The sequence below is a fragment of the Lactuca serriola genome, chromosome 9 (genome assembly GCF_051521515.1).
Source record: "Lactuca serriola cultivar US96UC23 chromosome 9, Lser_US96UC23_V15, whole genome shotgun sequence".
Classification (NCBI taxonomy): domain Eukaryota; kingdom Viridiplantae; phylum Streptophyta; class Magnoliopsida; order Asterales; family Asteraceae; genus Lactuca; species Lactuca serriola.
In genome coordinates, this window is record NC_136416.1 from 115,489,429 (window position 1) to 115,561,517 (window position 72,089).

At 39.2% G+C, this 72,089-nt stretch overlaps 1 protein-coding gene across 2 annotated transcripts; it reads right to left on the reverse strand.

Annotated features, from left to right (window-relative positions):
* Positions 1-55,902: 55,902 nt before the first annotated feature.
* LOC145073323 (cyclin-D4-1-like) lies at positions 55,903-58,100 on the reverse strand. Of its 2 annotated transcripts, XM_079019872.1 has the most exons (7): positions 57,509-58,100; positions 57,236-57,322; positions 57,049-57,144; positions 56,756-56,957; positions 56,571-56,674; positions 56,241-56,343; positions 55,903-56,125 (listed from the first exon to the last, which is right to left on the reverse strand). In XM_079019872.1, the coding sequence occupies exons 1-7, from the start codon at positions 57,833-57,835 to the stop codon at positions 56,121-56,123; spliced, it is 924 nt and encodes a 307-aa protein (XP_078875998.1). In that variant the 5' UTR covers positions 57,836-58,100; the 3' UTR covers positions 55,903-56,120. The 2 variants fall into 2 exon arrangements, with proteins under 2 accessions (XP_078875998.1, XP_078875997.1); XM_079019871.1 differs by lacking the exon at positions 55,903-56,125 and having other exon boundaries at positions 56,140-56,343; positions 57,509-58,099.
* Between the last annotated feature and the right edge of the window lie 13,989 nt (positions 58,101-72,089).

The window sequence follows — 72,089 nt, forward strand, 5'->3', positions numbered from 1 at the left end:
TTCACTTTGTCAATGAACATTACTTGACAAACAAATATTCAATAGCTAGTACGGATTCTAATCAAGACTAACACTTCACACCATTGGCTTTAGTTGGTCTTTGTTTTATCCAAAACATCACAACTTACCAATTTCAAATGTACAAGAGTAGAAAACATTTTAGTCTACATTTGATAAGTGTGATAAACCTTTCTTAAGATTATTTCACTCAAGGCTCAATCTTGGAGTAAGACTAAATTTGGAACAAAGTATGATTCTCCATTTTCATTTAACCATTCCAACAATTCACGATTCCTCTTCTTAGCCATCAAAATGCACTAAGATGACCTTAGAGGATCAATTGTGATATGGTTTTCATAATCATTAAGATTATCATAAAACACGATACTAAAGTAATCTCCCATCTTTTCAGATTGGAGAAACTTTTATCTTTCTGCCTAATTTGATTCTTCTCATTCGTTCTGTCATACATTGAAACTTTTCCAATGTTCAGAATTATACTTAAACTTGTAAGCATAACCCTATTTACTAAACTTTAGTAAATCATGACGAATTGTCTTATCGTTCTTTGTGGAAGACCTGACCAGCGCACACCCAGTGTACTCTATCCCCTAGTCCTTCACTTGACTCACATATACATGTGAACAAGGAATTAGTCTTAATTTCCAAAAGACGAAAATTTTCATTCGTCATACAAAACAAGTTGCATGATTCCAAGTTTCTGTCCAATTGAAACGTGGTTGATAAGAACCTTTCCTTATTTGGCAAATTCTTGACACTGCCAGAAACGAAAGAATTGAATTCATATTGATAACATAGAAACATACAAACAATAATTTTCACAAATTCCATTGAAATGAGATATAATAAAATAAAAAAAATTCTATATTTATAAAACGCGAAAAAACTTTTTCCTTAAAATGCAATTACATATTAAACTATGTTATTACAAATTTCTAAGCAATCTATCATAACTCTTAAGCAGCAGCTCAAAAATCGGATCATCGAACTATGCGATTGAAATCCATCTTCGCGACTAGATTCAACATACTCTTCCTTTAAGCTTCCTTCCATTTTCATGATCCTACAAAACATCAAAATGCAACCTTGTCACATCATGTATTAAGAATCAACAATTAGGAACTTAATAGAGTTAGATAGTGAACTTACCTGAAGTAGAACCATACAAATTGACTAAAGTTCTCAGGTAGTCAGGACAGCTTTGATTCCAATGTCCCTTTCCTTGGCAATAGAAACAAACAGGTTCATTGGGAATGGCATATGCAACAGTCTCAGGATTGGCCTTTCCCTTATGATCAAAACTTTTGATCATGACCAATTCCTTTCCTTTAGGAGAAGGAATCATGTCTGGGATATCCATTTCATTGCCCATGTCAGCTTGAGAGGCAGATCTTCTAGTCAAATTTGCTTGATCATTACGCCAAATCATTGTTGATTCAGTAGCAATCAACAAATAAGTAAGATCAATAAGGGTTATATCGTGATCTGTCACATAGTAGTCTTTAACAAACTTGCTATATGACTCGAGAAGTAACTGATTAACCCAATCTATAGCCAACTTCCTTGGGAACACGACACCCAACATTCTCAGCCTGTCAATGTGTGACTTCATATCCAAGACATGTCCACACACAGACTTTCCATCCTTGTGTTTGCTATCCAATAGGGCTTGAGTGATCTTGAACTTTTCAAGTCTTCGAACTTGTGTGTTAGGGAGAATAGCTGGAGGAGGTGAAGGAAGTGAAGAATGATATTGTGGAACATCATCTTCAAGAGGAAAGTTTTTTCCAAGAGATTTGGGAAGACCATAGTTGTCTGAACTAGACATCTACAATGGGAGAAATTCAAGTTAGTTGATTTAAGTCCTTAATATAACACCCAAATGAAATGTTAAGGCTAGGACCCAACACAATATTTTATAATTCGGAAGAGGGATGTCATAATCCGAATGCAAAATATTTAAAGGTAGGTAAATGACGATTTACCAATTTCCACCACGAAAAACGAAAAAGAATTTTAGGTTTTAAGTGAATTGAAACTCCTAGATCCGTTGAGACTCATTGAACAATTCAATGGCATGTTTAAATCTCAAGTGTGCCCTTCAAGTTTGTGACTGGGATGCCGAGGATCACAAACAAGGTGTGAATAACCATGCAAATTAGCTTAGTACACCCAATGTTACAACCACCTAATTAGTGTGCCAGTTAACCACACACGCTCCATTGACCTATGATTAACATCAAGCTACCCTTTGCCACGCACTATCAGTCCTAGATCATTGTGTCGGTTAACCACACACGTTCCACTAACGACTTAACAAGCTACAAAGTGCAGTTTCATGGGTTAGCACCAAATTCACATTTGCCTAAGTAACTAAGATTGGGAATCTATAAGTGTTTAGTTACTTAGTATTTCATTTAACTTTTAATGAGAATTTAAATGTCCTGTCAAACCCGCTCGACTAACGACCCTCCACTAGTCAAGGAAGCAGTGGGTGAGAGTGGACACCCATTAAACTGCCATTTTATAGGCAGCAACCTTATACCCTCTTATAGACCGGCTTCGTGAATGAGTCCTACTAAGGGTAAGACTGAATTTACTCTTATACGTATATATAAATATTAAAGCTACAATATTATAATAGTATAAGGGTTGAATTTTAAACTTTTAAAATTCTAGGGTTTGGAACTAAATGTTTCAAAGTGGGACTTCGAATTTACAAATTCCAAAACTTGAGGGCAAGTTTTGAACAATTCAAAAAAATTTGGAATCCATAACTTATGAGTTTAATATAGGTTTTATAAAAAAGGCTCTTGGCATTCCATAACTTGAGGACAAATTATGGAAAACATAAAACCATTTTATGATGACATTTAAAAATGAGACTTTTCACTTTCCATAACTTGAGGACAAGTTATGGATTTCATCAATACATTTAGATCAAAAACTTGTAACTAGCAAACTCAAACAATTTGTTAATGATCTAATTAAACTCATGAGTTAAGATAATTCATATCAAACAGGTTTCAAGAAATTAGCCTAATCATAACTAATACAAATCATGAAACTTTGACAATTATCTTTTATATGGATGAGAATAATCATCACCATATCAAGAAAAAAATATGAACTAAAACATTTTGTGGTAATGATTCTAATCCAAAACAGACCAAAAAAAAGTCGAAAATCTGCCCACTGGAGCACCAACTCAACGAGTACATGAACTGGACTCGTCGAGTTGGACCTTTTCTAAATGGACTCGGCGAGTCACCCAGTGGACTCGGCAAGTCACCCAATGGACTCGGCAAGTTCACTATCCAGAATGTAGAAAATCGATTTTCTTACTTTGAAAATTACATTTGCATCAAATATAATAGAAAACCATACTATGATCTAATACCACTGATGGGTTTTAGTATACTATAACATCCTATGTTGCACATACAACCCTAAATGATTTGGATCTATGTTTTCTCTAATTAGACATGCAATATTGTTTCTGAAGCATTAAGCCTACAACTAGCTTACAATTGATATAAACAACATGGAATTGAGTTGTAGAGTTACCTCTTTGTTGTAGCTTTTAGAACTTCTTGAGTTTGGACTTTAAGAACTTAGTTCCCCAAGTGGTTCACCTCAAATGGAATCACAACACATCTAGAACAAAGGAGACTTTTTGAGAGAGTATTTCTTGTACCAAAATCGGCTCATGGAACTCCAAGGATCACTAGTGTGTCATTATGGATGCTAAGGGGTTTCTTATATAGTGTGGCAAGATTAGTGTTACACCATGTAAACCATAATGTGCATGACCTTCCATATGCCTTAGGCTCCATGGGTTTAAACCTCCATGGATCATCCATGGGTTGCAACATTGGTTTAGCCCAACATAAAGAATCATGAATCATTGGCCCACACCATAAGAATGAATGATTTACCAAATCAATCCCCATATATTTAATTAGTCTCTTTCGATCACAAAATTAATTCTTGATCAATACTAATTAAATAATTTGATTTCATGTTAATATATTAGAACTTATAATATATTAACAAATGATAAATAACCTCTTCTCAAAAGCCAATCCTATCAAATTGTCCTGGTGATATCCAACCCAAATGGACCATACTACTCTCGGGTCAAGTACATACCAATTATAATTATGGGCTTAGACACCTTATCCAACGGTAAGATAGGGTGACCCACTATCCGCATTCTTATTTATCATCTTAGCTAAAGGTCTTCATATTACAGTTGGAACGGCAACGGAAAAGGGTATATTTGAAGGCATCCAACTAACCCAACATCGACCAGTCATATCACTTCTACATTATGCAGATGATATAATTTTCACGGGTACTTGGTCGATTGAAAATGCAAAGAACCTAATCAGAATCTTGAGATTTTTTGAGATGTCATCAGGACTCAAGATAAATATGTCTAAAAGTAAACTATACAGTTTTGGTATTCAAAATGTGAGCCGGAGCTGGTGGCCAGAAGTTTCAATTGTTCAATTGGTTCTGTAATGACCCATTTTTCACGTCCAAAAATTTCATTTTTAAATAAATACTTTGTAAAAACATTTGTAAATAAACAATGTCTGATCAATTCATTTCATAAACATATGTAGTGTCAGAAAACCAAAACATGAAATCAATCAAAAGGTCAGAGTATAAATCCCAGAACAATCTCAAAAATGCGGAAAACACTGCGTGTGTATGATGTGCCGCTACCGCGCCAGCTCCTTCCCCTTCAACAAAGAGGTACCTAAAACCAAAACTGAAAACCGTAAGCACGAAGCTTAGTGAGTTCCCCCATCGTACCACATACCATACAATCACATAACATACATACTGCCAGGCAGTTCTGGGGTGCCCGACTTGCCCTGTACGGCCATTCTGGGGTGCCGACCTACCCATGCGGCCATTCTGGGGTGCCTTCCTACCCGTGTCAAGCCGTTTTGGGGTGCTGACTACCCATGTCAAGCCATTCTTGGGTGCTAACTACCCATGTCAAGCCATTCTGGGGTGCTGACTACCCTTCGGTCCTAACAATAGAACCTCGGGGACTATTTCACCCCCTACTACTAATACTATCACATAACATATCATAACAGATTGTCAGACCTATCTGGGGTGCCTGAACTATCCTTCGGTCCTAATAACCGAACTCTGGGACTGGTCCCCTCCTACTACCTCTATCGCATATAACATAACAAGCCAGCCTGCAAACATATCATCACATACTGTCAGACGTATCTGGGGTGTCTGACTACCCTTCGGTCCTAACAACCGAACTCTACTACTATCACATACAACATATCATGCTAGCATATAACATATCAGGTAGTAGCAAACCTAGATGATATCACAAAGACAATCATCTATCATACGTCTCCTACTGGCGGGCCGGCATTGTGGTCTTAGACCCATCGCTACTGGAAGATAACTCACCTCGAAGTAGCTGCTAATCCGTACGGGAACTATCTGTCTGTCCAATCGATTTTCCTTACTCCTGTCCCTACTCGTCGAGTTAGCCATTGACTCGACGAGTTCTCTTTCTAAACTAATATTCAATGGTCCTTCATCCGACTCGCCGAGTTGTATGAACAACTCGTCAATTTCATATTCATTCGATGAACACTCTGGTCTGTGACTCGCAGAGTTGTATGAACACTCGTCGAGTCTGTTCTTGAGGCAAGAAGATTGCTGTGGACTCGCCGAGTCAGGGCAATGACTCGCCGAGTCCCTCCATTTCATATTCTTAGGGCTTGATTAACACGTAAAGTTTCCAACTTTACATGTAAATAAACACCAATGAAGGTTTTAGGGCTCAAAATGCACTAAAAGAGTAGATCTAGCATTTTCATGCAATATGGCTCCATAAAGGCATTAGATCTGAGCATCTAGAGCTCATTTATGGGTAGATCCAGTGGCTATTCAACCCATTATGATCCCTACACTACTATCAAGCTTGGAGGTGGATAAAGATGGCTTAAATGGGGTTTCTAATAGAAAATCATCATAGAAACAGAATAGATCCGACTTCTACCACAATGTACTCTGGATTAGGTCCTAGATCCTTGCTCTTCACCTTCTCCTTTGATCTTTCCTTCCTTCTCTTCTTCAAACTTCAAAGAATAAACACAAAAACACTCAAATCACAAGGAGAGGGTTAGGGTTTGGTATAGGATGCTCTGAGGGTGAAGGAGACTAGCATGGGGGCGCATAACATGGTTTAAATAGGGTGAAAACCCTTGAAATTAGGGTTTATTCCAGACTGGCAGACTCGTCGAGTCCAGGATATGGACTCGTCATGTCACCAACTTAAACGTGCTCGATATCTCAACTCTACTCGGAGAGTTGGGCCTACAACTCGCCGAGTTCCAGCTAAAAATGCCAAAATACTTAGATTAAAATACATACCAGGTGCTACAAATCTCCCCCACTTATTTTAGAATTCGTCCTCGAAGTCTGCCACTCGCTCCTGGAAAAACTCGGGATAGTGCTCCCTCATCTCCTCTACCAGTTCACAAGTCCACTCCGAACCCTTCCGGTGCTGCCATTGCACCTTCACTAGCTCCACCCTCTTGTTCCTCGGATCCTTCGACTTCTGGTCGAGGATCGCTACTGGCCGGTCAATGTAGTTCAGGCTGTCATCAACCTGAATATCCTCTAAAGGCACCACCACTGAGTCGTCCACTAGGCATTTCCGCAGCTGCGAGACGTGGAAGTTGTTGTGGATCTGACTGAGTTCAGCTGGCAGATCCAGCCGGTACGCCACCTTGCCCACCCGGGCCAGAACCCTAAAGGGTCCAATGTACCTGGGGCCCAACTTGCCCCGCTTCCTGAATCGGATGACACCCTTCCAAGGCGACACCTTCAGGAGAACCATATCTCCGACCTAGAACTCCAGGTCTGATCGGCGCTTGTCAGCATAGCTTTTCTGCCGACTCTAAGCAGTCTGAAGCCTACTTCGAACCTGCCGGATCCTCTCGGTCGTCTTGAGCACCACTTCGGTGCTCCCCATGACCCTCTGACCAACTTCGCCCCAACATATCAGGGTCCTACACCTTCTCCCGTACAACATCTCAAAAGGAGGACGGTCAATGCTCGCGTGGTAGTTGTTATTGTATGAGAACTCATCCAAAGGAAGAAAACTATCCCAGCTACCACCGAAGTCTAACACGTACGCCCGCAACATATCTTCCAGAGTCTGGATGGTCCGCTCACTCTGACCATCTGTCTGCGGGTGAAAAGCGGTGCTAAAATGCAGACGAGTACCCAGCTCATCATGGAACTTCTTCCAAAACCTGGAAGTAAACCATACGTGTCTATCTGAAATCACGGAGACTGGCACTCCGTGCCGCGCCACCACCTCTCGGATGTAGATATCGGCCAACTTCTCTGCCAAGATACTCTCCTGGATCGGTATGAAATGGGGGCTCTTGGTCAACCGATCCATGATGACCCATATAGAATCCACTCCCCGCGCGGTCCTAGGAAGTTTGGTGATAAAATCCATTGTGATATCTTCCCATTTCCAAAGCGAGATATCCAACGACTGCATCTTGCCGTGTGGTCTCTGATGCTCGGCCTTGATCTTCATGCAGGTCAAGCATCGCTCTATGTACCATGCCACATCCCGCCTCATGCAAGGCCACCAATAATCCAGACGGAGATCCCTATACATCTTCAAGTCCGGAGAACGACTCGCCGAGTCGCATACGTGTAATCACTATATACTCGATTCTGCTTGAATCCAGTTCATTCCATTCATAGATCTGGGTTCTTAGGGGTTGATTAACATGTAAAGTTTCCAACTTTACGTGTAAATAAACACCGGTGAAGGTTTTAGGGCTCAAAATGCACTAAAAGAGTAGATCCAGGGTTTTCATCCAATATGGCTCCATAAAGGCATTAGATCTAAGCTTCTAGAGCTCATTTATGGGTAGATCCAGTGGCTATTCAACCCATTATGATCCCTACACTACTATCAAGTTTGGAGGTGTATAAAGATGGCTTAAATGGGGTTTCTAATAGAAAATCATCATAGAAACAGAATAGATCTGACTTGTACCTCAATGAACTCTAGATTAGGTCCTAGATCCTTGCTCTTCACCTTCTCCTTTAGTCTTTCCTTCCATCTCTTCTTCAAACTGCAAAGAACAAACACACAAACACTCAAATCACAAGGAGAGGGTTTGGGTTTGGTATAGGATGCTCTGAGGGTGAAGGAGACTAGCTTGGGGGCACATAACATGGTTTAAATAGGGTGTAAACCCTTGAAATTAGGATTTCTTCCAGACTGGCGGACTCGCTGAGTCCAGGATATGGACTCGTCGAGTCGCCAACTTAAACGTGCTCGATATCTCGAGTCTACTCGGCGAGTCGGGCCTACAACTCGCCGAGTTCCAGCTAAAAATGCCAAAATACTTAGATTAGAATACATACCAGGAACCAGGTGCTACAAGTTCTCTTCCATTTATCTATTTAGGTCTTCGTGTAGGTGCTTCTAAGGCAAGAACAACACACTGAATCCTATCATTGAAAGATTTCAAGCGAAATTATCAAAGTGGAAAGCAACCACCTTGTCATTTGGGGGGGGGGGGGTTAACCTTATGCAAGTAGTATTGAGTAGCCTTGGATCTTTCTACTTCTCTATGTATAAATCTCCTATTAAGGTTATTAAAACTCTTGAAAAGATAAGGATGAGGTTCTTTTGGGGTAGTTGCATGGAATCAAGAAAAATGGCATAGATCTCTTGGGAAAAGATCCTTGCAGCTAAAGACAGGGGTAGACATGGAATTGGAAATTTAAAGGCGCAAAACTTAGCCCTAATGGGAAAATGGTGATGAAGATTTAAGAATTTTCCTAATAGCATATGGGTTGGGATGGTTGAATTTATCTACGGGTCTGATGATGTTTTTCAAGACCATCAACAACAAAATGACAGAATGGATGTTTGGGTACAACTGTTAATATTCCAATAACGTTAGAGAAAGAAAATGTGACTTTTTTGAACTGCTTCCTACTGATAACAAATGCAAATGGAACATCAAAATGGGCTTGGTCACTTGATTCATTTGGGGTCTATATTGTCTCATCGTTGAGAATTCATATCGACAGTCTGACCCTTCCTCATAGTGATGGTATCCAGTCCTGGAACCCACTGCTACCTGGGAAAATAAATGTTCTAGCTTAGCAAACCTGTCATGGTAAATTTCCATCCATGGTTAATCTATTCAAATTTGGCATTAGTTCTTCTAACATGTTCAAGATGTGTAACGGAGCCCCAAAAATAGAAGACCATATCTTTGTGGGATGCCCAGTATCAAGAGAAGTTTGGTTACAATTGTGCAAATGGTGGCGATTATTGGATTCCCCTCTCAACGCTTCTCGAGATCTGCTAGAACGTAAAACAGGGCTCGATGGTCATCAAAGGTTGCTAATGATTCATGAAGCTATAATGATGGTCTTTATGTGGGTGATTTGGAGATAACGAAACGCTAAGGCCCATTCTCCAAGCTCAAAATCACATTCGTTGTTGGCATATGAGGTACAAACCCTTTCGCATTTATGGATCAATGCTCGGAAACGGAAAGGACAATATTTGGGACAATATCTGAGATAGTGTTGTCACAACTAGCATTTTAACTAGGAAATTCTAGTCTCATGTAAACATCATCTACTGTGATACTTGTAACCCTAATTTGATATTGTACACTATGCTTATTCAATGACAACAATATAATCAATATGCTCCAGTAAAGTTCAAAACCTTATACAAAGCATCTCATGTAGTCAACCAAAGGTTGAAAAACCCTAAAAATCTTGGTTCAAGTTTAATATGAACTAGGATTCTCTTATTGGGCTTAATGAATCAATAAACTTTCAATTTGATTATTTTAGGCCTAGGAACCCTAATTAGGCTCTAATTGAACCCACATTCATGAAATTTTAGCGTTTTGGGCCTTGTGGGCCTAAAATAAAACATCTTATCTCTAATGGGCCTTGTTGGGCCATAAATGATTTCATTTGACCAAATGGGTCGTAAACCCTTCTAATTGGGCTTCAATGGGCCGAAAACCTTAATAAGGACCCAATGGGCCGGAAAATATTATTAGGCTTCTTAAAATTCGAGCAAAGCCAATAATGGGCCCAAGTCATTTCATTCTTATCTCTCTTTAGCCCAATTCTCGGTCCATTTATCAAACAAAAAAAAAGAGAAATGAAGTAGTATTTTGCTTGTGACACCTCATGTTTGCATAGTGGTTCTCCATGCAAACATCACCTCAATCTTTTCTCCCTCTCTCTTCTTACTACCCTGGGCCGAAACCCCTACCACACCACCTTTATTCATTTTTTCTTTCTAACCTCCTCTTCCGGATGTGCTCTAGATCTATCTCCCTCTCCCTCGCCCTGGCAATCATCGAGTCCAAGGTAGGGCAAGCTGAAAAACTGACATGCTCCCAAGTGTCGGCTCGCAGCATGTCGTGATAGTGGGTCCTCCACATATCCTCATCCCCCGCATACTGGGGCACCAGCAATGCCCTCTCCCGGAACTTGGCGGTGATCTCCGCCACAGTCTCCGTAGTCTGTCTCATGTCTAAAAACTCCCTGGCCAGCTGCTGAAGCTCCACAGCTGGTGCAAACTCTACTCTGAACCGGGTCACAAAATTTGGCCATGTCATCGCCTCAACAACCGAGGCTCCCAACGAGTCACCAACAGACTCCCACCAGTCTCTAGCTCTGTCTCTCAAACATCCCGCTACAAACCTCACCTTCGACCCCTGGGGCAGAAGCTAGTTAGCTGTGCAGACTCAATGTCTGCGATCCATCGTCTGGCAGCAATGGGGTCCTTCGCCCCATAAAAATCCAGCGCACCACTGCCCCTGAAGTCCTTAAAGGACAGTGTGCAAGATCCTGACTGGCCAGATGCCAAGTCACTCCTGAATGCCCTGAGGCGGTCCTCCATCAGCTCAACTATCCCTTCCTTGATCGACCCGAAGATGATGGGGGTCGACTCAAGGATACCTCTGGTAATCTCTAACGCGAGGAACTCGCGTAGCCTCTCATCTACTGGCTCGGAACCTGATCCCGAACCCGATTCCTCTCCTAAACTGCCCACTGTTGGCCTCGAGCATAGTACCACCATTCTACAATACATACGGATAACCATTAGTGATACTGACACCTCTAGACGGATCACATCCACTACAAGTTCCCGGGTCTTGTCTTAGCCTTCCTCAATTCGGGTACGGATCCTCTGCTTTCAGTAGTACGGGCCCATACTACCTTCCACATCTATCCGTACCTTCCTCAAGGACTGCCTTGACTCCACCAGATCCCTTTTACCACCGCTACTCTCTGCTACTCTTATCCTAGGCTTACCCTAGGAAACCTCTAACTCCACCCAACCCAGTCCTTAGTTGCTGAAGGTCACTTTGTAATGCCAATTAGCCATTACCTGAATACAATCACATGCAACGAGGCTCAGATAATCCTTCGAGTAAGGGACTCATCCCTACAACGGTTAGGACTCAAACAAGAGCTACGAAATAGGGTCAAATCTAACACTCTGAGTTTATTCAACCCTGATCACATGTGACTTTAACGTATTCACCTAACAGCTAACTCCCATCACTCAAAGCCCGCATAGCACAAAGCAAACAACATTCGGAAAAAAGGGAACAAACTCAAGAAACTTTATCCTCATAACAGGAACTGCACTAGCATACAATGCTAAGCTCATAGTATCAGGCATAACCTAAACATGCTATCCTACTGTTGTCTACTCAGTTCTAGCACGCAACTTTCATAAGCTGAAGCACATAAAGCAGGCACATAAGGCATCACTCCTAGGTCCTTAGTCCTATTCTAGCATTTTGTTCTACTGAAACTGATAAACGTAACATAAACTTGTAGTGTCTGAAAACCAAAACATGAAATCAATCAAAAGGTCAGAGTATAAATTCCAGAACAATCTCATAAATGAGGAAAACACTGTGTGTGTATGATGTGTCGCTACCACGCCAGCTCCTTCCCCTTTGATGAAGAGGTACCTGAAACCAAAACTAAAAACTGTAAGCATGAAGCTTAGTGAGTTCCCCCATCGTACCACATACCATACAATCACATAACATACATACTGCCAGGCAATTCTGGGGTGCCCGACCTGCCCGGTACGGCCATTCTGGGGTGCCGTCCTACCCGTGTCAAGCTGTTTTGAGGTGCTGACTACCCATGTCATGCCATTCTGGGGTGCTGACTACCCATGTCAAGCCATTCTGGGGTGTCTGACTACCCTTCGGTCCTAACAACCGAACTCTACTACTATCACATACAACATATCATGCTAGCATATAACATATCAGGTAGTAGCAAACCTAGATGATATCACAAAGACAATCATCTATCATACGTCTCCTACTGGTGGGCCGGCATTGTGGCCTTAGACCCACCGCTACTGGAAGGTAACTCACCTTGAAGTAGTTGCTGATCCGTGCGGAAACTGTCTGTCTGTCTGTTGCTGCTGTTCCGGAAGTCCTCCGGCTATAATTCCCACAAAACACTCAGTCAAACACTACTAACTGACCTTAGGGTAAACTGACCATTTTACCCCTGACCAAGTCAAAAGTGAAGGTCAATAATCAACTTCCGGTTGACCCGACTCGCCGAGTTGGCTCGCCAACTCGTCGAGTCCCTATCCAATCGATTTTCCTCACTCCCGTCCCTACTCGTCGAGTTAGGTATTGACTCGGCGAGTTCTCTTTCTAAACTGATATTCACTGGTCCTTCATCCGAGTCGCCGAGTTGTATGAACAACTCATCAAGCTCATCTTCATTCGATGAACACTCTGATCTATGACTCGCCGAGTTGTATGAACACTCGTCGAGTCTGTTCTTGAGGCAAGAAGATTGTCGTGGACTCGCCGAGTCAGGGCAATGACTCACCGAGTCCCTACATTAATGAGTCTGGCTTCCGACTCACTGAGTCCACTTATGGCTCACTATTCCTACTCAACATACTCAAAAACGGGAAAATCGGGGACTCGCGACTCGACTTGTCGAGTCCGGAGAACGACTCGCCGAGTCGCATACGTGTAATCACTATATACTCGATTCTGCTTGAATCCAGTTCATTCCATTCATAGATCTGGGTTCTTAGGGGTTGATTAACACGTAAAGTTTCCAACTTTACGTGTAAATAAACACCGGTGAAGGTTTTAGGGCTCAAAATGCACTAAAAGAGTAGATCCAGGGTTTTCATCCAATATGGCTCCATAAAGGCATTAGATCTAAGCTTCTAGAGCTCATTTATGGGTAGATCCAGTGGCTATTCAACCCATTATGATCCCTACACTACTATCAAGTTTGGAGGTGTATAAAGATGGCTTAAATGGGGTTTCTAATAGAAAATCATCATAGAAACAGAATAGATCTGACTTGTACCTCAATGAACTCTAGATTAGGTCCTAGATCCTTGCTCTTCACCTTCTCCTTTAGTCTTTCCTTCCATCTCTTCTTCAAACTGCAAAGAACAAACACACAAACACTCAAATCACAAGGAGAGGGTTTGGGTTTGGTATAGGATGCTCTGAGGGTGAAGGAGACTAGCTTGGGGGCACATAACATGGTTTAAATAGGGTGTAAACCCTTGAAATTAGGATTTCTTCCAGACTGGCGGACTCGCCGAGTCCAGGATATGGACTCGTCGAGTCGCCAACTTAAACGTGCTCGATATCTCGAGTCTACTCGGCGAGTCGGGCCTACAACTCGCCGAGTTCCAGCTAAAAATGCCAAAATACTTAGATTAGAATACATACCAGGAACCAGGTGCTACAAGTTCTCTTCCATTTATCTATTTAGGTCTTCGTGTAGGTGCTTCTAAGGCAAGAACAACACACTGAATCCTATCATTGAAAGATTTCAAGCGAAATTATCAAAGTGGAAAGCAACCACCTTGTCATTTGGGGGGGGGGGGGGTTAACCTTATGCAAGTAGTACTGAGTAGCCTTGGATCTTTCTACTTCTCTATGTATAAATCTCCTATTAAGGTTATTAAAACTCTTGAAAAGATAAGGATGAGGTTCTTTTGGGGTAGTTGCATGGAATCAAGAAAAATGGCATAGATCTCTTGGGAAAAGATCCTTGCAGCTAAAGACAGGGGTAGACATGGAATTGGAAATTTAAAGGCGCAAAACTTAGCCCTAATGGGAAAATGGTGATGAAGATTTAAGAATTTTCCTAATAGCATATGGGTTGGGATGGTTGAATTTATCTACGGGTCTGATGATGTTTTTCAAGACCATCAACAACAAAATGACAGAATGGATGTTTGGGTACAACTGTTAATATTCCAATAACGTTAGAGAAAGAAAATGTGACTTTTTTGAACTGCTTCCTACTGATAACAAATGCAAATGGAACATCAAAATGGGCTTGGTCACTTGATTCATTTGGGGTCTATATTGTCTCATCGTTGAGAATTCATATCGACAGTCTGACCCTTCCTCATAGTGATGGTATCCAGTCCTGGAACCCACTGCTACCTGGGAAAATAAATGTTCTAGCTTAGCAAACCTGTCATGGTAAATTTCCATCCATGGTTAATCTATTCAAATTTGGCATTAGTTCTTCTAACATGTTCAAGATGTGTAACGGAGCCCCAAAAATAGAAGACCATATCTTTGTGGGATGCCCAGTATCAAGAGAAGTTTGGTTACAATTGTGCAAATGGTGGCGATTATTGGATTCCCCTCTCAACGCTTCTCGAGATCTGCTAGAACGTAAAACAGGGCTCGATGGTCATCAAAGGTTGCTAATGATTCATGAAGCTATAATGATGGTCTTTATGTGGGTGATTTGGAGATAACGAAACGCTAAGGCCCATTCTCCAAGCTCAAAATCACATTCGTTGTTGGCATATGAGGTACAAACCCTTTCGCATTTATGGATCAATGCTCGGAAACGGAAAGGACAATATTTGGGACAATATCTGAGATAGTGTTGTCACAACTAGCATTTTAACTAGGAAATTCTAGTCTCATGTAAACATCATCTACTGTGATACTTGTAACCCTAATTTGATATTGTACACTATGCTTATTCAATGACAACAATATAATCAATATGCTCCAGTAAAGTTCAAAACCTTATACAAAGCATCTCATGTAGTCAACCAAAGGTTGAAAAACCCTAAAAATCTTGGTTCAAGTTTAATATGAACTAGGATTCTCTTATTGGGCTTAATGAATCAATAAACTTTCAATTTGATTATTTTAGGCCTAGGAACCCTAATTAGGCTCTAATTGAACCCACATTCATGAAATTTTAGCGTTTTGGGCCTTGTGGGCCTAAAATAAAACATCTTATCTCTAATGGGCCTTGTTGGGCCATAAATGATTTCATTTGACCAAATGGGTCGTAAACCCTTCTAATTGGGCTTCAATGGGCCGAAAACCTTAATAAGGACCCAATGGGCCGGAAAATATTATTAGGCTTCTTAAAATTCGAGCAAAGCCAATAATGGGCCCAAGTCATTTCATTCTTATCTCTCTTTAGCCCAATTCTCGGTCCATTTATCAAACAAAAAAAAGAGAAATGAAGTAGTATTTTGCTTGTGACACCTCATGTTTGCATAGTGGTTCTCCATGCAAACATCACCTCAATCTTTTCTCCCTCTCTCTTCTTACTACCCTGGGCCGAAACCCCTACCACACCACCTTTATTCATTTTTTCTTTCTAACCTCCTCTTCCGGATGTGCTCTAGATCTATCTCCCTCTCCCTCGCCCTGGCAATCATCGAGTCCAAGGTAGGGCAAGCTGAAAAACTGACATGCTCCCAAGTGTCGGCTCGCAGCATGTCGTGATAGTGGGTCCTCCACATATCCTCATCCCCCGCATACTGGGGCACCAGCAATGCCCTCTCCCGGAACTTGGCGGTGATCTCCGCCACAGTCTCCGTAGTCTGTCTCATGTCTAAAAACTCCCTGGCCAGCTGCTGAAGCTCCACAGCTGGTGCAAACTCTACTCTGAACCGGGTCACAAAATTTGGCCATGTCATCGCCTCAACAACCGAGGCTCCCAACGAGTCACCAACAGACTCCCACCAGTCTCTAGCTCTGTCTCTCAAACATCCCGCTACAAACCTCACCTTCGACCCCTGGGGCAGAAGCTAGTTAGCTGTGCAGACTCAATGTCTGCGATCCATCGTCTGGCAGCAATGGGGTCCTTCGCCCCATAAAAATCCAGCGCACCACTGCCCCTGAAGTCCTTAAAGGACAGTGTGCAAGATCCTGACTGGCCAGATGCCAAGTCACTCCTGAATGCCCTGAGGCGGTCCTCCATCAGCTCAACTATCCCTTCCTTGATCGACCCGAAGATGATGGGGGTCGACTCAAGGATACCTCTGGTAATCTCTAACGCGAGGAACTCGCGTAGCCTCTCATCTACTGGCTCGGAACCTGATCCCGAACCCGATTCCTCTCCTAAACTGCCCACTGTTGGCCTCGAGCATAGTACCACCATTCTACAATACATACGGATAACCATTAGTGATACTGACACCTCTAGACGGATCACATCCACTACAAGTTCCCGGGTCTTGTCTTAGCCTTCCTCAATTCGGGTACGGATCCTCTGCTTTCAGTAGTACGGGCCCATACTACCTTCCACATCTATCCGTACCTTCCTCAAGGACTGCCTTGACTCCACCAGATCCCTTTTACCACCGCTACTCTCTGCTACTCTTATCCTAGGCTTACCCTAGGAAACCTCTAACTCCACCCAACCCAGTCCTTAGTTGCTGAAGGTCACTTTGTAATGCCAATTAGCCATTACCTGAATACAATCACATGCAACGAGGCTCAGATAATCCTTCGAGTAAGGGACTCATCCCTACAACGGTTAGGACTCAAACAAGAGCTACGAAATAGGGTCAAATCTAACACTCTGAGTTTATTCAACCCTGATCACATGTGACTTTAACGTATTCACCTAACAGCTAACTCCCATCACTCAAAGCCCGCATAGCACAAAGCAAACAACATTCGGAAAAAAGGGAACAAACTCAAGAAACTTTATCCTCATAACAGGAACTGCACTAGCATACAATGCTAAGCTCATAGTATCAGGCATAACCTAAACATGCTATCCTACTGTTGTCTACTCAGTTCTAGCACGCAACTTTCATAAGCTGAAGCACATAAAGCAGGCACATAAGGCATCACTCCTAGGTCCTTAGTCCTATTCTAGCATTTTGTTCTACTGAAACTGATAAACGTAACATAAACTTGTAGTGTCTGAAAACCAAAACATGAAATCAATCAAAAGGTCAGAGTATAAATTCCAGAACAATCTCATAAATGAGGAAAACACTGTGTGTGTATGATGTGTCGCTACCACGCCAGCTCCTTCCCCTTTGATGAAGAGGTACCTGAAACCAAAACTAAAAACTGTAAGCATGAAGCTTAGTGAGTTCCCCCATCGTACCACATACCATACAATCACATAACATACATACTGCCAGGCAATTCTGGGGTGCCCGACCTGCCCGGTACGGCCATTCTGGGGTGCCGTCCTACCCGTGTCAAGCTGTTTTGAGGTGCTGACTACCCATGTCATGCCATTCTGGGGTGCTGACTACCCATGTCAAGCCATTCTGGGGTGTCTGACTACCCTTCGGTCCTAACAACCGAACTCTACTACTATCACATACAACATATCATGCTAGCATATAACATATCAGGTAGTAGCAAACCTAGATGATATCACAAAGACAATCATCTATCATACGTCTCCTACTGGTGGGCCGGCATTGTGGCCTTAGACCCACCGCTACTGGAAGGTAACTCACCTTGAAGTAGTTGCTGATCCGTGCGGAAACTGTCTGTCTGTCTGTTGCTGCTGTTCCGGAAGTCCTCCGGCTATAATTCCCACAAAACACTCAGTCAAACACTACTAACTGACCTTAGGGTAAACTGACCATTTTACCCCTGACCAAGTCAAAAGTGAAGGTCAATAATCAACTTCCGGTTGACCCGACTCGCCGAGTTGGCTCGCCAACTCGTCGAGTCCCTATCCAATCGATTTTCCTCACTCCCGTCCCTACTCGTCGAGTTAGGTATTGACTCGGCGAGTTCTCTTTCTAAACTGATATTCACTGGTCCTTCATCCGAGTCGCCGAGTTGTATGAACAACTCATCAAGCTCATCTTCATTCGATGAACACTCTGATCTATGACTCGCCGAGTTGTATGAACACTCGTCGAGTCTGTTCTTGAGGCAAGAAGATTGTCGTGGACTCGCCGAGTCAGGGCAATGACTCACCGAGTCCCTACATTAATGAGTCTGGCTTCCGACTCACTGAGTCCACTTATGGCTCACTATTCCTACTCAACATACTCAAAAACGGGAAAATCGGGGACTCGCGACTCGACTTGTCGAGTCCGGAGAACGACTCGCCGAGTCGCATACGTGTAATCACTATATACTCGATTCTGCTTGAATCCAGTTCATTCCATTCATAGATCTGGGTTCTTAGGGGTTGATTAACACGTAAAGTTTCCAACTTTACGTGTAAATAAACACCGGTGAAGGTTTTAGGGCTCAAAATGCACTAAAAGAGTAGATCCAGGGTTTTCATCCAATATGGCTCCATAAAGGCATTAGATCTAAGCTTCTAGAGCTCATTTATGGGTAGATCCAGTGGCTATTCAACCCATTATGATCCCTACACTACTATCAAGTTTGGAGGTGTATAAAGATGGCTTAAATGGGGTTTCTAATAGAAAATCATCATAGAAACAGAATAGATCTGACTTGTACCTCAATGAACTCTAGATTAGGTCCTAGATCCTTGCTCTTCACCTTCTCCTTTAGTCTTTCCTTCCATCTCTTCTTCAAACTGCAAAGAACAAACACACAAACACTCAAATCACAAGGAGAGGGTTTGGGTTTGGTATAGGATGCTCTGAGGGTGAAGGAGACTAGCTTGGGGGCACATAACATGGTTTAAATAGGGTGTAAACCCTTGAAATTAGGATTTCTTCCAGACTGGCGGACTCGCCGAGTCCAGGATATGGACTCGTCGAGTCGCCAACTTAAACGTGCTCGATATCTCGAGTCTACTCGGCGAGTCGGGCCTACAACTCGCCGAGTTCCAGCTAAAAATGCCAAAATACTTAGATTAGAATACATACCAGGAACCAGGTGCTACAAGTTCTCTTCCATTTATCTATTTAGGTCTTCGTGTAGGTGCTTCTAAGGCAAGAACAACACACTGAATCCTATCATTGAAAGATTTCAAGCGAAATTATCAAAGTGGAAAGCAACCACCTTGTCATTTGGGGGGGGGGGGGGTTAACCTTATGCAAAGTAGTACTGAGTAGCCTTGGATCTTTCTACTTCTCTATGTATAAATCTCCTATTAAGGTTATTAAAACTCTTGAAAAGATAAGGATGAGGTTCTTTTGGGGTAGTTGCATGGAATCAAGAAAAATGGCATAGATCTCTTGGGAAAAGATCCTTGCAGCTAAAGACAGGGGTAGACATGGAATTGGAAATTTAAAGGCGCAAAACTTAGCCCTAATGGGAAAATGGTGATGAAGATTTAAGAATTTTCCTAATAGCATATGGGTTGGGATGGTTGAATTTATCTACGGGTCTGATGATGTTTTTCAAGACCATCAACAACAAAATGACAGAATGGATGTTTGGGTACAACTGTTAATATTCCAATAACGTTAGAGAAAGAAAATGTGACTTTTTTGAACTGCTTCCTACTGATAACAAATGCAAATGGAACATCAAAATGGGCTTGGTCACTTGATTCATTTGGGGTCTATATTGTCTCATCGTTGAGAATTCATATCGACAGTCTGACCCTTCCTCATAGTGATGGTATCCAGTCCTGGAACCCACTGCTACCTGGGAAAATAAATGTTCTAGCTTAGCAAACCTGTCATGGTAAATTTCCATCCATGGTTAATCTATTCAAATTTGGCATTAGTTCTTCTAACATGTTCAAGATGTGTAACGGAGCCCCAAAAATAGAAGACCATATCTTTGTGGGATGCCCAGTATCAAGAGAAGTTTGGTTACAAGTGTGCAAATGGTGGCGATTATTGGATTCCCCTCTCAACGCTTCTCGAGATCTGCTAGAACGTAAAACAGGGCTCGATGGTCATCAAAGGTTGCTAATGATTCATGAAGCTATAATGATGGTCTTTATGTGGGTGATTTGGAGATAACGAAACGCTAAGGCCCATTCTCCAAGCTCAAAATCACATTCGTTGTTGGCATATGAGGTACAAACCCTTTCGCATTTATGGATCAATGCTCGGAAACGGAAAGGACAATATTTGGGACAATATCTGAGATAGTGTTGTCACAACTAGCATTTTAACTAGGAAATTCTAGTCTCATGTAAACATCATCTACTGTGATACTTGTAACCCTAATTTGATATTGTACACTATGCTTATTCAATGACAACAATATAAACAATATGCTCCAGTAAAGTTCAAAACCTTATACAAAGCATCTCATGTAGTCAACCAAAGGTTGAAAAACCCTAAAAATCTTGGTTCAAGTTTAATATGAACTAGGATTCTCTTATTGGGCTTAATGAATCAATAAACTTTCAATTTGATTATTTTAGGCCTAGGAACCCTAATTAGGCTCTAATTGAACCCACATTCATGAAATTTTAGCGTTTTGGGCCTTGTGGGCCTAAAATAAAACATCTTATCTCTAATGGGCCTTGTTGGGCCATAAATGATTTCATTTGACCAAATGGGTCGTAAACCCTTCTAATTGGGCTTCAATGGGCCGAAAACCTTAATAAGGACCCAATGGGCCGGAAAATATTATTAGGCTTCTTAAAATTCGAGCAAAGCCAATAATGGGCCCAAGTCATTTCATTCTTATCTCTCTTTAGCCCAATTCTCGGTCCATTTATCAAACAAAAAAAAAGAGAAATGAAGTAGTATTTTGCTTGTGACACCTCATGTTTGCATAGTGGTTCTCCATGCAAACATCACCTCAATCTTTTCTCCCTCTCTCTTCTTACTACCCTGGGCCGAAACCCCTACCACACCACCTTTATTCATTTTTTCTTACAAACACCTTCAAAACTCTCTCAATAACTCCTCCTTCCTCCTCTAAATTTTCCAGATTTAGGGTGTGCTTTTAAGAGGGTTTTTCTTCAAGATCGTCATCCTTGTTAAGTTCTTACTTGAATCTATGGTTTAACTTCTAGATTTCATCATAAAACTCTTCTTAACTCATATTATTTCATGACCTATACTCTTCAACCTCATAGAATGCGAAAATTGTCTCAAGGAGCTTGCTAGGGCCGAAATCTCCTCATCTTCCTCATCAAAAACCAAAACATCAAAGCAATGTGTGTTCATACCCCTTGATTTTCGGTTTTACTATGCTTCAGGGGAGGATACAAGTTGATATCTGCTAGATCTATGTATTTGTGCATGTTTATATGTGTTCTTTAAGTTATATGTGTGATTTTGTGAAGAACTTCATAGATCTCGACAATATATGTAAACTAAAGCACTTTATACAACTTACCACAAAGATAAAAGTGTTAAACATGTTTAATTTGTTGAAAACCTAAACAAAATCTTGAAATAGGGTATTTTTTCGAAATAAACGAAAAGATGGGATTTTTATGGCATACACGGTTTTACAAGGACTAAAGGAGTCATTTTTATATAAAAATGCGTTTTTATGATATTTTTGGTGATAAAGGGGCCAAAAACATAAATTTTTGCATAATGGACATAAAAATGGGCTTTTCGGTTTATTAGGCCTAAATAGTAAAAATTCCGATTTTCATGGATTAAATTGTCATTTTACACAAGTTTGAGTCTAAAATGTAAAACTTACGGTTTTATGGGTTGAAAATGCCACATTATTTGGATTTGGGCTAAAAATGCAAATTTTTCCAAAACTTGGACCCAATATGCCATTTTTATCAATTATGGGCTGAAAATGTAAATCTTTGTAAAAATGGGCCGAAAATAATATTTTATGTATATTTGGGCCAAAAATGCCAATTTCTATAAAAGTGGGCCGAAAATAATATTTTAAATAATATTTGGGCCAAAAATGTCAATTGTAATAAAAATGAGAGTATTACAAAAATTAGGCCTTTTATATTATTTTGGTAAACAAATGAGCTAAGACATACAACGAAATGACAAACGAACTAAAAACATCGATTACCCGTTTATTGGGCCTAATTTATTCATTACATGTTTATTTGGGCCTTAATGGTCCATTTACTTGTTTATTGGGCCTAATATAATCATTACATCTTTATGGGGCCTTTGTGGACCATTTACATGTTTCTTGGGCATAATTTATATATCACATGTTTATTAGGCCTCAGTGGCCCTTTTACATGCTTATTGGGCCTGGATTATACATTTCATGTTTATTGGGCCTTAGTGGCCCATATACATGCTTACTAGACCTAAACTATACATTACATGTTTATTGGGCCTTAATGGCCCTTTTACATGTCTGTTGGGTCTCGTACATTCATATACATACTCGTTGCGTTTTTCAAACATAAAACATACAAGTAAACATTATATAATCTAATACAATATTCGCGTAAACTCGGTCAAGGATGTTAATGAGACATGTCGGTTGACACCTCTAGAGTGTACGATCGTAGCCTATAGTTATAACCAGAGTCTACTGGCGGGACAGCGAGAGTTTGTGTATAGATCTATACGGGGTGACTCCCCGTACCTGAGATGTTCGCTACAGCTAGACTAGGCCAGTCTAGGGTGACAAACCTTACCTTAATTCAAGCCGGCGCCGGAAAACGCCACGACAGGCGAATTCGTTATAATCAAGTACGGTTAAAATGAGTCACCTAGAGATCCTCTCCAACATAATTTTATGGAACACCTATAAAATATTGTTGATACGATAACATACATACACTGATATTCGGTCTTAGGGTTTAGACCACAACATTCTTATAAACAAAAAATATAGGATTTTCTGGGGAAATACACAGTTAAGCAATACGTTCTATTTTCAACAGATAATACAGGGTTTTTAACCGGATTACATCTTTATATACATTCCAGAAATCGAAAACACACATGCATTAATACTTGATTTTGGCACATCACGTTCAAATCATTTTTTTTAGAAAATATCGGATTTTGTGGTGTTTTACTAACAATGCAAAAACATTTATTCAAACATGCTTATGAACTCACCAACATTATATATGTTGACGTTTTCAAAATAACTTGTATTTTCAGGGAATCGTTAAGTGGAAAGGTCAGCAGGAAATGTGGAATTTGTTATATTTTGTTATCATCATACACTGAATATTTTGGCTTGTAACTATGATACTATACTTGATGTAAATAATGTTGGTTGTACTTTGATATGTATGATGATGGTGTTGTCTTGTTTCAATTATATACATTGTGATGATATTACAAGATGAAGTCACGCTCAAGCCCCCGGACGTTTCTGCCGCCTGGTTCGGGGGTGTGACAGATCGGTATCAGAGCATTGTTTATAGTGAACTGACATATCTTATCATACCTTATATGCAACTTTAAATTCAATGGGACTAAAACACTCTGAATAAGAAGATATCTAGGTATATATTGAAAAGTATAAACACTAAAAGCCTCTAGAGGAAATTGAACATTGTGGTTAAACCTGGACAGTTATGTAGTTATATTAGGGATAAATATAGCCTGATCGACTATATTTATTTAAAATATGACCAACAAGTGTTTGGGAGTAATCATGGGGGAAATGGATCTAGAAGCTTACCTCATATCCAAAACTTCTAAGCAACTCAAACATTACTAATAAAAATACTATAGGAGTATTTTGGAGAACTCATTTTCATATACTCCCTTTACGCACTTCTAACTCCCAGTTTCTCGCGCAGTCACCGTGGACGAGACACATCAGGGTGTTCTTTTCTATCAGGCCCTAGTGGCTCACAGAGAGATCGCAGAAGGCCCTGCGATGGGTCAGGAGGCAGCCCCTGGTGTTGGGCCCGAGGAGTACATGGAGACAGATTACGAGTTTGGAGAATCCGATGAGACCAAGGAGGAGGATGGGGATGCTAATGAAGTCCTCAGTGAGCCTCCCACTTCAGAGATAGCATTGGATCACTCCATAGCACTACGGAATCTCATAGATAGGACTCGCCACCTTGAGGAGGAGGTTGCCACTATTCGGCAACCACAATTAGCAACAGAAGCCCGAGCTGTACAGGCAAAGCACGAGAGGGACGAGGTGGTCAGAAAGATGGCCGAGATGCCTGATCTTGTAGCTTGACATTTTGGCATGTGATCTCGTTACCAGACCCACCTAGTCGCAGTTAGTATTTGTCTATGTACTATCATTATGATATTCTTTTTATGTACTACCCTATGTATTTCGACTACATGATTAGGTCACTACACTACTCATGAAGTCGTTACTCGGTCAAATTTTATTTCACTGCATTTACTTATGTAGGCAAATTTTCATGTACTCAAAAGATATTCATTAATGAAAATGGATATATATTTTATCATGATGTTGTTATCTGCTATGTGTTCTATTATTTTCACTACATGTTTATTGTATGCATTCACTCACTTACACACAACCATATCTATGATGATGTACTATAACCAAGAAATCGTGAATCTAAATACATTGGATACTCAACATATTTCCACTCCATGACAGAAAGATGCCTCAAAGGCCAAACCGCGGAAACAACATGACACCGACGCCACCAGAAATAAACTCAGCCGCATTCCAAGCGGCAGTGTCAGCTGCGGTCACTGCCGCACTGGCCCAAATTCGCAACGGAAACAACAGAGAAAGCAACGGGCAGGGAAACGGAAGCACAAATCAGGGAACAAACCAAGGAACCACAAGATCCTCACCTACAAGGACTTAACCAACGCCAAGCCCCACACCTTCAACGGGACGGGAGGCGTAATAACCCTGAAGAGGTGGATAGAGAAGGTGGAATCAGTGTTTAAAATCTGCGGGTGTCCAGATGGGTGCAAGGTTAAGTTTGCGGCATGCACATTCGTTGATCAACCTCTCTCCTGGTGGAATGGTCACGTAGAGGCCATGACACTCCCGGTGGCGAACGCTATGCCTTGGGAGGAGCTTAAGGAAATGTTGTTAGTTGAATATTGTCCAAGAGGAGAAATCCAGAAAATGGAACAAGAGTTGTGGAACCTCACAGTTCAAAACTCTGACATCGATGCATACATATCGAGGTTTAGTGAGTTGTCGCTTTTGTGTCCCGAAATGATCACGTCTAAAGGGAAGAAGATTGAGAGATTTATCTACGGATTGACCGCACCAATTCAAGGGAACGTTATAGCCACAAACCCGACCACATATGATAGTGCAAATAGGCTAGCCAATAAACTATATGATCATGGCAACAAAAAGGGTGCTAAAGCGGGGGAAGTGGAAGTTAAGAGAGAAGGTGATAACAAGAAGGGGAAAAACAACAAGCGAAAGGGAAATCAAAATTCAGAATCATCGAAGAAGCAACAAACAGTGACTGTCCATGCTGCTACTCAAGCTACCACAACACCACATGCTCCAGCCTCATCCACACCAAATGCTCCCAAGAAATACTCAGGGACCTTAGCCAAGTGCAGCAAATGCAATTTCCACCATCATGGGTAATGTATGGAGATGCACTGCACAAGTTGCAATCGAAAGGGTCACACGACGAGATACTGTAGGACTCATCCACAACCGAACCAACAGTCGAACAACAACAACAACAACAACAACAACAACAACAATCGCAACAACAATAACAACAACAACAACAACAACAACAATTTCGGAGCCAGTTACACTTGCTATGGGTGTGGAGCAACCAGTCACTTCAAGCGCGACTGCCCCAAAGAAAACAGTCATGGGGCAGGAACATCAGGAAGAATGTTGACCATGGGTCAAGGTGAAGCGGTGCAGGACCCAAAAGTGTTTACTGGTACGTTCCTACTTAACAACACATATGCATGCATCTTATTTGATAGTGGGCTGGAGCGAAGTTTCGTTAGTAATAAATTCAAGCAATTACTAAAACAACAACCTCAGAAGCTCAACGAAGCCTTCACAGTGCAAATCGCTAATAGGAAAACTAAAACAACCAAAGATGTCTATGTATGGTGCACACTAACACTAAACAATCACACTTTCCAAATAGATTTAATGCCAGTAAACATTAGGAGTTTTTATGTGATAATCGGTATAGATTGGTTAATCCCCCACCATGCTGATATTATTCTTGGATTAGTGTCTAAGTCCATAACTATTTTGGTATGTACTTGACCCGATGGTGCATGGTCCTTTTGGGTTGCCTTCACCAAAGCAACTTGATAAGATGAATAATGGAGAGAAAGGATTAAATATGATTTATTAATATATTATGAGAATAATATATTAAAGGAGAAATCATATTGTTTAATTAATATTAGTCAAGAATTAATAAGAATTAAGTTTGTGGCTAAAAGAGATTAATTAAACTTAAGGGACTGGAATTGTAATTATAAGATAATTGCAATTTCGGCTATGGATTTCCTTATATTAAGGAGTGGACAAATTCTATGGGGAAACACATTAGAAATCGTCCAAGGCCTTAAGGAAAGGAGTCCATGGGTTGCTTAGGGCTTAAGCATCCAAATTAGGGTTTCCTTGTTAGATAACCCTAATAGCCTCACTATATATAGAGCCCTTATGCCCTAAAAACGTGGACAAGCTTCCTTCTAGGGTTTCCACACATTTTGGGCAGCCTCCTTCTCTTCTCCTCTTCATCCTCTTGCTCTTGGTGTTTGTGAACCATTAGAGGAGTGACATTTGTGACTCTAAGCTTTCTAAAGTCAATACAAGAAGGATTTGAGATTGTTATTGCTACATAACAATCAAGGTATGATCTAAACCCTAATTTATATGTTATATTGATTATCATATGCTAGATCTAGGGTTTATAGTCTTGGATGAATTGCATGTACAATAGAGAAACCTAGATCCAAGCATTAGGGTTTGTATGAGCACATAGGATGTTCTTATAGTTAAAACCCATCAGTGGTATCAAAGACTTGATTGGTTTCAATTGTATTGATGCCTTGTATGTTTGTTCAAGTTGAAAAATTCAATTTTTGTGAAACTGCCTGATGAACTCGGCGAGTCCCATTGTGGACTCGGCGAGTCCATATGGGTACTCAGCGAGTTCGAGCATCAGAAAGAGGGGATTTCGGGATTTCTTGTTGTTTTTCTCATGGATACTTGCCTTATCTGTTTTAGATCATTAAAATCCGATTGTATTCATATTTTTGAGTATATCCTTGATTAAACAAAAGATAGTTACCAATTGATTAGATAATAACTTCCTTATATGATTAAAGTTGATTATTTGTATTAATTGGGTAACTTATTTTGCAAGAAATTGAAATCAAGTAAAATATAGATAATGACAAAATTAATTGTTTGATTTATATTATTTGTTATTTGATCCTTGTGTTATGAAAAGTTTCAAATTTTCCTCTTTAGGTTTTATAGTTTAAATTTGAACTCAAAAGTTTAGTTTTGAAATTTAAATAGTTGAAACCCTAATGTTTTGAAAAAGGTTTCAAAACTTGTCCTCAAGTTATGGAATTTAAATTTTGATTAAAAGTTTAATTTTGATGTATATTTAAATTCTAAACCCTAATGTTTTGAAATGTTTCAAAACTTGTCCTCAAGTATTGGAATTTAAAAGTTGATTAAAAGTTTAATCTAGGAATGTTAAATTCTAAAACCCTAATATTGTTTTGAAAAGTTCAAATCACATCCTTATGGTTTTATTAATTAATAAGGTGTATAATTAAAAGAGGTTTAATAAATCCATAAAAGTTTTGGTTCACAATTTAATTGAATTAAAAGTATAATCGTTAAATTTGACCACCTAGTATTTTAAAAGTGTAAAATACACCCTATACAATATATAACATTAAAAGTCTAACATTATATATATGTATGAGTAAAAGTCAGTCTTACCGTTAGTAGGCCTCATTCACGAAGCTGGTCTATAAGGGGTGTTTAAGGAAGTTGCCTATAAAATGGCGATTGAATGGATATCCACTCTTACCCGCCGCACTCTTGACTAGTGGAGGGTCGTTAGCCGAACGGGTAGGATAGGACAAAACCTTCCATTATAAGTATAATGAAGTACAAAAGTAACTAAATGTTTTACAAATTCCCAATCTTAGTTACTTAGGCAAAAGTGTATTGATTCAGTTCCATGAAATTACACTTTATGGCCATGCGAAGACGTTAGTGGAGCGTGTGTGGTTAACCGGCACACTAAATGGTTCTAAGCAAAGGTAGCAAAGGGTGACTCAATTTTTTTCATAGTTCGGTGGAGCGTGTGTGGTTTACCGGCACATCGAATAGGTGACTGTAACATGTGAGGGCACCATGTAAGTTTGCATGGTTATTCACACCCGCTTTGTGATCCTCGGCATCCCAGTCACAAACTAGAGGGGCATATCGAGATTTAAACATGCCATTGAAATGTTCAATGAATCTCAAAGGATCAAGGAGTTTTCATAAATTTAAAACTTAAAATTTCTTTTTCGTCTTTCATGGTGGAAACTAGTGAATCGTCATTCACTTACCTTCAAATATTCTGCAACTAGATTACGGCATCCCTTTTCTAGGTTGTAGCGTATTGTGTTGGGTCCTAGCCTTAGTATCTCATTTGGGTGATTTACTAAGGACTCGATCAATCAACTAACTTGAATTCATTTTCTCCCGTTTTGTAGATGTCAAAGTTCGACAACTATGGTCTTCCCAAATCCCGTGGAACAAGCATTCCACATGAAGATGATACTCCACGATTTGATCGAGGAACAAGAGATCATGCTTCACTTCCTCCACCTCCTCCAATTGTTCTCCCTAACCCACAAGTTCGAAGGCTTGAAAGGTTCAAGCTCACTAAAGCCCTTTTGGCAAGTAAACATAAAGAAGGAAAGTCGGTGTGTGCACACGTCCTAGGGATGAAGTCACACATTGATAAGTTAAGAATGTTGGGATCCGTTGTTTGTGAGGAGATGGTTGTTGATTGGGTTCTTCAGTCACTTCCTAACTCATATAGTGAGTTCTTAAGAGAGTACTATATGATTAACTGCGACATGACCCTTATAGATCTCACCTATATGCTTATTGCTACTGAATCAGCAATGGTTTGGCGCAATAGAAAAGCAAAGTTGATTGGTGAATCTTCCTTCAAGACCTCTATGGATATTGACAATGGCAACGAAAGACATGCTATGATCGAAAAGTTTGATCATAAGAGAAAAGCAATGTCTGAAGTAGTTCCATATCCTGTTCCAAAAGAGTAAATTTGCTTTTATTGCCAAGAGAAGGGGCATTGGAGACGAAGCTGCCCTATTTACCTAAGAGATGTAAGAGATGGGAGAGTCAAAACGTATGGCTCTGCTTTAGGTAAAATCCATTGACTAACTCTTTTAAGCTTCTATTCTAGATTCTTAATACATAATGTGATAAGATTACCATTGATGTTTTGTAGGATCGAAGAAAAGAAAGGAAGCTTAAGGGAAGAAGTGAGCAGAATCTAACCGTGAAGAAATGGATTTCGCTCGCATTACTTGAAGATTAGATTCTTGAGCTACTACTTAGAGTTAGAATTAGATTGCTAAGAAATATGTATTAGCATAGTTTTTCAATGAATTGCATTGTAAGGACAAATTTTTCCGCAACAAAATAAATTTTAATTTTATTTATTTATCCTTGCAATGGCGTGTATGAAAAATTGATGTTTGAATGTTTCTAATATGAGCAATAATAGATTTGATTCTTAATTATGTTGTTTGTGGAAATGTCGAGAATTTACCAAATAAGGAGAGTTTCTCATCACCCAAGTTTCAATTGGACAGAAACTTGGAATCATGCAACGTGGTTGCATGATGAATGAGAAATTTCATATTTGGAAATTAGACTAATTCATTGACAAAGTGTCAAGTGAAGGACTAAGAGATCGAGTACACAAAGTGGTGTGCTGATCAAGTCCACCACAAGAATAACAAAGATATTCGTCATGATTTATTAAAGGTTTAGTAAATATGATTATACTTATAAGATTAGGTGTAATTCTGAATTGATTGAAAAAGTTTAAATCAATAGCAGAACGAATAAGAAGAATCAAATAGGCAGAAAGATAAAAATTTCTCAATTATAAGAAGATGGGAGAGTACATTTTATGCTTTATGATAGGTCTTAATGATTAAGAACCATATCTCAATTGATCCTCTAAGTGAGTCTTAGTACAATTGTATGTCTAAGAAGAGGAATCAAGAATTGAAGAAATGGTTAAATCGAGAAGTCAATCATACTTCGTTCCAAAACAAGTCTTAGAGTTAAGATTGTGATATTGAGTGATAAGTATTAAGAAGGTTTATGACATTCATCAAATATGGAAAGTTGTGATGTCTTGGATATGACAAAGACCAACTAGGACCAATTTATGAAGTGTTTTGATCAAAACTACACTAACTCTTGAATATTTGTTAGTCAAGAAATGTTTATTGACAAGAGAATCTTATATGTCAAGGAGTCAGTGGGAGTCCTAATGGTCTTGAATGGTTTCAAGAACAAATCAAAATAAACCTTATCGATCATCACTAGCACACGAGTTGAGGTTTACAGCCTATCGTGTTGACACTATTTTGTTTATGTGCCATTCCAATTGAGTTAATTATGCATGTGAGTTCTATGAGTTCTCATTTGAACGCATAAAAGGCAGGTACCTTGATCAATGGAAAGTACATTGATAGGAAAGGGTGAGCTGCTTAACTACTTGGAAGACATGGTGGGCAGCTGTGTTACCATAAGGCAAGAAATCAAGATTAAGAAAGTTCGGTCCATATGAGTTTGAATTTGTCGTAAACTTTGGTTTTGACAAATTCACATGGATAGGAACACATACACCATTAAAATCTTAGTGTCATAAGATTCCCTCCTTCATGAAAATGATTGTGACGAAACGCTTTCACTAAGAGAGATTTAAAAAAAATAGTGATTGTGAAAATTGTATTCTCGAATTCGATTATGGTTACGGTATCCCTTTCCATGATTTGAATTGTGAGGTTTGGCAATTAGTCTGAATTGTTTAGACACACATATGAACTATCTAAAGGAAAGGTGTATAAGCTTAGATAAAGGATTATCAAAGCATTAGGTATTAGAAACATGAACTTAAGAAATTCAATAGGTATTGTTTTTCTGAAAGTTAAGCTGTTTCTAAATACATGTCAAAGCTAGTGGGAGCATAAGTGTTATGTTTTATAATAATAATCATGATAGTGGGAGCATAAATGTTATGATTGTATGATTATTATGGAAAGTATTGCAAGTTAGCAATATTAATTATAGAAAACAATAGTTATAATTTGCAAAGTTGCAATAGTTGAAAAAGTTGTTTTGCTATAATTAAGGGAGAGGATATTATGCTTCATTTCAAATCTAAAGGCTTAGGTTGTGGGATGTTAATAAATTTAGTCAAGGAAACATAGTCTGTTCACAAATTTCGATTATGATTACGGCATTCCTCTTCATAGTTCGAATTTTGAGAACGTAGCACATCAAATATTATGGCAGAAGATTGATAAAGTATCAAATCTTTATGTAAGACATTATGCATTGTGTCCCATACGCTTCGGGTTTAGGATCGATTGCTAATGCTATAATATTTGACCATTCTAAAATTTTCCAAATGTCTAACGCATTTAGGGGAAAAAGGACAAGAATCGGTTTTGACTAAGATAATTAAACAACTATCAAAGGACAATCCAAAGTTCGCCTAGGATTGGTCGCTTGTGAGTAGTTGGAAGTATAGTATTGGATGGACCATATCGACATTATTATGAATAGATAAGATTCTATTGAGAATGAGTTGTCATATGGTAAGTATGGAAAGTTTTCCATATTGGGAATTGAATATTTATGTCTAAATTAGAAACTTTAATGCAAAAGGATGTTCAAAGGAAAGTACTTTGAGTGAGAGACATCATATATAAGGAATTGTCTTGTAACAATCTCCGATAGAGGACTTTGTAATATCATTGGCAATAGTCATTGTGACTTTAGTGCAGTGACATTACAAAAGGATCGTTGCATAAAATGTTAGAATCTAGTATATTCAATAAGTTGCAAGAATTTGATATTCTTTCACTTATGAAAAAGGATTTGGAGTTGTGAAATGAGTTGATTGGAAATGTGTTCGTTTGATCTATTTCACAAAGTAAGAGCCATAGGTAAACATTGTGTGCATGCTAAGAGCATGGGACAAGTGTTGTAATTCAAGTAAGATGTTGATTACCCGAAACAACAAATAATGAGTAATCGATATGGTGATAAATAAAAGGTGTTTTATTTATACTCAAAGGTTTGAGTCCATATGGGATTAGTATTATTCTTGTGTTTCACTTTGCATGTTTTGACTTCCTGAATAATTTAATTGGTTTTGAACAGTCAAATTATTCGAACGGGCCACAGTCGTTCATTTGTTGGAAGTAGGTATGAATAAAAACTGTTGTGAATTGGTGTGTGGATTGTCTAAAGATTATTAGACATAAACAAATGTTTGCTGCCATGTTCATGAGTGCTTATGAATATGATTTGAGCATTGGATTAAACCCACTCTCACTTGGATCACTCCATGAATTGTATCACGAGTGATTGGTGAGACGATAACATCTTATATTCTTGAAACCGAGATGTGTGAGTTGTATCTTACAAATCGGTTGCACATTGATAATATGTAAACGCACCAGTAACTTGGTGTCATAAAACATATTGTTGTGTGTGATTCAGTGAGTGAGTGCAAGCGAGCATTGAATCAAAGTTTATCCATTCCTTTTATCCAAAGTAGGATAAAAGCGATCTCTTTGGGCCCCTTGATGATTTAGTGATGACAAACGTAAATGCTCGGCCGGGCTAGGGCTAATTTGATTTGTTCAATTAGTCAGTCGTCATAAATCGGAAGTCGAGAAATAGTAAAAAGAGAATGATTAGAAATCATGTCTCATACGATATCTAGAATGGAGGAATATATGATCCCTTATCTAAAGGACATGCGTATCTAATAGGATCAAAGTTGACAGCGGCTTTGGAAAGCTACGATTGCAGATCAGGATCTGAAGTCATACGCATAATAGTTATTAGACTTATCCAAGTGGGAGACTGTTGGATTAGTGTCTAAGTCCATAACTATTTTGGTATGTACTTGACCCGATGGTGCATGGTCCTTTTGGGTTGCCTTCACCAAAGCAACTTGATAGGATGAATAATGGAGAGAAAGGATTAAATATGATTTATTAATATATTATGAGAATAATATATTAAAGGAGAAATCATATTGTTTAATTAATATTAGTCAAGAATTAATAAGAATTAATTTTGTGGCTAAAAGAGATTAATTAAACTTAAGGGACTGGAATTGTAATTATAAGATAATTGCAATTTCGGCTATGGATTGCCTTATATTAAGGAGTGGACGAATTCTATGGGGAAACCCATTAGAAATCGTCCAAGGCCTTAAGGAAAGGAGTCCATGGGTTGCTTAGGGCTTAAGCATCCAAATTAGGGTTTCCTTGTTAGATAACCCTAATAGCCTCACTATATATAGAGCCCTTATGCCCCAAAAACGTGGACAAGCTTCCTTCTAGGGTTTCCACACATTTTGGGCAGCCTCCTTCTCTTCTCCTCTTCATCCTCTTGCTCTTGGTGTTTGTGAACCATTAGAGGAGTGACATTTGTGACTCTAAGCTTTCTAAAGTCAATACAAGAAGGATTTGAGATTGTTATTGCTACATAACAATCAAGGTATGATCTAAACCCTAATTTATATGTTATATTGATTATCATATGCTAGATCTAGGGTTTATAGTCTTGGATGAATTGCATGTACAATACAAAAACCTAGATCCAAGCATTAGGGTTTGTATGAGCATATAGGATGTTCTTATAATTAAAACCCATCAATTATGTGTCGCGAGAAGGCCGTTCTCCTTCATCTTCCCAATCACGAAACCCTAATAATCTATGGTGATAAATCTGGTGCCAATCTTCGCCTTATCTCGTGCATCAAGGCACAAAAGTTCCTACACAAGACGAACTACGCCTTCCTCGCTCATGTTGTGGATAAAACCAAAAGAAGAAGTAAACGTTCAAGATATTCCAGTGGCATGTGACTACCCGGATGTATTTCCAGAAGACCTTCCGAGAAGACCCCCAGAAAGACAGGTCAAACTCCGAATCGATCTAATACCAGGAGCCACATCAATTACCAAATCACCTTACAGGTTAGCTCCCGCCGAAATGCAGGAGTTATCCAGCCAACTAAGTGAGCTGCTAAGCAAAGGATTCATCCGACCAAGCTTCTCACCCTAGGGAGCTCCGGTCTTGTTTATCAAGAAAAAAAACACGAATCCTTCAGCATGTGCATCAATTATAGGGAATTAAACAAGCTCATTGTCAAAAACCGATATTCACTTCCTCAAATTGATGATCTATTTTACGAGCTTCAAGGAGCCTGTTACTTCTCAAAAATAGATCTAAGATCCGGTTATCATCAACTCCGATTTCAGGAAGAGGATATTCCCAAAACTGCTTTTCGATTACGATACGGTCATTATGAATTTGTTGTGATGCCCTTCGGTCTAATGAATGCCCCCTCTGCATTTATGGACCTCATGAATCGAGTTTGCCACCCATTCCTTGATAATTTCATGATTGTCTTCATCGATGATATCCTTATTTACTCTCGAAGCAAAGAAGAGCATGGTCAACATCTCCGTCAAATCTTAGAAACCCTAAGAGCTGAAAGACTTTATGCGAAGCTTTCCAAATGCGAATTCTGGATCCGCAATGTGAGAACTAGAAGTTTGATCTGTTGCATAGGGACAAGGTTTGAGAATACAAACCTTGAATGAATGCTTAGGATCAATGTCTGCTTACTAATAAATGTTCAAGTCTATCCTGGAAAGACCAATCTAGTCTTAGATAATGTGTTCAACAAATGATCAAGTCATTAAATGAAGAACTAGAGAAAATGATCAAAGTAAAGCTAATAAATGAAGAACAAGAAGAATGTTTGTAAAACTTAGTAAAGATGCCAAAAGTGTGAAAAAGATCTGTAGTTGACTAGTATTGAATGCTCCTTTATATATGAAAGACTATTACATCGAATTAACCAAAGAACTTACATAGGACCGGACAATAGAATTACTTCTGACATTCTGATTGTCTAATATAACAAAATACTTAGTCCTATGAAACGTTACCTCAATACAAGATATTAAATGATAAAAAACAAAATAGCTAGACTCCGGAATATCTAAAATTCTGGACATGCGTTCCGGAGTGACTTCTGTTCGAAACTTCATCTCATTCTTCAACTCTTCAGCTCCGGACAGGTTCCAGAGCACTCTTCCCTTCGGAACCAACATACTTAGGAATAGGTACTTAGGATTGCTAGAGGTTCACTTTTAGGTTCCAAAACGCAATGTAAACTTTTTGGGTCATGTAGTCAACAAGGAGGGGATTCATATAGATCCTTCCAAGATAAAGGCCATTGAAGGCTGGGCTATCCCGAGAACACCAACATAAATCCATCAATTCTTGGGTCTCGCAGGCTACTACCAGAGGTTTATCCAGAACTTTTCTAAGATAGCCAAACCCCTTACCGCCTTGACACAAAAGGGTGTGTCTTCCAACTGGACGGAAAAGCACGAAGCCGCCTTCCAAACCCTGAAGCGATCCCTTTGTAATGCACCAATGCTATCCTTACCAGAGGGAACCGAAGATTTCATAGTCTACTGCGATGCTTCAAATCAAGGATTAGGTTGTGTCCTCATGCAACGTGGAAAGGTGATTGCTTACGCATCTAGTTTGCTCCTTGGTTGAATTCTCATACAACAACCGTTATCACACAAGCATCAAGTTTGCTCCTTTCGAGACTCTTTAGGGTCGTCAATGCAGATCGCCTCTATGTTGGGCTAAGGTGGGTGGCACCCAAATAGAGAAAGGACAATCATCAGACAACACTCTCACAGGGCCAGAAATCATTCGAGAAATGACCGAAAAGATAACCCAAATCAAAGCCCGACTTCAAGCATCGCGAGACCGACAGAAGAGCTATGCTGACAAACGGCGAAAGCCTATAGAATTTCAAGTCGAGGACCGAGTGCTATTGAAAGTCCCTTCCTGGAAAGGAATGATCCGCTTTGGGAAACAGGTAAAACTGAACCCGTCATACATCGGACCGTTTGAGATTCTTGCCTGAATTGGTCTGGTAGCCTATAAGTTGCAGCTACCTTCAGAGCTCAGCAATGTACACCCCGTGTTCCACGTCTCGAATTTGAAAAAGTTCTTATCAGATGAAACTCTTGTCATTCCTTTAAAAGAAATCGAAATAAACGAGAATCTCATGTTCGTTGAAGACACAGTCGAGATAATGGATAGGGAAGTGAAGCATACGAAGTAGAGCCGCGTTTCAATAGTGAAGGTTCCAATACGCTAAGCGTGGAATGGAATTCACATGGGAACGCGAAGACCGGATGAAGCAGAAGTACCCTCACCTATTCTCTCATTCTTGAGCCCATCTTTCAAAAGAATTTCGGGATGAAATTCCCTCTAACGGGGGGATGATGTCGCAACTAGCATTTTAGCTAGGAAATGCTAGTCTCATGTAAACATCATCTACTGTGATATTAGTAACCCTAATTCGATATTCTACACTATGATTATTCAATGACAACAATTTAATCAATATTCTCTAGTAAAGTTCAAAACCTTATACAAAGCATCTCATATAGTCAACCAAAGGTTGAAATACCCTAAAAATCGTGGTTCAAGTTTAATATGAACTAGGATTCTCTTATTGGGCTTAGTAAATTAATAAACCTTCAACTTGAATATTTTGGGCCTAGGAACCCTAATTGGGCTCTAATTGGACCCACATTCATGAAATTTTAGCATTTTGGGCGTTGTGGGCCTAGAATAATACATCTTATCTCTAATGGGCCTTGTTAGCCCATAAATGATTTCATTTGACCAAATGGGCCGCAAACCCTTCTAATTGAGCTTTATTCGGCCGAGAACCTTAATAAGGGCCCAATGGGCCGGAAAATATTATTAGGCTTCTCGAAATTAGAGCAAAGCCAATAATGGGCCCAAAGCATTTCATTCTCATCTCTCTTTAGCCCAATTCACTGCCCATTTATCAAACAAAAAAAAGAGAAATGAAGAAGTATTTTGCTTGTGACACCTCATGTTTGCATTATGGTTCTCCATGCAAACATCACCTCAATCTTTTCTCCCTCTCTCTTCTTACTACCCTGGGCCGAAACCCCTACCACACCACCTTTATTCATTTTTTCTTTCAAACACCTTCAAAACTCTCTCAATAACTCCTCCTTCCTCCTCTAAATTTTCCAGATTTAGGGTGTGTTTTCAAGAGGGTTTTTCTTCAAGATCGTCATCCTTGTTAAGTTCTTACTTGAATCTATGGTTTAACTTCTAGATTTCATCATAAACTCTTCTTAACTCATATTATTTCATGACCTATACTCTTCAACCTCATAGAGTGCGAAAATTGTCTCAAGGAGCTTGCTAGGGCCGAAATCTCCTCATCTTCCTCATCAAAAACCAAAACATCAAAGCAATGTGTGTTCATACCCCTTGATTTTCGGTTTTACTATGCTTTGGGGGAGGATACAAGTTGATATGTGCTAGATCTATGTATTTGTGCATGTTTATATGTGTTCTTTAAGTTATATGTGTGATTTTGTGAAGAACTTCATAGATCTCGACAATATATGTAAACTAAAGCACTTTATACAACTTACCACAAAGATAAAAGTGTTAAACATGTTTAAGTTGTTGAAAACCTAAACAAAATCTTGAAATAGGGCATTTTTTCGAAATAAACGAAAAGATGGGATTTTTATGGCATACACGGTTTTACAAGGACTAAAGGAGTCATTTTTATATAAAATGCGTTTTTATGATATTTTTGGTGATAAAGGGGCCAAAAACATAAATTTTTGCATAATGGACATAAAAAATGGGCTTTTCGGTTTATTCGGCCTAAATAGTAAAAATTCCGATTTTCATGGATTAAATTGTCATTTTACACAAGTTTGAGTCTAAAATGTAAAACTTACGGTTTTATGGGTTGAAAATGCCACATTATTTGGATTTGGGCTAAAAATGCAAATTTTTCCAAAACTTGGACCCAATATGCCATTTTTATCAATTATGGGCTGAAAATGTAAATCTTTGTAAAAATGGGCCGAAAATAATATTTTATGTATATTTGGGCCAAAAATGTCAATTTCTATAAAAGTGGGCCGAAAATAATATTTTAAATAATATTTGGACCAAAAATGTCAATTGTAATAAAAATGACAGTATTACAAAAATTAGGCCTTTTATATTATTTTGGTAAACAAATGAGCTAAGACATACAACGAAATGACAAACGAACTAAAAACATCGATTACCCGTTTATTGGGCCTAATTTATTCATTACATGTTTATTTGGGCCTTAATGGTCCATTTACTTGTTTATTGGGCCTAATATAATCATTACATCTTTATGGGGCCTTTGTGGACCATATACATGTTTCTTGGGCCTAATTTATATATCACATGTTTATTAGGCCTCGGTGGCCCTTTTACATGCTTATTGGGCATGGATTATACATTTCATGTTTATTGGGCCTTAGTGGCCCATATACATGCTTACTGGACCTAAACTATACATTACATGTTTATTGGGCCTTAGTGGCCCTTTTACATGTCTGTTGGGCCTCGTACATTCATATACATACTCGTTGGGTTTTTCAAACATAAAACATACACGTAAACATTATATAATCTAATACAATATTCGCGTAAACTCGGTCAAGGATGTTAGTGACGGTTGACACCTCTAGAGTGTACGATCATAGCCTGTAGTTATAACCAAAGTCTCCTGGCGGAAGAGCGAGAGTTTGTGTATAGATCTATACGGGGTGACTCCCCACACCTGAGATGTTCTCTACAGCTAGACTAGGCCAGTCTAGGGTGACAAACCTTACCTTAATACAAGCTGGCTCCTGAAAACGCCACGACTGGCAAATTCATCATAATCAAGTATGGTTAAAACGGTTCACCTAGACATCCTCTCCAACATAATTTTATGGAACACCTATAAAATATTGTTGATACGATAACATACATACACTGATATTCGGTCTTAGGGTTGAGACCACAACATTCTTATAAACAGAAAATATAGGATTTTCTGGGGAAATACACAGTTAATCAATACGTTCTATTTTCAACAGATAATACAAGGTTTTTAACCGGGTTACATCTTTATATACATTCCAGAAATCGAAAACACACATGCATTAATTCTTGATTTTGGCACATCACGTTCAAATCATTTTTTTAGAAAATATCGGATTTTCTGGTGTTTTACTAACAATGCAAAACTTTTTATTCAAACATGCTTATGAACTCACCAACATTATATATATATATATGTTGACGTTTTCAAAATAACTTGTGTTCTTAGGGGAATCATTAAGCGGAAAGGTCAGCAGGAAATGTGGAATTTATTATATTTTGTTATCATCATACATTGAATATTTTGGCTTGTAACTATGATACTATACTTGATGTAAACAATGTTGGTTGTACTTTGATATGTATGATGATGGTGTTGTCTTGTTTCAATTATATACATTGTGATGATATTACAAGATGAAGTTATGCTCAAGTCCCCAGATGTTTCCGTCGTCTGGTTCGGGGGTGTGACAAGTATGAATGAAGTTGTAATCCAATTTTAGAATGTTATAGCAGGCATTAATTTTCTTAGTTTCTTTTGTATTTGTTTCATCTTTTGTACTTCTCTATTTTATACCTCCTAGCCCATGGCTAGTTTTCTTTTTAATATTATGTATGTCTGCCGTTAAAAAAAACAATTAGAATGAAGTATTTCTCATAGAAAATGATTTCTAGCCTTTGGCTGATGTTATTTTTATTTCTTCAGATTATGTAAATGATATGATAATTATAAAAAATATATATATTTATACTAATTTTCAAAGTATTTTTCTCTAAAAATGCAAAACTTCAATTGTAATAATTATTTTTATTTTTTAAAAGTAATTTTATATTAAAAAATTTATTTTTTATATTACATAGATGGTATTTTTTATTGTTTTTCAAAATAACTTATTTAGGTTGATTTAATATTTTTTAGAAAGTAAGTGACTCAAAAAAAATGATTGTCCATCTCAAAAACAGTTTTAAAATGACTTCTTCCTTCATTTCAAAATATTTCATAGGAGATTTGAAAAACATACAAAACTTAGCTTTTTGAAAGTTATTTTAGCTTTTTAACTACAATAAAAAATAAGATTTTAAGTTGAGTTCTTTTTAAGACTTTTTTATTTTTATAGCACAAAAACTAATCTAAACATTAATATAAATAAATAAATAAATAAATAACTCATTTTACTACCACGTAAGTCGATAAGCCTTTATACACAAAAACATTTTTTAAGTTAAGAAGGTAATCTCAAACGCCCTCGTAGTATTTAACATTTTTATCTTTGCAAACAAGATTTTATAAATGAAAAACATTTTTTAACTAGTTAAAATACATATAGTTTATATAGTAAAATGATATGAAATATATGTGTGTATAAATTTTATAATGGTAAATCTTTATTTGATTAAAAAATCAGTTCTCTTTTAATTTATTTTTATTAGGCTTCTTGTAACAGCCCGAAATCTCAGGTATTGTTAAATTATGTTTTTGGGGTGATTTAAGAGGGGACTCGGCGAGTTGGAGCCTAGACTCGCCGAGTAGGATCGTAGACTTGGTCGCGGGTTCGCGACTGGACTCGACGAGTCCAGATATGGACTCGGCGAGTCTACGCTGTTTAGCGAAAAGCCTAACCGTTCAGGTTTGGGACGTATAAAAGAGACTTATTGGCCGTCATTGTTCATTTTAGCCTTCTGAGAAGAACCCTAAATCGATTGTGTGCATCTGGAGCAAGGATTATAGGCCATTGTTGATTATAGAAGAGTTGTTGTGCAAGGAAGAGAAGGGATTGGCTAAAGGAACAGCAAGGGAGTCACATTCTGAGGATTGGGGACACAGAGAATACATCATCCAGGTAAGAATTCGAGTATACTCTACTATTTTGATGTGATTATGGAATTAGGGTTTATGGAACCCTTTTTGTGAATAGATTGAATGTTACCCTAGTCCCCTAAACGAATGTAACCCTGTATTGGGACCTTTGGAGGTCCAGAATGTCCCATGTCTGTGCATTTCGGGAATTGATGAAGGTTTTGCATTGGAATCCTTATGCCTTAGGTCAAAATGTAAAGTATGAATCATAAGGTGTATCATGAACACTGAAATGAGGACTTTACGTGATGGATCAGCCTAGGAAGGCCAGACCTAGGAATGGTCGGAGCAGTTCTGACCTTATGATGCAGTTTGAGCAGTTGCATGGCATGGACTCGCCGAGTTCGACGAACAGACTCGGCGAGTAGCTTGAAGATTGACTGGGACTCGTCGAGTTGTTCTTCAGACTCGGCGAGTTGAGTCGGGGTGGCCCCGCGATTCTTCCAGGAGTAACTCGTCGGGTCAAGGAGGATACTCGACGAGTAGATAGGGAATCTCAGAGAGTTGGAGGACGTCTAGACTCGCCGAGTCGCCATGGCACTCGCCGAGTTTGGTCGAGTTGACCGTTAACCGTTGACCAGAGTTGACCTAAGTCTGACTTCTTAGGGATAGTCACACTTAGAAGATATAAGTGTTAATGAGAGATATCTGATGTTATAGGGAGGTTGTAGCTCGACGGATTGTGCACGAGTGATTTCAGGATTTGCGAGCTTTCAGCATTCACGAGGTGAGTCTTCTCACTATACTGTACCCGGAAGGGTTTGACTGTGTGACCGGAAGGTCAGATATGATATGTGATATGTATGCTATATGTGGTAAGTTATTTGTTATATGTGCTATGTATGTTATGTGGGCCGGAAGGCAATATGTTATGGGCCGGAAGGCGATTATGTTATGGGCCGGAAGGCGTTGTGCTGAGGACCGGAATGTCAGGGCCTGGAAAGGCGTATGTGCGTAAGTTGTATATTGGGGAACTCACTAAGCATTTATGCTTACAGTTGATATGGATGTGTTTCAGGTACTAGCGAGGACCGTGGGAAGGCGCCGGCGTGATCAGTACACACTGAAGAATGTTTTTATGATCTTGGGATTTAGACAGTTTGTATTTGACATGACACTTAAATTATTTATGCCTTGTTTTGAATAAAAATACTCTATTTTTATAAGGAAAATTTTGTTTGAAAATTTGCGTTGTTACAATTGGTATCAGAGCCTAGGTTTGAGGGATTCGGGTGCACCTTCGGGGGTAACTGAACTCAAACCGAGGATTTGAGGGAACTTTTTAAGTAAAGGCATAAACTTTTGTGAATGGTTTTGTGATAAGCAAGAAAGAAGCAGTGTGTACGATCAGTCAGCGCCCGAACGGTAAAGATCCCCAAAATACCTTACAATATTATATGATATGAATTGATATGCATGCTAGAAGACTAGGTATTCATGATAGGACTAGAGTGGCCTGATTTGTGATGCCTTAGTCTAGGAAAGTTTGCCGATATGAGATGCTTTGCTAGTGTGCGAGTAGATAGTGCATAACAGAAGTAGAGTACTCACTATCCGGGGTTTGGGGAGGAAGATTTGGGATGAATGCTGATGCGGTGTGGTCGGTAGTATTGGGCCCGTACTACAGAAGACACCGGGTCAGTGGGAGACCCAAGTAAGAATCCCTGGATCTCGGAGACTGAGTAGGGTTGCGTTGTCGAGTACGATTATACTCGATGGAGTCTCTGATAGTTTTATGTTGTATTTCAGAGACATCATGGTTAGACCACGCCACGGAGCGAGTTCGAGCGGTGTGAGTGACGAGGAGATTCGTCAGATGATTCACGAGGAGGTAGCTGCGGCGATCCGGGCTGAGATCCCGGAGATGTTTGAGTCTATTAAGACCACCCTGATGGAGACATTTGAGGAGCGTACGCCGCATTGACTGAAGCTGCAGCCGCTGCAGCTACCGCAGCTGTGGCCGCTGCCAGGCCACAGGGGGGTGACTCGTTGCTGTTCCGGGAGTTCAGCAACACGAAGCCACCTGAGTTCGATGGGACGCAGGATCCGATTGCTGCGATGAGGTGGATCGCGGATATAGAGGGGTGCTTCTACACTTGTTCATGCCCGGAGCACCTGAGGGTACGGTTCGCTTTGAACCAGCTCCGTCTGGGAGCGAAGGACTGGTGGAAGTTCGTGACGGCGAACTTCACTTTGGCAGAGATTACAGCAGTGACATGGGAAGGGTTTACTGCCATGTTCAGGGATGAGTACGTTCCCCCGGTGGAGAGGGAACGATTGGTTCAGGAGTTCTTAACCCTCAAGCAGGGTACTGATTCGGTTGCGGCAATCACGCAGAAGTTTCATGAGAGGGCGATGTTCTGCCCCGAGCTGGTGTCCACAAAGCAGGCTCGGATGAGCCGGTACTTGGGAGTTTTGAGGAGGGATATCAGGGAGTTTGTGTCGAACTCCACCTATCATACTTTTACTGAGCTTCAGGCGAATGCCAAGAAGCGTGAGATCGAGTTGGAGACCCAGGCCAGGGAGGAGGCCGAGTCGCAGCAGGTGGACCGGCGGCCGGCTCAGTCTCAGCCGGCAGCCAAGCGGACCAAGTCCGCCGATTCGAGGACGGGAGGTCAGGGCCGCACTTGCGGAAAGTGCGGCAAGGGTCACGATGGGGCGTGTCGAGCTGGTGCTTGCTACAAGTGCGGCAAGGAGGGGCACATTGCTAGGGAGTGTCCCAAGGGGTTTATGGTTTGATTTCATTGCAACCAGACCGGCCACCGGAAGGTCGAGTGCCCTCAGCTTCGTCAGGGATCTGCACCTACTGCCAGGACTACTGAGACTCGATCGGTGAAGGTCGAGGCCCCGAGGGCTCGTGGGAGAGCCTTTCAGCTGACTGCGGAGGAGGTCCGCGCTGCGCCCGATGTTGTGGCAGGTATGCTGTAATTCATGTATTTATTTTAATGTCGAGATGTTATGCTTATGTTATTATATGCGTAGGTACTTTCCTTATGAACTCTGTGCCTGCTCTAGTGTTATTTGACTCGGGTGCGAGTAGGTCCTTTGTATCTTTAGCCTTTAGTCAGCATATCAGCGTTAGTCGAGAGTCGTTGAGTCGACCTTTGAGAGTTTCTATAGCTGACGAGAGAGTGATTTGTGCCACGGAGGTTCTTCAGGGGTGCGTGCTAGAGATTTTCGGGGTTGAGTTCCCTATTGATCTGATTCCTATTGCGATGGGTGATGTCTGTGTCATCGTGGGCATGGACTGGTTGAGCCGATTCGGCGCTGTCATCGACTGTGAGCGTCAGCTGGTGACTATACGAGACCATAGTGGGGGAGTCCTTTCGGTGTACGGCGAGGGTACCCGTTCAGGATCAGCTTTTTGTTCGGCCGCTAGGGCGAGGCAGTGTCTACAGCAGGGCTGTAAGGGTTTTGTGGCGTATGTGATGGATACGCGGGAGGTTTCCGAGAGACCGAGGTCAGTTGAGGAGGTCCCAGTGGTGCGTGAGTTTCCAGATGTTTTCCCCGAGGAGCTGCCGGGAGTACCTCCTGTGAGGCAAGTAGAGTTTGGTATCGACCTGGTTCCGGGGGCCGCGCCTATTGCTAAGGTGCCTTATCGTCTTGCACCTCCAGAGATGCAAGAGTTGTCCTCGCAGCTCCAGGAGTTGCTGGGGAAGGGATTCATTCGGCCGAGCAGCTCGCCGTGGGGAGCACCTATCCTGTTCGTCAAGAAGAAGGATGGTTCACACCGGATGTGCATTGATTACCGGGAGTTGAACAAGTTGACGGTCAAGAACCGTTACCCGTTACCCGTTACCGAGGATCGATGATTTATTCGATCAGCTGCAGGGAGCATCTTGGTTCTCCAAGATCGATCTGAGGTCAGGATACCATCAGGTGAGAGTGCGGGATGAGGACGTCCAGAAGACAGTGTTTAGGACGCGATATGGGCATTATGAGTTTGTGGTGATGCCTTTCGGGCTCACCAATGCCCCGGCTGTGTTCATGGATCTCATGAACAGGGTATGTAGACCGATGTTGGATCGGTCAGTGATTGTATTTATCGACGACATTCTAGTGTATTCGAGATCTAGAGAGCAGCATGAGGAGCATTTGAGGGAGGTCCTTGAGGTATTGAGGTCGGAGAAGCTTTATGCAAAATTCTCCAAATGTGACTTCTGGTTGCGGGAGGTCCAATTTCTAGGACATGTTGTTAATCAGGAAGGGATATTGGTCGATCCGGCCAAGGTTGAGGCTGTGATGAGTTGGGAGGTGCCGAAGTCACCCTCTGAGATCAGGAGTTTCCTCGGGTTGGCAGGGTACTATCGGAGATTTATTAAGGATTTCTCCAAGATCGCAGTGCCGCTCACCAGATTGACCCGGAAGGGTGTTGCATTCTCATGGGGACCCGAGCAGCAGACTTCCTTTGAGACACTTCGCCAGAGGTTGTGCGAAGCCCCAGTGTTAACTCTCCCGGAAAGGATGGAAGATTTTGTAGTATATTGCGACGCATCGATTTCGGGACTGGGTGCAGTGTTGATGCAGAGGGGTCATGTGATAGCGTATGCGTCGAGGCAGCTGAAGCCTCATGAGGCGAGATATCCCACGCATGATTTAGAGTTGGGGGCAGTAGTGTTCGCTCTCAAGATTTGGCGTCACTACTTGTATGGGGTTCGATGTACGATATACATGGACCATAAGAGTTTGAAGTATTTGATGGATCAGCCCAACCTAAATATGCGTCAGAGGAGGTGGTTGGATGTGGTCAAGGATTATGATTGTGAGATCCTGTACCACCCAGGCAAGGCTAATGTGGTAGCCGATGCATTGAGCCGTAGGGCGGAGAGCACTCCATTGCGAGATGTATGCTTGAGACTGACTGTGATGACTCCAGTATTGGATGCTATTCGTGGGGCACAGGCCGAGGCTGTGCTACCAGAGATGCAGAAGAAAGAGCGGGTTGTGGGGCTAATTTCAGAGTTCGTTAAGGATGGACGAGGGCTTATGACGTTTCAGGGTCGGATTTGGGTACCGTTCGTGGGCGGTACGCGTATTACTTTGATGGAAGAGGCTCATAGATCGAAATTCTCGATCCATCCCGGTGCTACGAAGATGTATTTGGATTTGAGGAAGGAGTATTGGTGGCCCTGTATGAAGAGGGACGTCGCATGGTTCGTTGAGAGGTGCTTGACCTGCCGTAGGGTTAAGGCCGAGCACCAGAGGCCGCATGGCAAGTTGCAGCCATTGGAGATTCCCGAGTGGAAGTGGGAACAGATCACTATGGATTTCATCACCAAATTGCCAAGGACTGCTAGGGGAGTTGACGCAATTTGGGTGATTGTGGATAGGTTGACGAAGAGTGCACACTTCCTTGCCATCAGCGAGAGTTCTTCAGCGGAGAAGTTGGCGGAGATATATGTGAGAGAAGTGGTATCTCGGCATGGAGTGCCAATCTCGATTGTTTCAGACCGTGATGTGCGCTTCACTTCCAGGTTCTGGAAGAAATTCCATGAGGAGCTGGGTACTAAATTGCATTTTAGTACCGCATATCATCCCCAGACAGACGGCCAGAGCGAGCGGACGATTCAGACGCTGGAGGACATGCTTCGAGCGTGTGTGTTGGACTTCGGGGGTAGTTGGGATGCGTATTTACCATTGGCAGAGTTTTCCTACAACAACAGCCATCATTCGAGCATTGGTATGCCACCTTTTGAGCTGTTGTATGGTAGGAGGTGTCGGACCCCCATTTGCTGGGGAGAGGTGGGGCAGAGAGTGATGGGTAGCACAGAGATCGTGCTTCAGACGACAGAGCAGATTCAGCAAGTTAGACAGAGGTTATTGACCGCCCAGAGCCGACAGAAGAGTTATGCAGACAGGCGCCGATCCGAGCTTGAGTTTCAAGTCGGCGACTTCGTTCTCCTGAAGGTCTCTCCTTGGAAAGGAGTGATTCGATTCAGGAAGAGGGGCAAGTTGGGACCCCGGTATATTGGGCCATTTCGTGTGATTGCAAGGATAGGCCGGGTAGCCTATCGGTTGGAGTTGCCAGCGGAGTTGGGACAGATCCACGGCACTTTTCATGTGTCGCAATTGAGGAAGTGCATAGCCGATGAGTCGGCAGTGGTTCCATTAGAGGATATTCAGGTGGATGCGAGCCTGAATTATGCTGAGAGACCAGTAGCCATCAGGGATCGGAAGATCAAGGTTCTGAGGAACAAGGAGGTACCTCTGGTGTTGGTTCAGTGGCAACACCGGAAGGGATCGGAAATGACTTGGGAGCCGGAACGTGAGATGCGGGAGCAGCATCCGGAACTATTTTCAGAGTGAGACTTCGAGGGCGAAGTCTAATCCTAGTGGGGGAGAATTGTAACAGCCCGGAATCTCAGGTATTGTTAAATTATGTTTTTGGGGTGATTTAAGAGGGGACTCGGCGAGTTGGAGCCTAGACTCGCCGAGTAGGATCGCAGACTTGGTCGCGGGTTCGCGACTGGACTCGACGAGTCCAGATATGGACTCGGCGAGTCTACGCTGTTTAGCGAAAAGCCTAACCGTTCAGGTTTGGGACGTATAAAAGAGACTTATTGGCCGTCATTGTTCATTTTAGCCTTCTGAGAAGAACCCTAAATCGATTGTGTGCATCTGGAGCAAGGATTATAGGCCATTGTTGATTATAGAAGAGTTGTTGTGCAAGGAAGAGAAGGGATTGGCTAAAGGAACAGCAAGGGAGTCACATTCTGAGGATTGGGGACACAGAGAATACATCATCCAGGTAAGAATTCGAGTATACTCTACTATTTTGATGTGATTATGGAATTAGGGTTTATGGAACCCTTTTTGTGAATAGATTGAATGTTACCCTAGTCCCCTAAACGAATGTAACCCTGTATTGGGACCTTTGGAGGTCCAGAATGTCCCATGTCTGTGCATTTCGGGAATTGATGAAGGTTTTGCATTGGAATCCTTATGCCTTAGGTCAAAATGTAAAGTATGAATCATAAGGTGTATCATGAACACTGAAATGAGGACTTTACGTGATGGATCAGCCTAGGAAGGCCAGACCTAGGAATGGTCGGAGCAGTTCTGACCTTATGATGCAGTTTGAGCAGTTGCATGGCATGGACTCGCCGAGTTCGACGAACAGACTCGGCGAGTAGCTTGAAGATTGACTGGGACTCGTCGAGTTGTTCTTCAGACTCGGCGAGTTGAGTCGGGGTGGCCCCGCGATTCTTCCAGGAGTAACTCGTCGGGTCAAGGAGGATACTCGACGAGTAGATAGGGAATCTCAGAGAGTTGGAGGACGTCTAGACTCGCCGAGTCGCCATGGCACTCGCCGAGTTTGGTCGAGTTGACCGTTAACCGTTGACCAGAGTTGACCTAAGTCTGACTTCTTAGGGATAGTCACACTTAGAAGATATAAGTGTTAATGAGAGATATCTGATGTTATAGGGAGGTTGTAGCTCGACGGATTGTGCACGAGTGATTTCAGGATTTGCGAGCTTTCAGCATTCACGAGGTGAGTCTTCTCACTATACTGTACCCGGAAGGGTTTGACTGTGTGATCGGAAGGTCAGATATGATATGTGATATGTATGCTATATGTGGTAAGTTATTTGTTATATGTGCTATGTATGTTATGTGGGCCGGAAGGCAATATGTTATGGGTCGGAAGGCGATTATGTTATGGGCCGGAAGGCGTTATGCTGAGGACCGGAAGGTCAGGGCCTGGAAAGGCGTATGTGCGTAAGTTGTATATTGGGGAACTCACTAAGCATTTATGCTTACAATTGATATGGATGTGTTTCAGGTACTAGCGAGGACCGTGGGAAGGCGCCGGCGTGATCAGTACACACTGAAGAATGTTTTTATGATCTTGGGATTTAGACAGTTTGTATTTGACATGACACTTAAATTATTTATGCCTTGTTTTGAATAAAAATACTCTATTTTTATAAGGAAAAATTTGTTTGAAAATTTGCGTTGTTACACTTCTAATTATACGTAACAAACAGAACGTTTGATTAAATTCACTAGACATCTTATTATCAATATTTGGCTTTTGTTTCGATAAATGTTGTTTAATTGAGCAGTGGGCAACATCACACGTGAAGAAGAAAGAAAAGGTTCCTTCTGTTTTTTGTTAGCATTTTGTTTTTATTGTTTGTTTGTCTTTTCAACCTTAGATTTACATTTGTGGATATAGATAAAATATGTATTTGCCACTCACAATAACCCGTAGGTTATATCTGATATATATATAGGTACGATACATACAGAGATAAACCCTAACAGATAAATCTTATCTATACAACATTTGAACATTTGAATAATATGTTCCTATCTAATCTTCTTATGTTTACATTCCTCCTCAATCATAACCGTTTCAAAGTTTAGATTGTATTTTAATCTTTCCAACATGTTTCGAGTGGCTGGCTTAGTAAACCCATCAGCTACTTGATCTCCAGAAGAAATGAACCTGACATCCAGTGCACCCATAGTTACCTTCTCTCGGACAAAATGAAAATCAACCTCTATGTGTTTGGTCTGTGTTTGAAATACATGATTGGCTGTCAAATATGTTGCTCCTAAATTATCACACTGTAACACCGGTGCTCTTGGCTGACGAGCTCCCAATTCTTTAAGTAAGGACTGTATCCAAGGTGCCTCAGCTATTTCGTTTGCCAAGGCTTTGTAATCGGCCTCTGTGCTAGATCGTGACACTGTTGGTTGTTTACGAGAGCTCCACGAAATCAAGTTTGGACCTAGAAATATAGCATACCCTCCAGTTGACCAGCGATTATCTAAACATCCTGCCCAGTCTGGATCTGTGAACACACTTAATAACGTGGAGTTTGATTGTTTAATTCTTAACCCAGTAGATACAGTCCCTTTAACATATCTCAAAATTCTTTTGACGGCTTCCCAGTGTAAATTGGTAGGTTTTAAAAGATATTGGCATACCTTGTTTACTACAAACGAGATGTCACGTCGAGTGAGCGTGAGATACTGTAAACCCCCAACCATGCTTCTATATTTGAAAGCATCTTCTTGAGCAAGTGGTCTTCCATAGTTACTAGCTAGTTTTTCCGTTACAGACATACAGGTTGAAACTGTTTTACAATTCTCCATGTGGTCACGATGCAGTAAATCAATGGCATACTTGTGTTGAAGCAATGTGATTCCCCCTGAATTGTGAACTACTTCAATCCCTAGAAAATAATTCAAACGCCCGAGATCTTTAAGTGGAAAGGAAGAAGACAACGCATAGACAAGCTTATTTACCACCTTTTTGAATAAACCAACAATGATTATATCGTCGACATAGACCAAAATGTAAATAAGAACTCCACCATGATTGAAGAGAAATAAGGAAGTATCGGCCTTGGAAGATTGAAACCAAGATGATGCAGTTTTTCACTGAGTCGGGAGAACCAGGCATGGGGAGATTGCTTAAGACCGTAGATTGCTTTTTGAAGCTTGCACACATAATAAGGTATGTTGGAATCTTCAAAACCAGTGGCTGACTCATGTATACGTCTTCATGTAGAAATTCATGAAGAAATGCATTGTTGATGTCGACTTGGCAAAGATGCCACTTGCGAGAAACAGCCAGAGACAGAATTAGTCTTACCATTACGGGTTTTACAACGGGACTAAACGTTTCTTGACAATCAATACCATACCGTTGAGTGAAGCCACAAGCAACCAAACACGCTTTGTGCTTGTCGATGGAACCATATGGATGTTGTTTAACCTTAAAAATCCATTTGCAGCCAACTATATTTACACCATGTGGTCTGGGAACAAGAACCAATGTGTTGTTTGCATGGAGAGCATCATATTATGTTTTCATTTCTTCTTACCAAGCTAGATCGGACAGAGCTTGCTTATGAGAAGTGGGGAGTAGTGAAAAATGCCCTTCTGTTTGGATTGTACATAATGGAGCCATCATTATAATGTTTAGGAAACACTTTACCCAGTTGACCACGAGTAACTGCACCTGAGGGAGCAGCTGTTGAGATCGGAATAGTAACTATAGTTACTGGTGATGAATGTGCAGGAGTAACCGGTTCAGGAGAGACCAGTTCAGATGAGGTTGCTGGTGTCTTTCTGGTGGCATTGGGGAATCTTGTGTCACATTTGGCTATGTCGAAACGATGTTTTCATTGGTTTGAAAGCCTTGAATCAACAGTAATGGAGTCGTAGTTGCATTGTAATTATTAGTGGACATCATAGATAAATCATGGTTAGTCATATGATCATTTAAAAGAGTCGGTTCAGACTGAGGAAACGACACAACACTTGAGTTTGGGAGAGAAACAGTTGTATTAGATGAGTCAGCAAATGGAAAAAATGATTCATCAAAAACAACATCACACAAGATATAGACACGACCGGTGCTTCTATCCAAGCATTTGTAGACTTTGTGCATTGAGATGTAACCAAGAAACACACAAAGTTTTGATCTAAATTCGAGTTTTCGCGTGTTATATTTACGTAGACTTGGCCAACATGCACACCCAAAGTTCCGAAGAAACGAGTAGTCAGGAGTGATTTTGAGCAATCAGGTAATGGTTGCAAGATTTTTTGTGACACAACTGGGTGAATGATTTATCAAATAACAGGCAGTCAAGAATGCTTCATCCCAAAAACGCAAGGGAAGAAAAGAGTGGGCTAGGGGAGCTAGACATGTTTCGACAAAATGTCGATGTTTTCTCTTGGCTATACCATTTTGCTGAGACGTGTGTGGGCAAGACACATGGTGCGAGATACCTATTCTTTGAAAATATTGATGGAGTTTGTAATATTCACCTCCCCAATCGGATTGTATAGCACGAATTTTAGCATTCAAAAGTCTTTCAACATGATTTTGAAAGTTATAGAAAATTTGCTCAACATCATATTTTCTTTTAATGAGATATATCCAGGCATAATGACTGTAATCATCAACAAAGCTCACATAATATTTAAAACCACCACTAGACACTTGAGTAGGTCCCCAAACATCCGTGTGAACCAACTCAAGTGGAAAAGAAATAACACGAATAGAGTTATTGTACGAGAGTTGATGACTCTTCCCTTTTTGACACGCATCACAAATAGAAAAATTTCTATCAAAAGAACATCCTAAATTATTAGACCTCAAAATAGACTTGACTACTGCTGAAGACGGATGACCAAGCCTTCGGTGCGAGTGAGAAGATGAGACACGAACACTAGATGAAGCAAGGTGAGGTGTTGGAGATTGCTTGAATGACACCGAATAGAAACCACCCTGGCTTTTACCGACTAGAAGGATTTTCTTCGTGAGTTTGTCCTTAACAAAGAAAGCATTGGTGTGAAATTCAATAAAAACATCGTTATCATAAGCAAGCTGGTAAGCAGAAAGAAGATGTTTGTTTATATTTGGGACACATAAAACATTTTTTAGAACAAGGGGTTTTCCTAAACCGGATATTCTAGAATGACCAATATGAGCAATGTTCAAACCTATGCCATTTGCAACCTGCACTTGATCCTTGACAATGTAACGTTCTTGGACAGACAACCGATCTAGATCACTGGTGATATGATCTGTAGCCCTAGTGTCAATGTACCAATTTGGATCTCCATTGTAAGAACCTGTAGTGACACTATTACCCCCACAATAATCATCAGCTTGATAAGCATGATTAAACCTGTTTCGACAGTTGAGTGCACTGTAACCAGGTATGAAACAGACTTGACATCTTGGACCACCATTGCTTCTGCCTCGGCCACGTCCACGACCTCTGTTTGATCCTGCCCCACGGTAATTGGACCGTTTGTTATTGTTGGAGTTATTTGAGTTTCGTCGCGATTTATTTGAACGTTGGTGAGTCACGCTATTTGCTGAAGAGGTGAACTCAGTCATGCTATTAGTAGTAGTGGCTTGCGCTTCATGAGCTATTAGATAAGAGTAAAACTCAGGTAAAGTTACCTTATGCTGATCACTGAGGACTGTGATGGCAGTGAACAGATCTCCGTGACCTGGTCCTAGGTCAGCTAGTATATAGCCAATAACCTCCTCATCAGTCATGGGATGCCCAATGTTCGCCATTATGTCAGCAAGTGTCGTCATTTTTTTGATAATATTCAGATGCACTCAAATCTCCTTTCCTGGTTGTTAATAGTTGAGTGTATATTTGTATAGAGTTATCTCTATGTTGTGCTGAAAACATAGTGTGGAGAGCAGTCCACAGTTGACTTGAAGTATCTATGCATCGTGTGACTTGAGCCAACATTTCTTCTGTCATGGAAAACAAAAGGCCACCAATAATTACTTGATCTTGTACCATCCATGAGTTATATGCGGGATTGACAGTTTCCCATGCTTCAGCACCAGCCCTTGTTGTTACTTTGGCAGAAGGAGATTCAATTGAACCATCGAGATAACCAAATAGCTGAACACCCTTAAGAATGGGCATCACTTGGGCTTTCCAAAGCAGGAAGTTTGATCGATTTAGCTTACATGTGATAGCTATGGCGATCTTGGAGGAATTGATGTTTGAAGCAGAAGTAGACATGGCGAGACTGGAAAGGGATACCAACGGCCGAAGATGAAAGGAAGAAAGATAGGAACAAGAGCCCTAGGATAAGCTCTGATACCAAGATAAAATATGTATTTGCCACTCACAATAACTCATAGGTTATATCTGATATATATATATATATATATATATATATATATATATATATATATATATATATATATATATAGGTACGATACATACAGAGATAAACCCTAACAGATAAATCTTATCTATACAACATTTGAACATTTGAATAATATGTTCCTATCTAATCTTCTTCTGTTTACAGATATAACTCGCCTTTTCTTTTGTTTTGGGTGTTGCATCTTTGGAGTTGATGGTATGATATTGATACCTTAACTTTTTGAGTTCATCATTATACACATGGTTGATATTGAACATTACAACCATGTTTTCTTATTTCATGGTAACATGTCGTCTTTCCTTATCGGTTCACATAGTATATAACCAATTGTTATGGAATAGTAAACATATTTTATTTAATATCATCCAACTCCTTTATCACACTTTTTTCTAAGCAGTTATCATGGTCAAAAAGAAAATATCGGTCAAGGTCTGATATTCGAAATATATGTTATCGGCTTATCACGGTGGTACACCGAAGGTCAAGACTCATGAACCACAACCTCTCATTTGTCACAGAATCAGAGGTGAAACTAAACTTAAAACAAACAAACAAACAAAAATTTTCAACTTGGAACTTGGAAGGAAGGAATGGAATGAAATAAATAATGTCTTTGTAATTGAGTGATGACAATTGGTGGATGGATACCAATGTGTGTGTGTAGTAGAAAAATACAACCCCATCCATTTCATATTTTGGTTTAAAATAGACAATGGGCTAGCCTGGTTATGTATTTTGCTTAAAAATTAACCCAAAATATATAACTAAAAATATCACCTGAAAAACCAAGATAACGATATTTGAATATCGATGATATCTTCATCTATATCGGTGCAATTCTCAGGACTGCTATTTTGGACTGAGATTCTTAACCAATATTGTACAACCTAATTTCAAAAAGTTTTAATGAAATCACAAATATTTCTTCTTTCCTTTATGCTTGTGCATAAACAAACACATTTTCATTTCTAAACGTTAAAAGCCATCATCCCCTACTCCTATAATTATAAGTCTAAACAATGTTCACAAAATTTCAATATGAAGATCCAAAAACATGCAGTGGAATCTTTTCATGTTTATATTCACCATAAAAATCCCTTACCGCATTTAACAAACACAACATCAAACATGCATTACAACACAAAACACACCCCAGTTGAAACCTCATATGTAGATCAATGTATGTGTAAATTGTAATTAATAGAAGAAATATCATTTCACCTTCAAAATTCTTGTTATAATTATAGTGTATAGATTTCTCCTTGGTATGTTGCTTCCACAGCCTCAGTTTTCTCCATCAACTATAATATGTTTGTGTTCATACACATTTAAAAGAACCCAAAATAACACAATTTTTATTGAAACATGACATCAGCAATGTGTCCCTTAGCCAAGTACATACAACCTACAATATTAATTTAAATTTCATCACTTTCTTGCGACTAAATCTTTAGATTTTGCTACTATTGCTCCACCTATCCCCCTTTGCCAATTTCTCAAAGAGATCATGAGATAGACTCGTACTTGGCTTTAAGAAAAATGCTGAAGTTTTAAGCTACACAATGTGTCTTGTCGTTGACTAAAGACTCAAAAGTCAAAATGGAAAGACGGGCAATGTTGGATCCATAATAATTTTTCTTCCAGCTGTAATATGTCAATCACATGAATTATAGAAATTGGAATATAGTTTTTTTTAAATAAAAAGAATGTTCAAGCTTGTTGCATTAAATAGAAAAATTAAAGCTCGTTACTTTATTATAAAAATATTCTGAAAGTACAGTTTGTTTAAATTGGTTACGTTAATGGAAAATTATTCAACTGCTACCCTTTTATTTGTTAGTAAGTACACAATCTAATCATTTACTTATCAATAACATTACAAATATTGGACTTCATCATTTCTTCTATAAATTATTAAACATAATTAATTTATCAACCAATGTTTCTTGTAATTCAACAAAATAAAAGGAGTACAAGAAACCATATCTACCCAAAAATACATAATTTAATTTGTATATATTTATTTCCAATTTTACCCAAGATCTTCGCCAGCTGTTAAGAGGTCTAATATTTAACAGCTCATGACTTTTTTTTCTTCCCTTTTTTGGAGGGTAATTCTGACTAAATACTCATCCTACCAAAAATAAATCAAAAATCAAATCCAAGCAATTTATTTATTAACTAAAAATATCATGATTCAACTGCTGAATCTTTAGCTGAATAGCATAAATTAGCAGCCTCCAACACACCTATTGGGCTCTTTGTCATTGATGTCAATGTACCACTCGTTAAGCTCATTGTACAACCACCACTCAACTCTTTCAACAATTCTACACATTCAAGAACCCTTTCCTACAAAAACCCATCTTTATGTCAACACAAGAAAATGTTCAAGCACTACTACTAAAGAAACAGGGCTTTTCTTTCATGGAAATATGACCAAATGTACAACCTTTATTGCACAAGATACAGCTCTACTGATATTTACGAATTATGACACGGGAAAAGGTTCTACTGACTTGTATCTTGTGCAATGAAAGTTGTACATTTAACCGATTTTAAGTATCAATGTACATTACCTTATTAACATGTAGAAACAGTGAACAAAATTGTGTTGATCCCACGACATAAATTGCTACTGCTGCTGCAATCTCAGAAGGTCTAAATTTCAAGAACTCCATCCCTACATTGTAAATTTACGATTTTAACCCTCATTGCTTCATTCAAGGATTATGAGATGAATCGAAAAAGACATCATTTTTACCTTTCATTAAGCATAAGATTAATTGGGTTGATCTCAAAATCGTAGATTTGGAAGTGGGTTGACCATCTTTGACTTTCTCAAGAAAATTATCAATGAAAGAGAATGGTGTCACTGCTTGCATTCTCCATTTCAATGTCGTCAACACAAGCATCTCCATTTTCTGAATGGTTTTTGCTTCAAACACAAATCTTGATCCACCCATCTGCAAATTCAATCGAAAATCCAACTCCATGGTCAAAATTATATTACTCCACAAAGAAAGTCAACAACTTTAGTCAAAATAGGATCTTGACCTGTAAATCTAGAATGAGAGGTACTTCAGTTTCTTCCATTTTTGCTGCTAATGATAAACATGCAACAGCTAGCAACTGCATCATCCAAACTTTGTCCTAATAACAGGAATTGTTTCATTTTAGTCAACAAATTGAATGTAATATAATAAATTAATCATATCTTCTTATAAAAAATATTAAAACTTACAGGCAATTCATAAACAGCAAGGAATCTGTCCAAGTAATTTACTGATAAATACGCACTTAGGGGTCCAAAATTGAAATGAGCATGAACCTGGTCAAAATAAATCAATGAAAGTTAAGCAACATATGATTTTCGTTTCTTTTTTTGCTTTCATACAAGTAGAGATTAATCCCAGATAATTAAAATCGCTAAAAAAAACTCTTTACTTTATAAAAAAGGTTGAAAATGTCAGATCGAAAAGAATTCGATGGAGGATTTAGAAGAAGAAAAACAAACCTTCGTAATCCAATTAACGGCGTCTTGTCTTGCAACCAAATCCATGTTACCATTCTTCAGTTTGTTCAAATAATCAAAAAAATCCACAAATTGTTCACATTCTTTTTCAATTAACAAAACCAAACACTCATCACTTCGTAAAGGAAAATCAATAACACATTGCTCTGTTTCAGGATTGTTGATAAATCTCTGATTTTGATTAATATTTTGATAATTTCTATGATCCAATAACATATCGAAATCATCGTTGTCGTCGTCGTAACATATACTGTCATTTTCTTCTGCACACAGTAAACTTGATGCCAAGTAATCAAGACTGGGCGCCATTTCAAAATCCCTTAAGACAAGATGAGTTTTATTGATTTAAAGAGCAAATATACAGCAAGGTTGGAAATGGATCAAAAACTGCAGATGCGGGTTTTTAGGGGAGTGTGTTGTAGAAACTTTAAAAGACGGATTGCGGAAGAAAAATGCATGAAGCAACCTCTTTTGCTTTCGGTTTCTCTCTCTAAACAGAAGATGAGTGAAATCATAACCAAAGAACAAGGCTTATGTAGAGGATAATGGTAGCAATTGGGTCAGAGTTTTGGGGTTTTAGGGAATATATACAGAGAGAGAGAGAGAGAGAGAGAGAGAGAGAGAGAGAGATGTAATACATTGGATTTTTTTTTTTTTTTTTTTTTTTTTTTTTTTTTTTTTTTTTTTTTGGTTTGGGAGTAGATATAAAATGATAGTAATATTTTGGATAAATTTATAAAATAGTTTCAAACTAATTTTTTTTCTTAAGAATCGTTAAATTAATTTGGTGTTATTTATAAACTGACATAAAATATTAAAATTATTATGTAAATTAATCCAAAATATTGAGATTTTTATATAAAAATTATTTTCTGTTTTTATTATTTTATTGAATACACAAATAAATATATATATATTTTTTAAATTTGTTATTATTAACATTATTAAATAACTGCATATATAAATATATTTTAAATAAATATTTATACATATAATAACGTATTTATATGTAAAAAATACATATAAATATAATAAACAGAAATAAAATACGTATTTATATATTTTTATACTTTAAAAACGTTTTGATTTTTTTTAATTTAAACGTATTTATACGTTGTTGAAAAAAAAAGAACTGAATGATGATAAAACATATCGGTACAACGAACAGACCATATCATGTTTAAGTATGATGGACTAGAAATATATGATAGACAGACGACCATACTCAGACTAGTTTTTTTTCTCAACGTGTGTGTGTGTGTGTGTGTGTATATATATATATATATATATATGTGTGTGTGTGTGTGTGTGTGTGCCCGCGCGCTTATAAAAACAATTTTATAATTCTTTTTTTTATTTAAACGTTTTTATATATGTGAAGATAAGTTTTTGGTGATATGAAGATTATGTGGGCTTATGTGAAGATGATGATAAAGATTGACGTGAAGGCACTCCTGACCTTAAGTATTTTGAAGATTGATCTCTCGTATTCTTTTTACCATAGAGACCTGCTTTTGGTTACTTTATATGATCAAATCTTTGGTATAAATCATGTCAATTAGGCAGGCTAAGTATGGTCGTCTGTCCACAATATTTAAGCATGGCTTGGTGTGAGTATGATCGTTCGTCTACCATACTTAGCATGTTGAGTATTGTCGTATGTCCACCATACATCTCTAGTCCACCACACTTAAGTGTGACATGGTCCACCATATTTAAGTATAGCTTGGTCTGTGCGTTGTACCAAATTGTTCTATCATCATCCAGTTCTTTTCTTAACAACGTATAAATACGTTTAAATGAAATAAGAACTTTCAAAATGTTTTTAAGTTATAAAAAAATATAAATACGTTTTTCATAAGGGATGATTAGGTTTAAAAACAAACAGATTTCTTCCAGAATCATCTGATATTGAGAAGGCTGATAACAAGAAAAGCAAACCTTAGTAGAAATAAGAGAGCTTCCAACGTTGAACATAACACAAGTGCAACAACATAAATGTTAGATCATTTGATTTTTTTTGGGCAGACGATAGAATCAATTCTTTTGTAGAGAGAGAATAAGAAGGTGTGTGTGGCAAATAGAGAGGAAGATGTTAGAAATTTAGGTATAGAAAGGTTTGGAAATTCTGAGAATCGTGTTAAACACTTTCAGATTAAAGTATTTGGGTGGTACTCCCAATATTCTTTAATCGGATAATACTCAGAGAGACATGAACAGAGAGTGTTTTGATGATGTTTTGGTATGTACCAGAAATGAGACCAAAACCGACTTTTCCATCTCTGTCTGAAAACTGTAATATGACAGTTTCAAACTGTCATAAAACCATAAAAACTGACATAAAACGGATATTTGGATAAGGGTCAAACCAATGGTCAATTGCCTGAAAAAAACCGATTTTCGACCCCAGCCAAGGGCTCTGTCCCTTGGACCCCGCTAGGGGCTGCTGCCCCGGACCCCCGTTCATTCTGGGGTTTCGCCCCTAAATGACAGTGTACTTTAAAACTTGATCAAACTTAAACAAGTGTGTACTCCACACATTCCTTACTTATTTAATATTTATCAACATCACTTTTTGTCAACAAATTAATCCTATTACACTTAAATAACATTGATGATAACAAATCACCAACAAGTCTCCCCTATTTAAGTGTAATCTTGATTAACTTAAAATGAAACATAACACCAACAAACTGATACATAAATGAAATGTCGTGACGATTGAATTTCACATTAATATATTATACAATCCAAATATTTGAATATCATGGTGTCACTAAGGATTGAACCCTTTCTATCCATAGTGAATACATGAAGATAATACACATAAAAGTTTACATTCTCATAAGCTCTGACTTGACACTATATTTTACTTGCTTGTGTACCATCCTTCAATAAGCATATCAAAGCCAAGTCCTAACTTCTTGAAGCAACTAAAATTCATGCTTATATAGGTAGTTCTTTTATTCTTGCACCTGCAAATCCAATTTTTCAAAAGAACTATTAAGAATATAAAGTCAACCTCTTTTACTTGCAGTACTGAACACATACCTTGGGATGATGATAATAATGTGTTCCAATCTTCGAATATCAATCTTTCCACATTGAATTCAACATCTAATATTACATTTGATGGGAATTGGGTATCTCAATATAAAAGATTTTAAGTGGACTTTAAACCTATCCCTACAGCCGCCTTGTGCACAAGATCTCTTGCTAACCCTTTGGTTAGATGATCCTCTAAATTCAACTGAGTTCTTCCAAACTCCACAGATATCACACCAGTCATGATGAGCTCACGAATCATGTTATGTCTAACACCTAAATGTCTAGACTTTCCATTATACACTTGACTATAAGCCTTAGCCAAGGCTGCGACACTATCACATTTGATAGAAATGGTAGATATCGGTTTGGGCCATAATGGAATTTCATAAATCAAATTTCTTATCCACTCAGCTTCTTTACCAGCAGCAGACAATGCAACAAACTCAAATTCCATGGTTGAGTTAGTAATACAAGCCTATTTTTTTGGATGCCCAAGAAATGGCACCTCCTCCAAGAAGAAACACCCAACCACTAGTAGAGGGGTGATCCTCTAAGTTGTTAATCTAGCTGGAATCTGAATAACCTTCCAAAATAGAAGGATATCCACTATAAGTTAAACCATAATTCATGATCCCTTTCAAATACTTGAGCACTCTAGTCATAGCTTGTCAATGATGTATACAAGGATTACTAGTATATCTACTAAGCCTTCCCACAACATATGTGATATTAGGCCTAGTACTAATCATAGCATACGTTAGACAACCAATAGACCTTGAGTATTCAAGTTGAGATACTGGAGATCCTTTATTAGGTAGAAGCTTAAGACTAGGATCTATAGGAGTGCTAACAAAAGAACAATTCTAGAAATTAAACTTTTTCAATATCTTCTCAATGTAATGAGATTGACAAATTGAAATCCCATTATTTCCTTGTTTAATTCTTATACCAAGAATTACCTCAGCCTCCCCCAGGTCTTTCATTTCAAAACTAGATGATAAGAATTTCTTAATTTCATTAACTTCTTCTAAATCATTACCAAAAATCAACATATCATCCGCATATAAACAAATCATGACTCCTTTACCAGAAGTATCAAATTTTCTATATACACACTTGTCAGATGTGATGTATGCTTACCCTCTTTAGGATGTGTATTGGGTTGAGATTTTCCTATAAATAGGAAGTGAGTAGCTCTCATTTATGTAAGAATCCACATGAGAGATTAGTCTAGTGAGATAAATATTACAAGACCCACTTTGTAATTACTTTCTAGACTAATGAGAGTTTAAACTGTTTTATTTACTTCTTGTGTTCTTAATATTGTTTGATTCACATAATCATTACATTTCCACATTTGTTATCATTCAAGGGATCTTACACTTGTTAGATGTAGGTCTTTTTATATATTACATCCGACTTCAGTTTTAATTTTTGAAGTCTTTTTTATTCAACTTTGATGTTAAATATTTTTGTTTATGATATATGTGTTGGATAAGGTGTCTAAGTCCATAACTTTATTTGGTATATACTTGACCCGACCCGGCATGGTCCATTTGGGTTGCACTTCACCCAAACTATTTATGGTTAAACCTGTGAGAATTGTATGCTTATGATTAGTTAATATATTATAAGTTATAATATATTAATATGAAATCATATTATTTTAATTAGTATTGATCATAAATTAATTTAGAATTAATTTGGTGATAAAAAAGGTGACTAATTAAAGATGGGCTCTTGTATTTATATAAGTGTTGGCTAATACTCATTTGGAACGGGCTTGGCATGCATGGGAGTCCATGGATAGCCCATGGAGCTTTTAACCCATGGATCCTTAGAAAGGAAGAGTCATGGGTATTAGGGTTTACATGGATATAACCCTAATCCTCCACACTATATAAAGGAGCTTGAGATGCTTGAAATGACACTAGTTGTGTGTGTGCAAAGAGGTGGTCGATTTCTATAAGCAAGCATACACTCTCATAAGGTTTTTCCAAGTTTGTGGTGATTTGTGATCTCCATTTGAGGCATCCACATTATTGGTTCTACGCTCTCAAACTTCAAGGAATCAACTCACAAATTGAAAGGTATGTAATTCTTCTAGCCATTATGTTTAATGTTCCCCATGCCATGCTAGATAGGTTATGAACCTTGGACAAATCAAAGTTGCATGTATTCATAGTAAAACATAGATCCAAGGTTTTAGGGCTGTATGACCACCTTAGGAGTGTTAGTTTGATCAAAACCCAACAATGGTATCAGAGCTTAGGATTGTTTTCTTGAATACTTGATGCAAACTGTTGAAAAGTCACAAAATTGAGATGTCTGGGCAGTGGACTCGCCGAGTCCATGGGGTGACTCGACGAGTCCTAGTACAAACTCATCCTACTCGTCGAGTAGGTTCGTGCACTCGACGAGTAGGAGGCACAACATGCAGTTTTTCGACTTTTGCTGCTGGAAACAGACTAGAAACATTACCCTTAACTGTTTTGATGTTTTAAAACCTATTTTTGATGGTGTAATGGTTGTTCTAATCCATTTACAATGGCTACTATCAAAATTCCATGTTTATATGTGTTCATATGTTCTTGAAATTTTGATATGAAGATTCATGTTCTTATGAGTTATTGTTAGATCATAGGAATTACTTGCTAAATTGTTTAATGATTAATTCATGATCAATTATGTGTTTTAATGGAATCCATAATTTATCCTCAAGTTATGGATTTTCAAAGGTCACCTCTTTTAATGAACATTTAAACACATAAGCTACATAAAAATGAAGACCACTTTTATGAACCCTTAACTCATAAGTTATGAAATGAAAAGTTTTGAAGAGTTTCAAAACTTTCCCTCAAGTTTTAGAAATTGTAAAGACACCCACACTTTAAATTCCAACCCTTGGGATTTTAAAAATTAAAATTCAACCCTTATAATATTATAAGATTAATGGTTAATATTTATATATATATATATATATATATATATATATATATATGTATAAGATCAAGTCGTTTTACCATTAGTAGGCCTCATTCACGAAGCCGGTCTATAAGGGGTATAAGGTTGTTGCCTATAAAATGGCACCTTAATGGGTGTCCACTCTCACCCACCGCTTCCTTGATCGGTGGAGGGTCGTTAGCCGAACGGGTAGGGCAATGAATTTAATTCTCATTAGAAGTATAATGATTATTATAAAGTAACTAAATGTTTTAGTAATCCCAATCTTAGTTACTTTAGGAAAATGTGAATATGGTGTTAACCCATGAAATTCACACTTTGTACCTTACCAAGTCATTCGTGGAGCGTGTGTGGTTAACCGACACACTAACTTGGACTAGTAAGGATAACAAATGGTGACTTAATGTTTATCATAGATTGGTGGAGCGTGTGTGGTTAACCGGCACATCGATTAGGTGATAATATTAAGGGTACCAAGTGAATTTGCATGGTTATTCACACCTTGTTTTGTGATCCTCGGCATCACAGTCACAAAACTTGAAGGGCACGTTCGAAATTGAAACATGCCTTGAAAAGTTCAATAAATCTCAAAAGAATCTAGGAGTTTCAAACCAATTAAACCTAATAATTCATTTCTTTTTCATGGTGGAAATTGGTGAATCGTCATTCACCTACCTTCAAATATGTTACAGCTTAGATTACAACATCCCTCTTCTAAGTTATAATATATTGTGTTGGGTCGTAGCCTTAATATTACATTTGGGTGTCTTATTAAGGACTCTATATATCTAATCTAAACTTGTCCTTCTTCTTTTTTAGATGTCTTCCAACAATGCTTCGGGTTCTAACCCTACTGGCTCATTCTCTCTCATGAACCTTCGGGTTCTAACAATGCTTCGGGTTCCAACTTTATGGATTAGATCCGGAACATCAGGATGGTCACTCGTTACGAGGACAAGAAATATGTCCTCGACAAGGAGCTTAAAGATCTTGAGCCTGCTGCAACTCCTGAGGAGGTTGCTGCATATGAGGCACATGAAAGAGATGCTACAAAAGTGGCATGCATCATGATGGCCACTATGACAGCCGAGCTCTAAAAGTCCTATGAGAACTACTATCCTTTTGAGATGCACCAGGATTTGATGGACCGCTACCATCAAAGTGCTCGTCAAGAGCGATATGAAATCGTCTCCTCCATCATAACAAACCAAATGAAGGATGGTGAAACCATCACGGGCCACATGCAGAAAATGCAAAGGTATGTGGACCATTTGCAGAAATTGAATGTGAACTTCCCTAAGGAGTTGGCAATTGACATCATTTTGCACTCCTTATCTTCGTGTTATGATCAATTATGCATGACATACCACATAAACAAGGTGGAAGTCACACTCAGCAAGCTTCAAGGACTTCTGAAGATCGTCGAAAGTGGTCTTAAAAGTAAGTCGGTTGTTTCTACTCCTACTCTTACAGCTACCCTAGTTTTGGCTATCGGGTAAGGTAAAGGGAAGAAGAGGAAGACCCGTTTGAAGGGTACCAAGGGAAACTATCTTGATGGCTCCTCATCAAGTGGAACCAAAGGTGGTTCTGCTACTCCTTCTGCCATCCCTAAGGATGTTGAATGCTTCTATTGCTAGAATAAGGGGAAGCGAAACTGCCCAAAGTACTTGCAAAATGTCAAGGATGGGAAAGTGTAACCATCCCAAGTAGGTATTTACACTATATTGTCTAATAACTCACCATATTCTAATTCTTGGGTTCTTGATACAGGTTGCGGTATTCACATTTGTTGTGACTTGCAGGGCCTAAGAAGAACTAAGGATGTGGAGCATAGAAAGATAAACTTAATCATGGGGAACAAGAAGGTTACACCTGTTACCAAGATTGGAGTTTATACTTTGTCACTAGATAGTGGGTTAAAGTTAGATTTGAATAAATGTGTTTACTCGTCTGAAATGGCGAGGAATATTATTTGCTTTCATAGTTTGTACAAACAAGGGTTTGCCTTTTCTTTTGATAATGAAATTGGTAGTATTAATGCTTTCTTTAATAATGTTCTTTATTTTAAAGCGTTACCTTGTGATGGTGTGTATGAAACTGTGTCGGTTGTAGGTAACCTAGGAAATAATGTGTTATGTATTGATTCTTCTAGTAGCTTGGATAAAGCATCATTGTGGCACTGTCGTCTTGGACGTGTAAACAAGAAATGCATAAGCCAACTCCAAAAGGATGAAGTTTTGGAGTCATTTGACCTAAAGTCAGATGATAGTTGTGAATCCTGTTTGCTTGGAAAAATGAAAAAATCACCCTTCAATGGTTCTTGTGAAAGGGGTGAGGGTTTGTTGGACCTTATACATACCGATGTATGTGGACCCTTCAAAACTGCCATAAGGGATGCTAATCGCTACTACCTGAATTTTACTGATGATTATAGTAGATATGGGTATGTCTACTTAATCAAGCATAAGTCAGAAACTTTTGATAGGTTTAAAGAGTTTATAGAGGAAGTAGAAAATCAATTGGGAAGGAACATTAAGATGCTTCGATCCGACCGAGATGGTGAGTATCTTAGCACAGAGTTCCTCGACTATCTTAAGGAGTGTGGGATTGTCTCACAATTGACACCTCCCAGAACACCACAGTTGAATGGTGTGGATGAAAGGCGTAATCGAACCTTGTTGGACATGGTTCACTCTATGATGAGCCGAACTTCGCTACCAATCTCTTTTTGGGGGTATGCCTTAGAGACTGCCGCCCATATCCTTAATCTGGTCCCTACAAAGAAGGTTGCAAAAACACCTCATGAGATGTGGACTGGGAAAGTTCCTAACTTGGACTACATCAAGATTTGGGGTTGCGAGGATTTTGTGAGACACGAGACTCACGATAAGCTCTAACCTCGAAGTGAGATGTGTATTTTCATCAGCTACCCACATAAATCCTTTAGTTACCTCTTCTACAGACTCAGTGAGAATGTGGACTTTATGGCAAGGTGAGGAGTCTTTCGTGAACGAGATTTCATGAGCCAAGGAAACAGTGGGAGGCAAATTGACCTTGAAGAACTTCAAGAGTCAAGTGGTGAAGGAACCTCAAATCCTAGCAATCAACCTGAGGAGGAAACTCCAGTTGATCTGACTGATGAGTCTGTACATATGAGGCGTTCCACGAGAGTTAGGAATGCATCTGAGCATTACTATGGTTTCCATATTACTGCAGAAGGTGACACACTTATCAATGATAGTATACTGGTAAATCTGGATGAGCTTAACAGCTACACGGAAGCCATGGCAGGCCCTAAGGCTGCTAAATGGAAAGAGGCTATAGACAGAGAGATACAATCCATGTATGACAATCAAGTTTGGAACTTGGTTGACAGTGTATCAGGTCGTAAGATAGTTGGGTGCAAGTAGATCTTCAAAAAGAAGACCGACATGGATGGTAATGTACACACTTATAAGGCGCGACTGGCTGCAAAGGGTTTTTCTCAAACTCCGGAAGTTGATTTTGATGAGACCTTTTCACCGGTAGCAAAGATTAAGTCTATTAGGGTTATGTTATCCATTGCTGCATTTCATGACTATGAAATATGGAAAATGGATGTTAAAACCGCTTTCCTTAATGGGAAGTTGGCTGAGGATGTTTACATGAGTCAGCTAGAGAGTTTTGTCAGTACAGAGCACCCGAATAGAGTGTGTAAGCTTGAGAAATCCATCTATGGATTGAAACAAGCACCTCGCAGATGGAATCTTTGTTTCGATGAGAAAGTCAAAGAGTTTGGATTTTCAAGAAGCGAAGATGAGTCTTGTGTTTATGTCGGAGCTAGTGGGAGTATAGTTAGCTTCTTGGTGCTGTATGTGGATGACATACTGCTCATAGGAAACAACATCCCAACTTTGCAGGAAATGAAGTCCTGGCTTGGGAAGTGTTTTTCTATGAAGGGCCTTGGAGAGGCTGCCTATATCCTAGGGATAAGGATATTAAGAGATAGGAGTAAAAGACTAATTGGACTTCGTCAGAGTACCTACTTGGAAAAGCTGTTGAAAAGGTTTAACATGCAAAATTCCAAGAAAGGAGAATTACCGATCCAAAGCAATGCCAAACTGAGCAAGACTCAGAGGCTGAGTACAGAGGCTGAGATATTAGAGATGAGTTGATTGCCATATGCTTTTGCTGTTGGCTCGATCATGTATGATATGACTCTTACCCGTCCTGATGTGGCCTTTGCTTTGAGCATGGTCAGCAGATATCAAGGGAACCCTGGCAAGGCTCATTGGACTGGGGTAAAGAATATTCTCAAGTACCTTCGAAGGACTAAGGATTGGATTCTTACCCTTGGTGGGAGTGATGAATTGAGAGTAGTAGAGTATAGTGATGCTAGTTTTCAGACTGATAGGGATAACTTACGCTCTTAATCGGGCTGGGTCTTTACCCTAAATGGAGGGGCAATCAATTGGAAGAGTTACAAAAAGGAGACAGTAGTTGATTCGACTTGTGAATCAGAGTATATTGCAGCGAGTGAAGCGACAAAGGAGGCGATATGGCTGAAGAACTTCATCGGAGACGTTGGAGTTGTACCAGCTATTAAGGAGCCTATGGAGATTTTTTGTGACAGCAATAGTGTGGTTGCCTTAGCTAAGGAACAGAGAGATCATGGTAGATCCAGACACATTGACAGAAAATATCACTTCATAAGAACAAGATAGAAGAAGGACTCCTTGTGGCAAAGAGGGTATCATCAGAGGATAATCATGCAGATCCCCTCACGAAGGGACTGACGAGGGTTAGGCACTTACAGCATGTGAGGCGCATCGGGATGAAGGATGATATTAGTTTTACAGATTAGATAACTGTTTCTGAAACTTGTAAAATGTAATAGACAGTTGACGATGAATAAAAGGTGTATTTATTTATGAGTAAGGTGTTACTGTCTTTGTCAATTATTTACTATTGTTTCATCTTTGCATGTTTTGACTTCCAGAATAAATTACTTTATTCAAACTTCCACAGTCGGTCATACGCTGGAAGTAGGTATGAATTAAGACTGTCATGAATAGGGATTGTAGATGACTAAAGGTGTTTAGCCATAGCAATGGTTGCTACAAGATTCACGAGTGCTCATAAGTTCTGAGTATTGGAATAAACCCACGCTCACTGGCATCACTTCATGGAATTTATCTCGAGTGATCGTGAGACGGTAATATCATATAGGTCTTCAAACCTAGAGATATGACTTGTTGCCTATGAGTTGGTTATACATTGATTGTGCGTAAACGCATTGGTAACTCGATGTTATAAAACGTGCCTTTGTGTATAATTCAACTAGAAATAGAACAAGCATATGAGTTGAAGTTTATCTGTTCCTTCTTTGATTAGAAGCGATATTTGGGCCCCTAGATAATTTTGTGTTGACCCATGTATCGGGCCCGGTCAGAACTAAGTTGATGTGTTCAATTAAGTTCTATGTCAAACAAATCGGGAAATCGATAAACAGACTGCTAGACAATACGACATTGTTCCATGTATTTGTCCGACTGATATCTAGAACATAGGATTTGATGATCACTTATCTAAAATGGTGCTTATTAGTTCAACAAAGTTTTTAGAGCTACGATTGATGGTTGGTTCCTGAAGTAATATAGGTAAATATAGTTATTAGACTTATCCAAGTGGGAGACTGTTGGATAAGGTGTCTAAGTCCATAACTTTATTTGGTATATACTTAACCCGACCCGACGTGGTCCATTTGGGTTGCACTTCACCCAAACTATTTATGGTTAAACCTGTGAGAATTGTATGCTTATGATTTGTTAATATATTAAAAGTTATAATATATTAATATGAAATCATATTATTTTAATTAGTATTGATCATAAATTAATTTAGAATTAATTTGGTGATAAAAAAGGTGACTAATTAAAGATGGGCTCTTGTATTTATATAAGTGTGGGCTAATACTCATTTGGAACTGGCTTGGCATGCATGGGAGTCCATCGATAGTCCATGGAGCTTTTAACCCATGGATCCTTGGAAAGGAAGAGTCATGGGTATTAGGGTTTACATGGATGTAACCCTAATCCTCCACACTATATAAAGGAGCTTGAGATGCTTGAAATGACATTAGTTGTGTGTGTGCAAAGAGGTGGTTGATTTCTATAAGCAAGCATACACTCTCATAAGGTTTTTCCAAGTTTGTGGTGATTCGTGATTACCATTTGAGGCATCCACATTATTGGTGCTAGGCTCTCAAACTTCAAGGAATCAACTCACAAATTGAAAGGTATGTAATTCTTCTAGCCATTATGTTTAATGTTCCCGGTGCCATGCTAGATAGGTTATGAACCTTGGAAAAATCAAAGTTGCATGTATTCATAGTAAAACTTAGATCCAAGGTTTTAGGGTTGCATGAAAACCTTAGGAGTGTTAGTTTGCTCAAAACCCAACAATATAATATCTAACGCCCATATCCTGGTATGTATTTTAAATAAAATTATTCATTTTTACAAAGGGACTCGACAAGTTGGAGGCCCCAAACTCGTCGAGTAGGAATGGAATTTGGATGCAGGACTTGAAGTCTACTCGACGAGTTGAGAGCCTCAACTCGACGAGTAGGGCTGCCAGAGTGAAACTCTAATTTTCTAAGTTTTTCACCCTATTTAAACACCTTAACCTCCAACGGTCGGCCTCATTTGCAGCCTCCATGTGGCAACCCGAATATTTCGTATATATAATGTCACACCCCAAAACCGGAACGACGGAAATGTTCTGGGGTGGATGACGTCATGTCAAGTATCACAACATATGCATTATAGTAATCAAAGTACAACAACCATTGCATTAATAGTAATAGTTTTACATAGTTTACATTACATAGAAACATCAAAGTATAACAGAAACTAGTATAGATGCAGCTTGGTACAAAACCGTCTTCATCAAAAGCTCCAGGGATGTACCTGTCTATTGCTGACCTGAGAATACAAGTTATTTGAAAGCGAGTATCAGCATTTTTACAAATGTTGGTGAGTTCTTAAGTATTTTGTGTCATTTTATTCAAATAACTTTATAAGTAGTAGTAGTTTTAGAGTCTACAATGTATTAGAGTTCTTTTCAGAAAATCCTATATTTTCTAATTAAAAGCAGTCTTCTACCAAGACTGGACAGAGTTATGTTGTAAAAAGTAGTTTTCCATTAAACACTATCATTATCAAAATACGAGATTCGATTTTAAAGAAAGTAGGAGAATATCAGGGAAAATAACATATGCCTCAGCAGTGAAGACTGCTGACTAAGGCAAAAGGAGTCATAGACTCCAGGAGAGTATCGAATGAACGACACGCCTGGCCCAGTCTAACAAAAGGAGACACAGACCCCAGACAGTATCAAATGAAAGATACAGCTAGCAAGGTCTAAAACAGTGAATACAGACCCTAGACAGTATCAAATGAAAGATACGGCTAGCACGGTCCAAAATAGTGGAGACAGACCCCAGACAGTATCAAATGAAAGATACAGCTAGCAAGGTCTAAAAACAGTGTAATTCTAGGTGTGTATATTCAAGGTGTGTATTCCCAACATATAGTGTTAAGCGTCGTTACCTTAAGGCCATGAATTATAAGGTAACCCCGAGATACTCGTAACCATACTGATAGACACTAGAGGACTCGACGCCCTGCAAGCGTCAAAATAAAGATGTGACATTTGTCACCCCTTGGTTTGGTAGGCCGTGGACTGTAGCTAGCAGTCAGGGTGCGGGGGTGTCAATCCCGTATAGATCTATACACACAATGTCCGCTCTCCCTACAAGAGACTCTGGTTACCAACTAGACAACGGAGAAGGCCGTGTCCTAAAGATGTATCCCGAATAGTGGATTCTGATGTAAGTGTTGGACTAGCAGTAGAGACTCATAACTGAACCGATCGATGTAAACCCATAAGTCTATACATGTATACATGATATATAATTAATGATCAAACGACCTTCGGATGGATATCCGATCCCACCAGACCACATCTCAACGAAGAAAAGGAAATGGGGCGAACTAGCCTTCCTAAGTCCTTTAATCATTATTTATATAACTATACAGGGATAGACATACTTTTAACTAAGTGGAAGCGTTAACAAGTATAAGTGAAGTAGAAGCGTTAACAAGTATAAGTGAAGTAGAAGCGTTAACTAGAATAAGTGAATTAGAAGCGTTAATAAGTATAAGTGAAGTAGAAGTGTATCGTGAAGTAGGAGCGTTGATAAGTAGAAGTGTATCGTGAAGTAGAAGTGTTAATAAGTAAAAGTGTATCGTGAAGTAGAAGCGTTAATAAGTAAAAGTGTATCATGAAGTAGAAGTGTTAATAAGTAGGAGCATATCACTAAGTAGAAGTGTTTCACAAAGTAAGAGCGTATCACAAAGTAAGAGCATTAACTAAGTATAAGTGAAGCAGGAGTATCTTAACCAAGTAAGAGTATAAAAACATGGAAGAAAACTTTGATGAAAACTTTGGAAAACCATTATACTTAAGAAAATCACGACTTTGTATTCTTTTGTAAAATAAGTTTGAA

Excerpts from the sequence above, each read along its gene's own strand:
- LOC145073323 (XM_079019871.1), bottom strand. The coding sequence starts at position 57,835 with ATGGCGCCCAGTCTTGATTACTTGGCATCAAGTTTACTGTGTGCAGAA. Across the intron at positions 57,323-57,508 it reads CCGTTAATTGGATTACGAAG|GTTCATGCTCATTTCAATTT; the intron begins GTTTGTTTTTCT and ends TATTTTGACCAG. Across the intron at positions 56,958-57,048 it reads CTCTCATTCTAGATTTACAG|ATGGGTGGATCAAGATTTGT; the intron begins GTCAAGATCCTA and ends TTGAATTTGCAG.